Below are 72,089 nucleotides of genomic sequence, written 5' to 3' on the forward strand. Positions count from 1 at the left end.
TTTATGATGGAAGATAACAAACCCTTCACTCATCTACAGTCATTCCCTGTCCAAAATCTCACAATCCTATAGGGTTATAGGGGTAGATCAGGGGTTGACAAATTAGCTTGGAATCTAGGAGCCAGCTTAAAAAGTTAGGAGCCAGGTCCGTGACGGCGATCCGGACCTGTCCCTGGCCTGACATATGGAGACGAGTGAGGGGAAGATAGCAGCGCATATAAAATCGGTGTTCGAACCACACATAGGAGGTAGCGCCGTGATCGGTAGAGCGAGAGCAATAATTCTAGCCCCAGACCTCCTCTGTAACTCAAAACGTGCAACCTGTAGAATTTTTTTTAAACGTCGCCTATGGAGATTTTAAAGGGTAAAAGTTTGTCGCCATTCCATGAGCGGGTGCAATTTTGAAGCGTGACATGTTGGGTATCAATTTACTCGGCGTAACATTATCTTTCACGATATAAAAAATAATTGGGCTAACTTTACTGTTGTCTTATTTTTTTATTAACTAAATTATTTTTCCCAACAAAAGTGCGCTTGCAAGTCCGCTGCACAAATACGGTGTGACAGACAGTATTGCAACAACCACCATTTTATTCTCTAGTGTGTTAGAATAAAAAATATATATAATGTTTAGGGGGTTCTAAATAAAGGGAAGAAGAGGCAGGTAATATAAAACAGGCAGAGGAAACTTCATTAGCATTGCTGGTTTGTCATACCAACAGCGACCACAAGAGGGCGCCAGATTCCATAAGGAATCATAGGACCGCAGAAGGCCTCAAAGCCGCGGCCTAAATTTTCGGCCGCCGGCGGAACGGCCCGACGCGATCATGCTGGGGGGGTCCACAGAGACAGGATACCCCCAGCTGTGCTGCCCCAGGCGCGAGGTCGCCATTTCTAGTCGCCAATGCGACCTGGCGCCCGGGTTTTGTCGAGCCCTGGAGTAGATAGCACCTAATTGACCTTCTCCAGCTGTATCGAGGGGGGTAGTGAACTAGTTGCTGCCCAACTCTATATACAGCTTAAAAAGTGTTGCTGAGAATGGGCCAGGTGAGGAGGACCTTTAGATGAGGGACAGAAGAAACTAGCCATTTTAGGGGGGACTGTTAAGGAATCTAATGTACATAATGATAATCAGAAAATGTCTATTTGCTTATGTGTATACATGTTTCTATGTTCCTTACTTATTATGTAGTATACAGATTGGCTCTCTGTTCGGAGTTTAAAATGGCACCTGTACCCTACATCCCACGCGTTAGAAGAATGCATTTGAGATAACAAACAGCTTCAACCGAACTTCAAGCATCAAGTTTCTCCATTTCTCTTGTATTTTAACCAATAAGATGTACCAATTAGACTGACATAGCAATGACGTATCTTTCTGTATAACAGGGCTCGACAAATCCCAGGCGCCAGGTCGCCGTTGCGACTAGAAATTGTGCCCTGGCGCCTGGATTTTTGTCACCGACAGGTGCCTCTGTTGCTCTGTGTCTGGTGCCTCCAGACACAGAGCACGGTCTGGTAGTCGGGATGGAGCAGGAAGAGAGCAGCTCAGCAGCCTCTGACATCGTCCTCCCTTCTCCACACTGTTGGCAGAGCAGCGCCGCAGTGTGTGAAAATGTGTGTAGAGAGGAGCTGTCAAAATTGAGGCTGAATGTCGGGGTGGGCGGGACCCTGCTTTCCAACACCAGCCAATGGGATGGGATCTGGGCGGGCCGATATGTGTATGTGGGCCCCTCCCCTTTAAGGAGCCCAATCATTGGCTGGCTAGCTGCCAGGTCCCGGCCACCCCGGGTCCCGCCCACCTCTGACATCACGCTGAATGTGTCAGCTCCTCTCTCTCCATACACAGTTTCACACAGTGCAGCACTGCAGGGAGCATTCAGTTTCACAGTTACACTATCGGCTGTGAAACCTGCCAGTGCCACCTGCCAATACCAGTTAGTGCCACATGCCAGTGCCACCTGCCAATGACAGTGCCATCTGCCAATGGCAGTTAGTGCCACCTGCCAGTGCAATACAGTGCCACCTGCCAGTGCCAGTTAGTGCCAAGCAGTGCCACCTGCCAGTGCCAAGCAGTGCCACCTGCCAGTGCCAAGCAGTGCCATCCAGTGCCAAGCAGTGCCATCCAGTGCCACCTGCCATTGCCAGTTAGTGCCACCTGCCAATGCCATCTGTCAGTGCCATGTGCCATCCAGTGCCAGTTATTGCCACCTGCCAGAGCCATCCAGTGCCACCTGCCAGTGCCAGTTATTGCCACCTGCCAATGCCAGTTATTGCCACATGCCAATGCCATCTGTCAGTGCCACCTGCCAGTGCCAGTTAGTGCCACCTGCCAGTTAGTGCCACATGCCAATGCCATCTGCCAGTGCCACCTGCCAGTTAGTGCCACGTGCCATTTAGTGCCATCCAGTGCCACCTGTCAGTGCAATCCAGTGCCACCTGCCAGTTAGTGTCATCTGCCAATGTCATCTGCCAGTGCCACCTGCCAATCTGTGCCACCCATTGCCACCTGCCAGTGCAATCCAGTGCCATCTGCCAATGCCATCTGCTAGTGCCACCTGCCAGTTGGTGCCACCTGCCAGTGCCACCTGCCAGTGTAATCCAGTGCCACCTGCCAGTGCCAGTTATTGCCACCTGCCAGTGCCAGTTAGTGCCACCTGCCAGTGCCACCTGCCAGTGTAATCCAGTGCCACCTGCCAGTGCCAGTTATTGCCACCTGCCAATGCCAGTTAGTGCCACCTACCAATGCCATCTGCCAGTGCCACCTGCCAGTGCAATCCAGTGCCACCTGCCAGTGCAATCCAGTGCCACCTGCCAGTTAGTGCCACCTGCCAATGCCATCTGCCAGTTAGTGCCAATCAGTGCCACCTGCCAGTGCCACCTGCCAATGCCAGTTAGTGCCACCTGCCAATGCCAGTTAGTGCCACCTGCCAGTTCCCATTAGTGGCACCTCAGTGCTGCCTATTGGTGCCCATCAATGCCACCTGCCAGTGCCCATCAGTTCCAACCTCAATGCTGCCCCATCAATGCCCATTAGTGTAGCCTATCAAAGCACATCAGTGAAGGAGAAAAAAATGTATTTGCAAAATGTTATAACAAAACAAAAGTTGATTTTTTTTTTTTTAAATATGGTCTTTTTCTCTTGGCATCAGGCATGAGAAATTCTTATTGTCCGATGCCCCAGACATGCAGTTCTGGGCGCTGGGCAGAGGATAACTGGCTCCTCATTTTTTCAGCTGGCTCCTAGATTCTAAGCAAATTTGTCAAGCCCTGCTGTATAATATATTAACCCCCCTAGCGGTAATCCCGAGTCTGGCTCGGGGTAGGAATATACTGATAGGAGCGGTAACCCCGAGCCAGACTCGGGATCGCTTCGCTGGATGCAGGGGAGGACACAGGGAGAGTTACTTACCTTGTCCCCTGGATCCAGCGATGTCCCCCACGCTGTGTGATCGAGTCGTCCTGCGCTCGATTCACAGTGCCGAATGCCGCCGAGCTCCGTTCCCTGCGGCGTTACGGCGCACGGGAGCGGAGAACGGCGGCAAATTCAAAAAAGTTAAAACACACAAAACACACACAGCACTGTAATCTTACAGATTACAGTGCTGTATTAAAAAATACACACCCCCTTTGTCCCTAGTGGTCTGTGCAGTGCCCTGCATGCACTTTTATATTATAAATACTGTTTTTTTACTGCCTGGAATTTGGAGATTGCCCATAGCAACCAAAAAGTGTCAATTTTTCAGTGTTTTTGGATTTGATTACATTATTGAATAATTTTTATTATTCTTTATTATATTATAAACTTTATCATACCCGGGATGTCTGCTAGACTCTGGTTTGAACAGATTTAAGAGCGTTATTCCTAAGAATTACAGGACTACAAAATAAAAGCCAGATTTCCGTGCAAAATAATTGTACCGCTTTCAGCACCTAATTCCAGACTGAATCATACCGCCAGGGAGGTTAACACCACCCACGAATAAATCAAAAGTTAGAAGTAGCCGAGCTGAACGTGTCTCAGAGAGTGTTTACTTCTAATGTGCATGCACATTTATACTTTTTAATTAGAAATAGCAGCAGATAACCTTGAACTAGTTTGTAGTTCTTATCCATTTCACTACCACAAGTTGTGGATTGTCCCCTTGCCACGTCATTTGCCATGTCGCTTGCCACAAGTTGTGGATTGTCCACTTGCCACCTGCCATGTCACTTGCCACAAGTTGTGGATTGTCCACTTACAATTGTTTAAAATATTTTTTTAATGGTTTTTCATCATTTGCCATCATTTTTGAGATTTTTAATGTAAAAAAAATAGGTCACCTTTAAAAACGCTTATAAACAAAAGTTTTTGTACTACTCTTGTCCGACTGATGCGACTCCTGGCAGAGACCTCAAGATTACACAGACATTGCTTCAAGTCATGTCAAAAATCATGACAAAAGCACTTGACTTTCAAGTTGCACAAGTGCGAAAATAGCCTTAACGATTAGATCTTATTACCATGGGTACTTCGCCCATGGTAGTAAAATCTGATCATTATTCCTGCGCATGCTCCGTAAAGACTACGGACAAATCTGATGGCTAGCAATGTTAACTGAAGTTGGCCCATCAGAATGCAGTTCACATAAAAACACTTTTCATTTAGGCTCCGTTACCACTTGTGCAACTTGTCCTGCGACTTGGAACTGCAAAGTTGCATGACAAGTTGTACTCGATTTCCAATGAATACCGTTCAGATCTGTGCGAATCAAAGTTGTCCCTGCACTACTTTGGTCCCACTTTGATGCAACTTGAGGTCCATAGACCTCCAGAATGCACAGGCATTGCTTTAAAGTTGCATCAAAATTGTGGCAGAATCGTGCAACTTTCAGGCTGCGTTAGCCTGAAAAGCCTGAAAGTTGCACGATTCTGCCGCAACTTGAAGCAATGCCTGTGTATTCTGGAGGTTTATGGACCTCAAGTCACATTAAAGTGGGACCAAAGTAGTGCAGAGACTACTTTGAAGTCGCTCAGATATGAATGTTACTCATTGGAAATCATCAGGTACTTCTTGTCATGCAACTTTGTAGTCCCAAGTCGCAGGACAAGTTGCACAAGTGGAAACGGAGCCTAAATGAAAAGCAGGGTTTGTGTGCATGTGAACTGCATTCTGGGCCAACTTCAGTTAACATTGCTATCCATCAAATTTGTGGAAACCTAGCCTCAGGGCTGGTTCACACTGCTGCGTGGTGCAAAATTGCATGCGATTTGCACCGCAGTGCAAATCACATGCGATGTCCGTGCAATGCGATTTCAGCCATGCAGATAGTATGGCTGAAATCATATCGCATTCGGACTAAACTCGCACAGGGCCCTTTTTTTTGGGCCGCACCAGTATCGGATCGCATGGCACCCATGTGATCCGATTGATGTCCCAACTGGCACTTTGCAGTGCGACATGTGAGCTGAAATGGGGGTGTCGTTAACATTGTATGACACTTCCCAGCAGTTTGCATATGTCAGTGTGAACTATCACGCGAGTCTGGTGCGATGCGGGAACCCACAAGGGAAACGCAGGGTTCACGCGTCGCACAAGTGTGCACCCAGCCTAACACCTGTTTGTATATCACCAAAATTCATGACGCTGGCTAATCTGACAAATTGTGGTCTGACAACAATAGGCTTGTGCTCTGCACCAATGAACTAAATCAAAGTAAACATCCCCAGGACCTGCCAACCTTCTGTGTGAATCAGTCTTCTGAGTCTAATCACAGCTTCAGTTCACTTGTTTGTCAGCTCAGCAGACTCAACAAGTGAACCGAAGAACCGATTCATTGAATCGGTTAATTTCAGTGAGCAGTTCGAAATGAACCGATTTACTTTAAAGATCCGGTGTTGTGTAGAGAATGTTTTCCCCATCTAAATCGGTTCCCCCAGCTCAGATCGGGACTCCGCCTGTCCAGCCCTCTGCACTGCGGCTCCTCCTCCTCTACCCCGAATGCAAATCACACTTCTTCCAATCCCGCATCCATCCACACATACTTTTTTTTTGGGGGGCGGGGGCGCAAACAAACTGAAAAATACCGAAAAAAAAAAAAGATCAATTCCAGGCTCACTGTGCCCATCAAAACGCAGCCACAGTGCACATCTGTTTCCCCGACTGCTCTACTCTTTGTATAAATCATCCTCACTCTTCCTTCTTACCCCAGACCCTTTCTGTCCAGGGGAAGCAGAATTTGATAGCAAACTGACTATTGCTGTTGGATTTGGTTCCCCCTCCCAATATAGCTTCCACGGTATTTATAGGGTTAAAAAAAAAAAATAGGATTTTTGTACTTACCGTAAAATCCTTTTCTCTGTAATTCACCGACCGACACAGCTCCTCTCTGTAAGAGCCGGTTCACACAGCGGGCGATGCGAGGCGACACGACTCGCCTCGCTCTCGCAAGTCGCCCCCGTTCTGTACAATGGAACCGTTCTGAGAGGAGCGACTCGAGTCGCTCCGACTCAGAAAAAAGGTTCCTGTACTACTTTTGGGCGACCTCGGGGCGACTTGCATTGACTTCTATACAGAAGTCATCTGCAAGTTGCCGCTGAGGTCGCGGCGAGGCAAGTCGGAGTCGCCTCGCCTGCAGTGTGAACCGGCCCTAACTAAATCGGTTGTATAGCCTGCCATTAGGAGAAACTAGGCAAAATTGTTACACAATACACAGAACTTTTAATCCCAGCCCAGGGGGGGCGGGACCCTGTGCCATCAATACTCCTCACTGCTCCCAGCAGCTTCAGTACATCAACAAGCAGTATAAACGCAGAGAAAAGGAGGGGTGGGCGCTGGGTCGGTTGATGAATTACAGAGAAAAGGATTTTACGGTGAGTACAAAAATGCTATTTTCTCTTATATTCCCTGACCGGCACAGCTCCTCTCTGTAACTAAATGGGACATCCCCAAGCAGTGCCAAACGAGGGGTGGGAAAAAAACAGCATAAAAACTTCATCCACCATGGCAAGTGGGAACTAGTGAAACTGAACCCACAAAAAAACAGCGGTGTGTGGAAAAACTCCACCATATAACCGGGTATCCTCAACAGGAGTTATCCCCATGACCGCCACATTGCGAAAGTAATGCAACAGTGCATTAACAAAACAGTACTGCGTTTTTAATCGAAAAACCATTGAAAAAAACTAAATTGCAACTACACGGCCGCCTGCAAAACTTTGCGGCCAAAACAGGCATCAGCCGATGCACTGACATCTACCTTGTAGAACTTGGTAAACATATGGACAGACGACCAGGTCGCCGCCTTACAAACCTGAGCGACAGACGCTTGGTGTCGGAAGGCCCAAGACGTTCCGATTGCTCTTGTAGAGTGGGCTGTGACTGGAAAGGGGGGTACCTGCCCCTTCAAGGCGTAGGCTTGTACTACAATCTGTCTGATCCACCTGGAAACGGTGGCCGACGAGACCGCCATGCGTTTCTTAGGACCAGCCACCGAAACAAACAGCGAGTCTGACTTACAAAAGGGGGCTGTGGCAGACAAGTACACCTTCAGAGCCCTAACCATGTTGAGTGCGTGAAGGGCCACCTCCTTGAGGTGCTTCGGTTTAGGACACAACGATGGTAAGACAACGTCTTCATTGATATGAAAAGCCGAAACCACCTTTGGTAGAAAGGACAGTTGCGGACGCAACACCACTTTATCCCTGCGGATGACCACATAAGGCGACTTGCATGACAAGGCAGCCAATTCCGGAACCCTCCTGGCCGATGTGATGGCCACTAGAAAAAACACTTTCTGTGAAAGGGTCAACAAGGGAATCTCCCTGATATTCTCAAACAGCGGCTTCTGAAGCGCCAACACCAGGTTCAAATCCCACGGAGGTAACGGAGGACGCACCGGAGGGACTACATGTCGCACCCCCTGAACAAAGGTACTCACTAATGAGTGAGATGCCAAGGGGTCGCTGGAAAAAGATAGCCAGAGCTGAAATTTGCCCCTTGATGGTGCTCAACAGCAACTTCTGGTCTACACCTTGCTGAAGAAAACAGCAGGATCCCGGATATAGAGAAAGGGTGGCATCCATGCTCTTTCTCCTCACACATGGAGATCTAGGCCTTCCAAGTACGATGGTATATCTTCCTGGAAGAAGATTTCCGTGCCCTCAACATAGTTGGAATCACAGAGTCGGAGAGACCCCTGTTCCTCAACACCTGGCTTTCAACAGCCATGCCGTTAAAGCCAGCGATGGTAAAGCAGTGTGAAAGATTGGACCTTGAGATAGGAGGTCCTCTCGCAACAGTCGCCAGGGAGCGTCCGCCACCAGAAGCACCAGGTCTGCGTACCAGGGCCGCTGAGGCCAATCTGGGGCAACCAGGATTACTGGGATCCCTTGGCATCCACTCTGCGCAGCAGGCGTGGCAACAGTTTTAGTAGAGGAAAGGCGTAGATCAGCTGGTACTGAAACCATGGAGCCACCAGCGTGTCTGCCCACGGATCTCTGGCCCTGGACATGAATCCTGGTATGTTCCGATTGAGACAGGAGGCCAATAGATCCACATCTGGTGTGCTCCACCTCAGGCACAGCAGCCCGAATATCGCCGGATGCAATGCCCATTCTCCTGGGTCCAGCATCTGTCGACTCAGATAGTCCGCCTGCCAGTTCTCCACCCCCGGGATGTAAATGGCCGACAGGGTCGGCACATGTCGCTCTGCCCACCGAAGTATGTGAGCGACCTCCCGAGCTTCTTGTACTCCCTTGGTGATTTATGTACGCCACAGCCGCGGCATTGTCTGACTGTATCCTGATTGGACGCCCTTGAAGACTCATCAACCATGTCACAGCCTGATTGCTCTCAATTCGAACAGATTGATCGGCAACTTGGATTCCCCCGCGACCAGAGGCCCTGAGCCGACTGAATCCCCATCACTCCACCCCAGCGGGACAGACTGGCGTCCGTGGTGATCACCGTCCATGTCAGAGGAAGGAACGATTTTCCGGACTGAATCACCGGGGACCTCAACCACCAGATCAGGGAGTCCATGACTGGTTGACTCACCTGGATCTGCCTATCCAGGGACAACAGAGATTTGTCACACTTTGTCAAAATCTCCTTCTGCAGGACTGGTGTGGAACTGGGCATAAGGTACCGCCTTGAAGGAGGCTACCATGAGCCCCAGCACTCGCATGCAAAAGCGGAGCGACGACCACTAGCGGCTCATCAGTAGATTGACCGCCGATCTGAGAGTCATCAATTTGTCTGAGGGAAGAAAAATCCTTGCTTCCCTGGAGTCCAATAGTAACCCCAGGTACTCTAGACGCTGAGTCGGTACAACCACCGACTTCTTTAGGTTCAACAGCCACCCAAAGTCTTACAGGGTCTGCAAGGTGATCGCCACATGCTCCTCTAATTCTGAGGTGGAAGATGCTCTCAGGAGGAGATCGTCTAGGTAACCCACGATCGCGATCCCGTGTTGCTTCGGCAACGCCAATACTGGAGCCAGTACTTTGGTAAAGACTTGGGGGGCTGATGCCAGGCCAAAAGGAAGCATCAGAAACTGGTAGTGGGCTTCCCCGACTGCCAAACACAGAAATTTTTGATGCCGAAGGCAAATGGGTATGTGTAGGTAAGCATCCTAGATGTCCAAGGACGTCAGGAAGTCCCCTTGATGGAGTGCAGCAACTACTGAGCGAACTGATTCCATTCTGAACCTCTGCACTTTTACAAAGTGATTGAGGGCTTTCAAGTCCAAGATTGTGGTTCCCAAGAAGGAAGGGGTACATCCAAACAGATGAGTCGAACCCCTGGAAGAGCTCAGATTCCGGAACCGGTACAATCCCCCCCTGATTCAGCAAGTCCCTTACCGCCCCAAACAGGACCTCCAAGCAAACCGGGTATGCTGGAGGGGAAGAATCTGTTTGGTGGCCAAGAGAGAAAAACTCTATCTTGTAGCCTGTGGAAATCAGATCGCAGACCCACTGGTCGGATAACCGGGAGGTCCTCCGGGCTGCAAACTTCCGAAGACGACCCCCCACCCGAAAAGTTGGTGGGGGCAAACCTTCATGCGTTCCAGGGACGCTTCTGACCATCCGTGGGCGTTTTGCCGAAGCACCGAGCGGACGAAAAAGCCGCTTTTGAGCGTAAAAAGAGGATACTTGCCTGCGGCGAGGCTCCTTAGCCTTCCTGGCCTGTGGGAGTAGTGTACTCTTACCACCAGTGGCATTCTTAATAATGTCATCCAAAGAGCCGCTCGCCAAGGAACGGAAGATCCATCAGGGCTTTCTTGGATGCCTGGTCAGCAGACCAGCATTTCAGCCAAATGAGGCCCCTCAGCACCACAACTGACACTGAAGCCTCGGATAACAGAGGGAGAGTATGTAGGTTTGTGTTGTGACAGACCTAGCTGGGACCCGAGGCTCTGGGAGGGGACTGAATGTGAGCCTCTTGCCTTGTGATTATGGGCCCTCGCATTTGGGGGAACGGTGCTCTTTGTGAGCTCTGTATATGTAAATGCCATGTTAGCAATAGACTGAATCACACTATTGGGACACAAACTCTTAGATACTAATATCACCTCCAGCCACCTGTCTGTATCTTGTATAATGTAAATGAGTCTAGCCTGGCTTGACACAGATTCTAAAGAGTATTTCACCTATTGTTTTGTTGTTTGTGCTAATTAACCTGCAATTGAATTGTTAGCGAGCTAGGAGCCGAAAAGTCTTATCCCTCAGTCAACTAGTCTGAGTGTTGATTTAGATAATTAGCTCATGCTAATTAGGTTAGGTTTTAGTCTTCTACTGTATTATAAATACTTGGCATTTTGGTTCTAATAAAGGAGTCCATGTTGAGCAGCTAAGCGAGTGTCGTCTTGCTTTGTGCTTGTGAGCGGTTGGAATATCTGATCTCTATATTCAGACTTAGGAAGCGGTATACTGACTGAAGCACTCAATCGGAGTGTAGGGATCGGTTCCGTCACACGCATCACAAACATACTTAAGGCCTTGCACTAGCTGGTCTGCTAGCTCCATGCAGACAGGGGAGGACTGTTGCTCTCCCAATTCGCAGAAAACTGTCAGCAGCAGCAGCTATAAACAGCGATGAAAAGTTCTGCAGAGCTAGCTTTAGCGTTCAGCAAAGAGCCATCCAGCATCCTGTACACACAGTGGACACAGGAAACAGCAAGTGAGAGCACATGTAATGCTGCCACAAGAGAACAGCGGCAAAAAAAAGTGCTCGGGCTTCAAGAAAATGGCAGCCAATGCAACTAATGGGAGATTCAACAGAAGATGGCTGCTGAAGCTCACCAGGGGAATACCAGCTTTCCCCCATCCAAGATGGCCGCCGGACGGCACCATGCGGTGACAGAACAAAAAATAAAAACGTGCTGCCTGCCTACAGCCAGAACCTCCACAAACACCTTTTGGGACCCCCCAGACCGGGACCAGGACCAACGCCAGCCGCACAGAGCCCCCACAGGTGAGAAACCAGCGAGAGACACACACACAGTGCATGCAGCCACCCCCCTCAGAGAGGGGAAGAAGGGGTGATAGGGACTTGGAAGAGAAAATAGGGAGGTGAGGTGGACCCCGAATTGACCCCCCCCCCCCCAGGGAATGCCCAGCCGCTCACCCCACCGAAGCAGGGAGAGCCGTACTTACCAGTCCTGAAGAGCTGGGAGACATTCCATCACAGACCTACTCCTGCGCAGTTACAGGGTAGCTGTTGGCCTGGTATACTGTGATACAGACAGCAGTAGCCTGGTCATATGTATACCCTGGAGCATTGAAGCTCACGACCACCTCTGGAGCTAAGGCATGTCGTGGCCTGCCGAGCCTTAGCTGCGGCCTGCTCATGTTTGATGGCCGGACTGGGGAGACTACAACAATATCATTAAAGTGGTTGTAAACCCTTACAACACACTTTGACCTATAGGTAAGCCTAGATTAAAGCTTACCTGTAGGTCCAAGAAATATCTCCTAAACCTATACTTTCTACAGCGCATGCGCAGTATACAGCGGCGCCCAGGCGCACTGAGCACAGGATTTTCAACGACGGAGCTGCCGCGCGTGTCGGCTCCTGTGCGCATGCGCGGGAGTGACATCGCGGCTTCGCCGAACGACAGCGGCGGAGCTGCGAGACCCCACCGAGAAGATGGATGCGCCGGACTACAGGGGACAGCGGTGACTTCGCTGGCTCCTGTGTCAGGTAAGTGACACATAATGGACTATTATGCGATGCATTGTAGTCTATTATGCTTTGCCTTTGCAGGGAATGAAAGAGGAAGTAAACTCATGAGGGTTTACTTCCTCTTTAACCAGCCTGTCACCCAGCCGGCAGTTGATGAAAGATCCTGAGATCTTCTATCTTGCGCAAAAAGCAGCAAAAACATGGACCGAGAGGGCCCGCAGGGTTCCTAGGTCATTCTCCTTACTAGGCAAAATAAAAACTGAAGCTGCTGGGAGCAGTGAGGAGGATTGATAGCACAGGGTCCGCCCTCCTGGGGCGGGATTAAAAGTTCTGTGTATTGTGTAACAATTTTGCCTAGTTCTGCTAATGGCAGGCTATACAACCCATCTAGTTACAGCGAGGAGCTGTATCGGTCGGTGAATATAAGAGAAGACTTGTATATGGCTTCTCTGACTTCTCTCTTTGTATAAATCATCCTCGCTCTTCTTTCTTACCCAGACCCTTTTTGTCCAGGGGAAGTGGATTTTGATGGGAAACCATTCTCGGTACAAAACGGTGTTGTGCCGAGAACGGTTTCCCAATGAAATCTGTTCCCCTGGCTCTCGGCTGAGATCAGAACTCCACCTCTCCAGCCCTCTGCACTGCTGCTCCTCCTACTCTACCCCGAATGCCAATCATCCTCCTACCGCCCCTGCCCCCATGCACGTCCCCGGTTTTCTGGGGAAACCTATTTCGGTATGGACACTGGAAGTTCTGCACGCGATCTCTATTATTATTATGTTATCATTATCAGTCCAACAATATCACCTGGCAGAATGAAGACTCTCCTATTATTACTCCTCCCACATATTATATTATCTTACCCCCGTCTTATTTTAAATTATTTGTTAACCCTCCTATTATTTTACATTATATATTATTACCTTTCCTATTATTTTATTTGTTAACCTTCTTATTTTATATTTTTCTTGTTAACCTTGCAATTATATTATGTATACTTAGGCCGCGTACACACGCGGGGACTGTTCGCCCAACTTTGTCCGCTGAATAGTGTTTCGGCGGACAGTCCGCCCGTGTGTGGGCTTTCAGCGGACAGTTTCAGCGAACAGTCTGCTAAACAAAGTTTTTCGGAAATTCCGAAAAACTGTCCGCTGAAACTTGGTTTCAGCGAACAGTCCCCTCGTGTGTAGGCTTGTTCGTCAAACTAAGTTCCGCGCATGCTCAGAAAGGATTTACACGCCGAAAGTTGTAATGCAGTGTATAGGACGTTGTATTTTCCGTCCCGTCGTACGTGCCGTTCACGTCATCGCGCACGGTTTCAGCAAACTGTTCGTTCATCGTGTGTGGGCAAGTCGGTCCATGCTAATTTTGAGCGGACTGTTCGCTGAAACTGTTTGACGGACAAAGTTGAGCGAACAGTCCCCGCGTGTGTACGCGGCCTTACCCCCCCCTATTATTTTACATTATTAATTTCTTACCCCTCCGTTGCATCAGTGTAGCCAGCGGAGTTTCCTCCGTTGCATCAGTGTAGCCAGCGGAGTTTCCTCCGTTGCATCAGTGTAGCCAGCGGAGTTTCCTCCGTTGCATCAGTGTAGCCAGCGGAGTTTCCTCCGTTGCATCAGTGTAGCCAGCGGAGTTTCCTCCGTTGCATCAGTGTAGCCAGCGGAGTTTCCTCCGTTGCATCAGTGTAGCCAGCGGAGTTTCCTCCGTTGCATCAGTGTAGCCAGCGGAGTTTCCTCCGTTGCATCAGTGTAGCCAGCGGAGTTTCCTCCGTTGCATCAGTGTAGCCAGCGGAGTTTCCTCCGTTGCATCAGTGTAGCCAGCGGAGTTTTCTCCGTTGCATCAGTGTAGCCAGCGGAGTTCTCCCTCGGAAAAAGGAGTCAGACCACCGGCCCATCCATTGCAGCCCCACTGTGCCCATCCATTACTGCCCCACTGTGCCAAAAGGCAGCCACTGTGCCATATCAAATGATGCCAGTGTGTCCCTCCCCACCGGCACACCGGCCGTACTTACCTATCTCTGTGGGACAGCTCCTCAATGTCTACTCCTGTCCTCTGCTATGATTGGACGCCTGATAGGCATCCAATCACAGCACCTGTCATTTCAGCTAATAAGTAACAGATCAGAGCACCTGATTGTCGGAGAGAGGCGATTTAGTGTTAGAGAAGCAAATGAATATTTGCTTTCCTAACACAGCTGAGTGACCTGCGAGCGCCCAGCATGGCTCTCGCAGGTCATGTTTTTGACACCTATTAGAGCCTATGGCTCTACTCAGGTGCTTCAAAACCACCTCCCTCTGCTGTAATTCAGGCACCCTGCACCCGAAAAGAGGCTGGGAGTGTCAATAGGGGGTGGCAGTGGCGGCCATAGATAGATTCATCCATCGCATCAATCTGTCTATTTGTGCTAGAGGGTGTGGCAGGAGAGAGGGGGCTACAGTGGTGACTTCGTTGGCTCCTGTGTCAAATAAGTGACACATAATGGACTACTATGCGATGCATAGTAGTCCATTATCCTTTGCAGGGAATGAAAGAGGAAGTAAACTCATGAGGGTTTACTTCCTCTTTAATACCGTAGAATAATTTTGTTTTTACCTGTTCAGCTTCAGAAATAGCTGTAGATATTAGAATAGCTGGAGCATTGCATACTAGCACATTATGTGTCACTTAGCTGCAAAAAAAAAAAAAAAGCCAGCTTTGTCCAGGCTGGAGGCCACATATACAAGTGTTTTTAACCCTAGAAATACTGTGGAAGCTATACTGGGAGGGGGAACCAAATCCAACAGCAATAGTCAGTTTGCTATCAAATTCCGCTTCCCCTGGACAGAAAGGGTCTGGGGTAAAAAAGAAGAGTGAGGATGGTTTATACAAAGAGTAGAGCAGTCAGAGAAACAGATGTGCACTGTGGCTACGTTTGATGGCACAGTGGTGGCAATCGATGGCAAGGTGAGCCTGGAATTGATGATCTTTTTTTTCAGAATTTTTCAGTTTGTTTCCGCCCCCCCAAAAAAAAAAAATTCAGCACCACCTGCCACTGGGAGGGGGTAATAATAAATTAGATAAAAAATAATAGGTGTAATAATAATGTAAAATAAGAGAAGGGTTAACAATATTAATAGGGAGGTGTAATAATAAATAAATGATATAAAATAATAGGAAGAGATGATAATGATGATGTGTATACCGATAGATATTTTATAGGTGGTAGGAGTAATAACAATGCCGGGAGAATTTCCAGCGTCTAAAAATAATAGAATGGATATCAATAAATAATAATATGAGGAGGGGATAAACATGATGAAGACGTAGGAGGTGTAAGTATATATATATATATATATATATATATATATATATATAGATAGAAGGAGCAATAATATTGTACTATATATAATGTGTGGATGGACTAATAATATTGTACAGGGGACGGTAGAAGCGTGATTTGCACTCAGGGTAGAGGAGAGCTGCAGTGCAGAGGGCTGGACAGGCGGAGTTCCGATCTCAGCCCAGAGCCAGGGGAACAGATTTCGACGGAGAAAAGAAACCATTATACCGGACTTCCCATCACTACTCTATTCGGTGATGAAGGGGGGCCCCGCCCCTCCCCTCCCTGGGGCCGCACACCCGCCTACCCTCACCTCGCCGCTCGGTGTCTCCGGTAACCGCCAAGTTTTCAAAGCCCCAAACAGCTGAGACGGTCCGATTCAATAAAGCTACGTCACAAAAGCGTCCCCAGGCCACGTTCTTCCTCGTACGTACTCCCCTACAGCTAGGCGGCCATCTTGGTTAAGGGCACCGTGCCCAAAAAAAAAAAAAGCTTGTTTGTTATTTTTCTTGCTTTTTTTCCCCCTTATTTCCCCCCCCTCCTTATTTGGAATACAATGAAACTTTATAAAACATTTTAAGAAAACAATAGGACAGTGAAGCTCACAAAATTCCTGAATTAAAGTCCAGGGACAAGGTCCTCTAGAGCCCGGGGCAAACATACTAAACTGTTAAGCCCCTCCCCCCTTCAAGATACACGAGCATTATGTGTCAGTAAACCCCCCCCCCCCCCCCAAAAAAAAAGTAAAAATAAGTGAGCACTAATCTGCATGCTTGTCCTCTAAACATGAATCCCCTGCCTCCCCCAACACAAATCATCTCCCTCAAATTTCCCATACTAGAATAAATATCCCCAAATCATCCCTACTAGCACAAATACCCCCCCTAAAAAAAAAAAATACCCTCCTAGCACAAATACCTTACCTCTCTACCATCTCACCTCTTCTAGCAAAGACCCCCCCCCCCCCACCCCCCCAGCACAAATACCCCCAAATCACCATTCCTAGCACCCCTCATAATTCCCCTCCTAGCACAAATTACCTCCCCCTTCCCCATATGACCTCTTCTAGCATAAAACCCACAAATCCCCCCAAAATCAGACTGCACTGATGGACGCTGGTGAGGCTGCACTGATAGACGCTGGTGAGGCTGCACTAATGTGCACTTAAGAGGTTGCATTGATGGATGCTGGTGAGGCTGCATTGATATGCACTGATTGGCTCTGATGAGGTGACATTGATGGGCACTGGTGAGGCTTCACTAATGTGCACTTAAGAGATTGCACTCATGGGCACTGATGAGGCTGCACTAATGTGCACTTAAGAGGCTGCACTGATGGGTGCTGGTGAGGCTGCACTGATGAGGCTGGACTGATGGGCGCTGATGAGGCTGCACTGATGGGCACTGATGAGGTGGCATTGATGGGCACAGGTGAGGCTTCACTAATGTGCACTTAAGAGGCTGCACTGATGGGTGCTGGTGAGGCTGCACTAATGCAATTATGGGCACTGGTGAGGCTGGACTGATGGGTGCTGGTGAGGCTGCTTTTCTGGGCAGTGGTGAGGCTGCACTGATGAGGCTGGACTGATGGGTGCTGGTGAGGCTGCATTGATGGGCATTGGTGAGGCTGGACTGATGGGCACTGGTGAGGCTGGATTGATGGGTGGTGATGAGGCTGGACTGATGGGCACTGGTGAGGCTGGACTGATGGGCGCTGGTGAGGCTGTACTGATGGGCGCTGGTGAGGTTGCACTGATGGGCACTGCTGAGGCTGCACTGATGGGTGCTGGTGAGTCTGCACTGGTGAGGCTGCACTGATGGACGCTGGTGAGGCTGGATTGATGGGCGCTGGTGAGGCTGCACTGCTGGATGCTGGTGAGGCTGCACTGATAGGCGCTGGAGAGGCTGCACTGATGGGCGCTGGTGAGGCTGCACTGATGGGCGCTGGTGAGGCTGGACTGATGGGCGCTGGTGAGGCTGCATTGATGGGCGCTGGTGAGGCTTCACTGATGGACGCTGGTGAGGTTGCACTGATGGCCACTGATGGGGCTGCAATGTTTATCAGTGTAAATGTGCCCTGTCAGCCTTGCCGGTTATCGGCTCTCTGTTCCTCACACACAGACGTGTGAGAAAATAAAATGCAGATAACCAGCAAGTTTGTTTACATGCGATCCGCTGTGATTGGACATGGCTGATCATATGGTAGAGGGCCACTGTGATTGGACACGGCTGATCATATGGCAGAGGGCCACTGTGATTGGACACGACTGATCATATGGTAAAGGGCTTCTGTGATTGGACACGGCAGATCATATGGTAGAGGGCCGCTGTGATTGGACACGACTGATCATATGGTAAAGGGCTTCTGTGATTGGACACGGCAGATCATATGATAAAGGGTCGCTGTGATTGGACACGGCTGATCATATGGTAGAGGGCCGCTATGATTGGACCTTTACCTCAATCTGTGCTCAGCTTCACCCTAAGGACTCAGGGGGCGAGGGAGGCTTGTTATGGGAGGACATCCATATAGGCCCCCCTATAACAAGAGGGCCGCTCTGCAGCCGTCTTCCGGCCTGGCGCGGTATTGAGGTGCATTAACCAGCCCCAGTGTATTTAGTGAATTAGTTTGCGGTAGTTGCAGCACTTTATGGACGATGATGACATTTGCCGCTGTTGGTATAAAAGGATCCGGTTTATGGTATTTATAAAGCTTTTACCAACAATAAGTTTTGAAAAAAAAAAATATTCACTGTGCCACCTTTCCAGCCATTGTGAAAAATCCCCAGAATTTATTTCCTATGATGGTCAGCGCCATCTAGTGGCCACAATGCAGTATATTTTCCGAATTAGGTATTTCAGGTCAGTACCGCATTATGGCCACTAGATGGAGATGATGACATTGAAAGTAAACCTATCAGACACATATTGGGTGGCCGATGCCGAGACATACTGGGGGAGATTTACTAAAACTGGAGCGCTCAAAATCCGGTTCAGCCAATCAGCTTCTGACTTCAGTTTTTTTCAATGAACAATAAAAATCCTGGAAGCTGATTGGTTTCTATGCAGAGCTGCACCAGATTTTCCCCTCTCCAGTTTTTGTGAATCTCCCCACTGAGTATCTTTTAAGGCGATTTTCTTTGTTAACTGATATCCAAGCGATAGAAATCCAGCGGTCACGTGACTTCTTCCCGGATTTCCGTGTGCTTTGTGTATTTCCTCCGCATCTGTAATAAAGACCGCCCACTGCTGCTCTCTCTCCTTGTGCAGGGTGACTGGTCTTGTCTCCGCCCCTCCTATAGATTTCTGTAGTGGGGTCTTCTGGGCCCCTCCCACAGCTCTCTCTCCTTGTGCAGGGGGATTGGTCTTGTCTCCGCCCCCTCCTGTAGTGGATGGGGTCTTCTGGGCCCCTCCCACAGCTCTGCTTTCTCTTCTTGCGCGGGGGACTGGTCTGGTCTCCGCCCCCTCCTGTAGTGGTTGGAGCATGCTGGGCCCCTCCCACAGCTCTGCTCTCTCTCCTTGTGCAGGGGGACTGGTCTTGTTTCCACCCACTCCTGTAAATTTCTGTAGTGGGTGGGGTCTTCTGGGCCCCTCCCACAGCTCTGCTCTCTTCTTGTGCATGGGAATTGGTCTTGTCTCCACTCCCTTCCGTAGTGGGTGGAGTCGTCTGGGCCCCTCCCACAGCTCTGCTCTCTCTTCTTGCTTGATTTTTACACAGAGCGAGTCCCGTGCACCCGATGTCCACCGGCACCCGCTGATCGATCGGTACACAGGCAGATCGCCAGTAGGGAATGGATGGATCCCGCGTTCCTGCAAGGCAGAGATATGGATCCATTCCTTCCCCTATTACAAGCACCTCCCCCCACTACAGTAAAACACTGGCTATGCACACAGTTAACCCTTTGATCCCCCCTGATGTTAATCCCCTTCCCAGCCAGTGTCATCAGTACAGTGACAGTGAATATTTTTAGCACCGATCATTGTATTAGTGTCACTGATCCCGAGAAAGTGTCAGTGTCCGATATGTCTGCCGCAATATTTTTCCAGCTAGAAGTCACTGATCGCTACCATTACCAGTTAAAAAAAACAAAAAAACAATTCCAGTATATATCCCATAGTTTGTAGACATTCTATATAATTTTGGCGCAAACCAATCAATATACGCTCATTGGGATTTTTATTTTATTTTTTTACCAAAAATAAGTAGCAGAATACATATTGGCCTAAATTGATGGGGAAATTTAGATTTTTTATTTATTTATTTATTTATTTATTTTGGATGTTTTATAGCGGAAAGTAAAAAAAAAAAAAAAAAAGGGGGTTTTCTTCAAAAAATTGCTCGACCGTGCAATTGTCAGTTAAAGTAACGCAGGGCACAAAAATTGGTCTTGTCAGGGAGGGGGGGGGGGGGGGTAAATCTTCTGGGGCTTAAGAGCCGGTTCACACAGGGGCAACTCAGATCCGACTTCAGGTCGCCCCTAGTCGCGCTACATGTAAAAATCAATGTAAGTGAATGAGAGCCGTCTTAATACACACTACTGAAGTCGCTCCGACTTCAGAAAAGGTTCCTGTACTACTTGTATCCGACTTCTAGGCGACTGGTACCCATTGATTTCAATGGAAGTCGCCTCCAAGTCGGATCTATGTCTATATTGAGGCGACTCTCACAGAATTATCAGCTCTTGAGGGGGAACTCCACACCAAATTTATAAAAAAAAATCTGGCGTGGGTTCCCCCTCCGGGAACATACCAGGCCCTTAGGTCTGGTATGGATTTTAAGGGGAACCCCCACGCCGATAAAACGGCATGGGGTCCCCCCCAGATCCATACTTGACCCCTATCCGAGCACGAAGCCTGGCCGGTCAGGAAGGGGGTGGGGACGAGCGAGCGCCCCCCCCTCCTGGACCATACCAGGCCACGTGCCCTCAACATGGGGGGGTTGGTGCTTCGGGGAAGGGGGGCACCCTGCGGCCCCCCCACCCCAAAGCACCTTATCCTCATGTTGATGAGGACAAGGGCCTCTTCCCGACAACCCTGGCCGTTGGCTGTCGGGGGACTTATCAGAATCCGGGAGCCCCATTTAATAAGGGAGCCCCCAGATCCCACCCCTCCACCCTATGTGAATGAGTAAGGGGTACATCGTACCCCTACCCATTCACCTGGGGAAAAATGTCAATAAAAAACACAACACAAGTTTTAAAAGTAATTTATTAATCAGCTCCGGGGGTCTTCTTCCGATGTCGGGGGGTCTTCTGATGACTTCTCCGCTCTGCTCGGCCTCTTCTCGTGGTTTCAGGCCTCTTCTCCTGCTCTCCGGCGTCTTCTCCTGGGCTCCTCCGCTGTCTTCTTGCAGCTCTTTTACTAGCGGAGGAGCCCGGTCTCCTCCGTCCTTCTTCCCTCTTCTTTCTTCTCTCTTCTTCCGACGTCGGGGGTCTTCTGACGACTTCTCCGCTCTGTTCGGCCTCTTCTCCCGGTGTCCGGCCTCTTCTCCCGGGCTCCTCCGCTATCTTCCTGTAGCTCTTTTACTAGCGGAGGAGCCCAGTCTCCCCCGTCCTTCTTCCCTCTTCTTTCGATGTTGACCCGGCGCTGTCTTCCGCTGTACTGGCTTGTGCGACGTGCGCAGCGACTTATATAGGTTTAGGGCGGGGTCACTGTGTGATGTCATACGGAGACCCCGTCCCTTTATGACGTTACGTCCCGGGGCATGCTGGGACTGTGACGTCAAAAAGGGGCGGGGTCACAGTGTGACATCACCCGGTGACCATGCTCTATAAGTATATAAGTCGCCGCGCACGTCGCACAAGCCAGTACAGCGGAAGACAGCGCCGGGTCAACATCGGAAGAAGAGGGAAGAACGGAGGAGACCGGGCTCCTCCGCTAGTAAAAGAGCTGCAAGAAGACAGCGGAGGAGCCCGGGAGAAGACACAGGAGAGCGGGAGAAGAGGCCAGACACTGGGAGAAGAGGCCGAACAGAATGGAGAAGTCATCAGAAGACCCCCCCCCCCCAACATCGGAAGAAGACCCCCGGCGCTGATTAATAAATTACTTTTAAAACTTGTGTTGTGTTTTTATTGACATTTTTCCCCAGGTGAATGCGTAGGGGTACAATGTACCCCTTACTCATTCACATAGGGTGGGGGCCGGGATCTGGGGGGCCCCCTTATTAAAGGGGGCTCCCGGATTCCGATAAGCCCCCCGCAGACCCTGACAACCAACGGCCAGGGGGTAGGCGTAGGGGGTTCCCCTTAAAATCCATACCAGACCTAAGGGCCTGGTATGCTCCCAGAGGGGGAACCCACGCGTTTTTTTTTTAAATTTGACGTGGAGTTTCCTATTGAGAGCTCATTGTCTGATTGGCCACGGCCAAAGTTGCCTGGCTTGGGGCAACTTAAAGTTGTATTGTAAGTCATGTCCAAGTTGCCTACAAAAGTCAAGTTGAAAGTTGTGTTGCCCCTGTGTGAACCGGCTCTAAGCGGTTAAATATACGTTGCAAAAAAACAAAACAAACAAAAAATCCGGATACATTTTTTTTTTTTTTTTTTTTTAGGTGTTAAAGCGATATTAAAGAGGAAGTAAACCCTGATGTGTGTTACTTCTTTTTTGTCTCCCTGCAAAGGTAATGCATAATGGGCTACTATGCATCGCACAGTAGTCCATTATGTGTCACTTACCTGTCACAGGAGCCAGCGATGTCACCGCTGTCCCCTGTAGTCCGGAGCGTCCATCTTCTTCCAGGTATCGCTGCTCCGGCCACTCACAGCGCCGGAGCAGCAATGATGTCACTCACGCGCATGCATGCAGGAGCCGCCACTAACGGCATATGCCGCTGCTAGCGGCGATGGTGCGCCTGCGCACCGCCGTCTACAGCACATGCGCCATAGACAGCGGTGGCTGTCTTTTAGTAAATATCTCCTAAACCATGTGGGTTTAGGAGATATTTATTGGACCTACAGGTAAGCCTTAATCTAGGCTTACCTGTAGGTCAAAGTGGTTTGTAAGGGTTTACAACCACTTTAAAGCTTTTTTTTTTTCTTAATAACAAACATGTCATACTTACCTGCTCTGTAATGGTTTAGCCCAGAGAAGCCCGGATCCCCCTCTTCTCAGGTTCCCCACTGGCGCTCCTGGCTCCTCCCCCTCGAGCAGTGCCCCCAGAGAAAGCCCTAGGGGGGCACCACTGTGTGCTCAAATGCACCCGTAAAGGCACATAGAGCCACACTTGCTCCCCCCCCCTCTCCTCATTGGCTCAGTGGAAGTTATCGACAGCAGCGGGAGCCAATGGGCTCCCGCTGCTGTCTCAGCTAATAAGGGAGCCGAGGCCATCGTGCAACATCGTTGGGTCGGAGGGGGCTCAGGTGCGGATATGGGGGGGGGGGGGCTTCACGCAGCCGATAGAACCACCTTACCATGCAATACAGCCCATGAATAGCCTGACTCATCGCAGCACAATGACGGTTGCTCTGGCACAGCCGCAGTCACCTTCCTGTGAACGATCGGGATAATCGGGCGCTGGGTCTGGGTATAAAACGATGCTCACACCTCCGAGAAACAATTTCTTTTTCCGAAACTTTATTTATAAGTTATAGAAATACATTCGTACCTCCTGTATGGAAAAGGGTGAAGTCAGTGAAGGTGAACCCCCCCAGATTAGAATTAGTGAGGGGGTCTTGGTCTGAGGGGGTCAGTCACTATACAGACAGTATTAGATTTATAATCAACAGCTCCAACCAGCTCAGCATAAGAGATCCCAGAGAACACCTTACCCCCAATATGAAGGGCCATTAATCTCCGGGGGAGGGGAGGGGGGGTCACAGGGAGGCGGTTTGCTCTCAGAGCCGTCTTGGTTTTGGTTGAAGAGTCCATCACATCCACGGCAACCACTAATGTCTGCTTTCCACTGACAGACGCAGATCAGAGACTAGTGAACGGTTCTCTCCTTCTGCCCATGATAGTCTGCAAAACAAGACATGACTGACACCCCCGACTGACACACATCACCACCCCGACTGACAACCATCACCACCCCGACTGACAACCATCACCACCCCGACTGACAACCATCACCACCCCGACTGACACCCAGGGCCATCTTTAACGCGGGGCAAAAGGGGCAGCTGCCCAGGGCCCTGTGCTGCCCACCTTTTGAGCCCCGCACTGCCCACCGGAGTTTGGCCAACTCAGGTGCTGGTTGCATGTTGGCTACTTGCTAATGTCACTTGGAAAAAAAGAAGTGCGGCTTTTGTATTTCCAAGTGACAGTGCTCCTCTCCCAATGGCCGCTCTGGGGAGTGTCTGATACACACACACACTCTGTGAGAGCAGAGGAGGAAGGGGAAGGGGAATCTGCACAGGGGAAGCTGCCTCACACTGGCATGCTGCATGGACATCGAGGGACTGGACAACATGCTGTGAGTAGCATTTGTACTGGAAGGGCAGGGGGATCTTTGAGGGAGGAAAGTTTTACATTGTACTTGGGGGGAGAGTGGAGTGTGGAGCTCTGTAATGGAATCTGGAGGGGAGGAGAGCCATGCATCCCTGCACCCACCTCACCCCCTACACTCTGCACCTACCCCCTGCACCCATCTCACCCCCTACACTCTGCACCTACCCCCCTGCACCCACCTCACCCCCACCACCCTGCACTCTGCAGCCACCACTCACCCCCCCTCCCTGCACTCTGCACCCACCCCTCACCCCCCTCCCCGCACCCTGCAGCCACCCCTCACCACCTGCACTCTACACCCTCCCCCCCTGCACCTAGTGCACCTCTTAACCCTGCACTCTGTACATAGCTCACCCCTGTCCCTGCACTCTGTATGTAGCGCACCCATGAACCCTGCACTCTGCACATAGTGTTCCTTCAACCCTGCACTCTGAACGTAGCGTACCCCTCAATGCAGAATTCTGCACATAGTGCACCCCTCAACCTTGCATTCTGCACCTAGCACCCCCCCAACCCTGCACTCTGTACCTAGCATACCCCTGAATGCTACAATCTGTACATAGTGCACCCTTCAACCCTGTGTGTATGTAGCACATCTTTCAACTATGCACCCTGTACATAGTGCACCCCTCAATGCTAGTGCAGTTTAGCCACACCCGCAATTTGACACAGAGGTTATGATGTGCAGTAACCTCTAGCAACCAATCAGTGAGCAATAATGATTTGCAGTAACCTCTAGAAACCAATTAATGAGCAGTAATGTTTTGTAAACTCTAGCAACCAATCAGCAAGCGGAAATGATGTGCTGTAACCTCTATCAGCCAATCACAATCGCTACCTGATCTTCTGCAGTAAACTCATTTTGAGTCTAGCTGGGGGGGCGCCATTAAAATGTTTGCCCAGGGTCCAATCAATATTAAAGACGGCCCTGCTGACACCCCACCCCCGACTGACAACCCCCCAACTGACACCACCACCACCGACTGACACCACCACCCCCTGACACCCTGAGACCACTGACTGACACCACTCCCCCCCCCCCCCCGACTGACACCAACCCTCGACTGACACACCCCACCCAACCGACACCACCACTGACTGACCGCACCCTGTGACATGGAATAAGCTACAGGAATGTGGTGAAGATATGATCACCTTATGTATCAGTTATATATCTGTCGATCCCGCCAGAGATCTTGTGATCTGTGCTGGACTCTTTATCAGCCCCGTCCTCATTACTACTTACTGTAGGGGAGGTACCAAGCCCCCGTCTTCACTTCTACTTACTGTATGGGAAATACTGAGCCCCATCCTCACTACTATTTACTGTATGGGAAGTACCGAGGCCCGTCCTCACTACTACTTACTGTATGAGAAATACTGAGACCCATCCTCGCTACTACTTACTGTATGGGAAGTACAGAGCCCCCGTCCTCACTACTACTTACTGTATGGGAGGTACTGAGCCCCATCCTCACTACTACTTACTGTATGGGAAGTACCGAGCCCCATCCTCACTACTACTTACTGTATGGGAAGTACTGAGCCCCGTCCTCACTACTACTTACTGTAGGGGAGGTACCAAGCCCCATCCTCACTACTACTTACTGTAGGGGAAGTACCGAGCCCCATCCTCACTACTACTTACTGTAGGGGAAGTACTGAGCCCCATTCTCACTACTAATTACTGTATGGGAAGTACCGAACCCCATCCTCACTACTACTTACTGTAGGGGAGGTGCCGAGTCCAGTCCTCACTACTACTTACTGTATGGGAAGTAGCAGACTTGCATGTAGATTTCTCTGTCAGTTTTCAAAATCTCTACAGCCTACAGAAAAAGAAAACACATAAAATGATGTCATGTACCAGGAAGGTCTGTGAAAGTTATGCTTCTACATATATACTATTAACGTTTCAGTCATAATCAGGCTGCTAACAATGAAAGTCAAATTGATATTTCCTATCGCACATGTTCCTGGTATCAATGGCTGCAGGATCACATGCCTGACGAAGGGGTCCTGCGCGGCTCCGAAACGTTGCACTTTTCCTTTGTGATGTGATTCTCTTCATTAAACATTTTGACCGAAAATTTGTTGATCCATGGTGTGCTGGCGAATATATATGCTTGCTAACAATGAAAGGTGGTCACTCTGTACTCCATGGGAATACGTCATAATCTGACGGCGCATTCACTGGGGCCTATCTGAGGCCTGAGGGCGCAGGCACTGGGGCCGGTCTGAGGGAGAATGCACTGGGGCCGGTCTGAGGGAGCATGCACTGGGGCCGGTCTGAGGTCTGGGGGCTCATGTACTGGGGACGGTCTGGGGGCTCATGCACTGGGGCAGATCTGGGGTCTAAGGGGCGTATGCGCTGGGGCCAGTCTGAGGGCACATGCACTTGGGCTGATCTGAGGTTGCATGCACACTCAGAGCTGTACTGATAATAGAATCGTTTACTCGAGATTATTTTCCACCAACTGTGTCCCATACTAAAGATTGCTCTTCATTTCCTGCCCTGCAGACACAACAAGAATCCTTTTATACAGCTATAAATAGAACAAGCGACCCCAGTGGGCGATTTCCTCGCTATTTCTGTGGGGGGGGGGGGGGAGGAGGTGGAGGAAAAAAACAGCAGAGAATCCCTTGAATCTGCATGTATTGTGAAGCAGCGTTCATTCTATACAAAAGTGTAGCGCTAAACAAGAAAATGTGCAAAAATTACATAAACTTTATAACATAACCCCATGTACCACCACCCAGGGCTACCACAATGTTCCTTGTAATGAGAACATTGATCTGGATAAACACCAAGATTATGTTAAATGAAACAATCACTTAAAATTTTGCATATAAAAACAGTTCACACATAAAGTTATATTGCTTTGTGCACCAAAACCCAAATGTTCAATAGTCCAGACAAAAGAAAAAAGATCCGTAAAGTCTCTTTAAATAAAGTGATCAAATCCCACGTTTGTAGTCAGATTCACATTCCACCTTCATTATATATGGATGACATGCGAACAGCACGTGACAGTCCCACCACCACTAAGCCCGTCGTATTTTGTCCGTCGGATCTTGTCCGAAACTGTTGCATACACACAGTCGGACAAAGTTGGAGAAAAATCTGATCTTTCAGAACGTGATGATGTAATTTTGTTACGATGGGACTACATTCAGGCTAGTAGCCAATAGTTTTGATGTAGGAATTTGATCTGAGCATGCGTGGCACTTGGTCCGATCAAAATTCTCTACACATGATCGGAGTATGTCCGACCGGCCCAGTTGGTCGGGAAATATTTCCAACATGTTGGAAAATTGGGATATTCCGACGGAATCAATCCAATGCATACCACACACATTTGGATTATCCGACGACACGGTCCGATAGGACACATTCCGACGGATTCTCCGACCGTGTGTACAAGGGCTAAGGATGCGGGCTTACCGGACGTATCTGACCCAAACGAATATATATTTGAAGGATCACACAGGCTTATGTAGTATCAATAGGAATTCACATTCGCGAGGTTTGAATCGCCAGGAAAACTTCTAAACGATCACTCCACCTGTATAATGAATAATAATAGGTTTTCTCCAACTGTATGGTCCAGCTTGGACCCGATCAGATCGTTCCTACTACCGACAGATCGCAGACAGACATGTAGCTCTGACCATCGCTCCGCACACTGATCGCACCTGACTCTCTCCGCTGCTGTCACATTACAATCAGTCTGCCAGTCATAATAATAATAATTTTATCCTATAGAACCACTCTAATAAAAAAAAGATATATAATAATAATAATAAACAGGTGATAATAAATAGTAATATAACGTTGCTGGGTTGGCTACAGATATGGAAATAAATGATAGCAAAAAGGTTAGTGTTCGGAGCCTAGGAGAGCAGAGAGGTGGGGATCCCTCCCCATAGACAGATTGGACGGACTTACCTTAGAGATGAAGATCCCGAGCTGAGACGCCTTCCCTCCTCGGATATTGAATCCCAGCTACAAATACAGAATGACAAGGAATGGTCAGAGATATTGTACACTGCCCCTCCCCTACCGAGAAGGGCATTTCCTGTGTGACCCCAACCAATCCACAACACACAGATATATGGGGGCTTCAAGGTATAAAGAACACCCCCCGCCTTCCCCCACTATGAGTTCCTTTCATTGGGACTCACCTGAGCTCCTGGAGGTTTCTTCAGCAGGATGGAGCGGGGGAGGAAATGTGCCAACTCGTTGTTGTAATCTGAGCTGTACACCCTCTGCGGAGACAACAAACCATCAATCACTGAACCCCAAAATCTGACCCCCCGCCCCCAACATCAATCACTGAACCCCAACATCTAACTCCCCCCCACCCCCAACATCAATCACTGAACCCCAACATCTAACCCCCCGCCCACAACATCAATCACTGAACCCCGACATCTAACCCCCGCCCCGAAAATCAATCACTGAACCCTGACATCTGACAAGATCTAACCCCCCTGCCCCTGAACATCAATCACTGAACCCCGACATCTGACGAGATCTATCCACCCGCCCCAGAACATCAATCACCGAACCCCGACATCTGACAAGATCTAACCCCCCTGCCCCTGAACATCAATCACTGAACCCCGACATCTGACGAGATCTATCCACCCGCCCCAGAACATCAATCACCGAACCCCGACATCTGACGAGATCTATCCCCCTACCCCCGAACATCAATCACTGAACCTCAACATCTGATGAGATCTATCCCCTCACCCCTGAACATCAATCACTGAACCCCGACATCTGATGAGATCTATCCCCCCTGCCCCCAAACATCAATCACTGAACCTCAACATCTGATGAGATCTAACACCCCTGCCCCCCAACATCAATCACTGAACCCCGACATCTGATGAGATCTAACCCCCTCGTCCCCAAACATCTATCACTGAACCCCGACATCTGATGAGATCTAGCCCCCAAACATCAATCACTGAACCCCGACATCTGACGAGATCTATCCCCCCGCCCCCGAACATCAATCACTGAGCACCAACATCTGACAAGATCTATCCCCCCGCCCCCGAACATCAATCACTGAACCCCAACATCTGATGAGATCTAGCCCCCAAACATCAATCACTGAACCCCGACATCTGACGAGATCTATCCCCCCGCCCCCGAACATCAATCACTGAACCCCGACATCTGATGAGATCTAACCCCCCGAACATCAATCACTGAACCCCTGACATCTGAAGAGATCTAACCCCCCGCCCCCGAACATCAATCACTGAACCCCAACATCTGACGAGATCTATTCCCCCCGCCCCCGAACATCAATCACTGAACCCCGACATCTGACAAGATCTAACCCCCGAACATCAATCACTATAGAGCTCTGGAATGATAGGTGCTTGATTCTGCTTGAAAAGTGCATAATTTATTTGCACATGTTTAACGTGTTTTGGTAACTCTTGGAAGGGTATCGGAATGGTATTTTTTGCAGGTTGTAAAAGGTATGTGTTAGATGGAAGGTGGTTGAAGACAGGTGGGTATTTGGGATGCCCAGGAGTGATGAGATTAGTGATGGCCGAACGGTTCGCCCGGCGGTCGTTTCGCTGCGAATTTCGGCTGTTCGCGGTCCGCCCGTTCGGCGGACTATTGGCGCCGTTCGCCTGGCGGACTTCCGTGTTTACTGTGTAAAAGAACTTTGACCTATGATGACACATCCATCATGGGGTACAGGACAGCCAATTGAGACATTACAGCACATGGACACTTGGACATTCCCCCTAACTTATAAATACACCCGATCTGGCGGCCATTTTACATTCTTTCTTCTGTCACTATAGGGAGAGGTTGCTGTGTGGAGCAGGGAGAGATTACAGTGACCCAAATCGCTAGCTATTTGGTACACAAAAGTTCTTTTCAGGACTGGTATAGGTGTTAGGTGTAGTTCAGGATAGGCAGTGCTGTGCTAGTGATTGTTGCAGCAGCCTGAGTGTCTTTTGTCAGTTTAGAGAAAGGGACAGGACGGTGTGTGCTGCAGGGACAGCCAGTTTAGTCATTAGCTGTTACTATCAGGTCCACAAAAGTGCTATTTCAATTATTGTTCCAGTAGCCTCTGTTTTGTCAGTTTATATAGGGACAGGCAGGAAGCAGTGTGTGAGGCAGTGAGGGTCAGTTTAATCGGTAGCTGTGACTATTAGTTCCACAAAGGTTCTTTTCAGGACTGGTATCAGTGGTATGGTAATAGGCTTGTACATGTATAATATTCTTTCTTCCAAATATAGAAAGAATATTATACTTGACTGCTGCCCTTCTGCTGCAGTCTGCTAATCATTCACAACCCACTTGTTCCACAAAGCTCCTTATAAGGACTGGTGACTTGGTCTGTCTAGGGTGCTACAGTACATAGGGTTGAGTGAGGTACAGTCTGCCATTCTATAAGGACTGATATCAGTCCAAAATAAATAGGGTTGAGGTGCACTACTGCTGACTGCTGCCCTATACTCCAGCAGTCCTTCATCGGTATAGGGACTAACGTACAGTCTGCTAATCACTCACACACAACCTACTTGGTCCACAAAGGTCCTTATAAGGACTGGTAAGGTATAGGGTACTACAGTACATAGGGTTGAGTGAGGTACAGTCTGCCATTCTATAAGGACTGGTATCGGTCCACAATACATAGGGTTGAGGTGCACTACTGCTGACTGCTGCCCTATACTGCAGCAGTCCTTCATCGGTATAGGGACTGACGTACAGTCTGCTAATCACTCACACACAACCTACTTGGTCCACAAAAGTCCTTATAAGGACTGGTAAGGTATAGGGTGCTACAGTACATAGGGTTGAGTGAGGTACAGTCTGCTACTCTATAAGGACTGGTATAGGTCCACAATACATAGGGTTGAGGTGCACTACTGCTGACCGCTGCCCTATACTGCAGCAGTCCTTCATCGGTATAGGGACTGACGTACAGTCTGCTAATCACTCACACACAACCTACTTGGTCCACAAAAGTCCTTATAAGGACTGGTAAGGTATAGGGTGCTACAGTACATAGGGTTGAGTGAGGTACAGTCTGCTACTCTATAAGGACTGGAATAGGTCCACAATACATAGGGTTGAGGTGCACTACTGCTGACCGCTGCCCTATACTGCAGCAGTCCTTCATCGGTATAGGGACTGACGTACAGTCTGCTAATCACTCACACACAACCTACTTGGTCCACAAAAGTCCTTATAAGGACTGGTAAGGTATAGGGTGCTACAGTACATAGGGTTGAGTGAGGTACAGTCTGCTACTCTATAAGGACTGGTATAGGTCCACAATACATAGGGTTGAGGTGCACTACTGCTGACCGCTGCCCTATACTGCAGCAGTCCTTCATCGGTATAGGGACTGATGTACAGTCTACTAATCACTCACACACAACCTACTTGGTCCACAAAAGTCCTTATAAGGACTGGTAAGGTATAGGGTGCTACAGTACATAGGGTTGAGTGAGGTACAGTCTGCTACTCTATAAGGACTGGTATAGGTCCACAATACATAGGGTTGAGGTGCACTACTGCTGACCGCTGCCCTATACTGCAGCAGTCCTTCATCGGTATAGGGACTGACTTACAGTCTGCTAATCACTCACACACAACCTACTTGGTCCACAAAAGTCCTTATAAGGACTGGTAAGGTATAGGGTACTACAGTACATAGGGTTGAGTGAGGTACAGTCTGCCATTCTATAAGGACTGGGTTGAGTGAGGTACAGTCTGCTACTCTATAAGGACTGGTATAGGTCCACAATACATAGGGTTGAGGTGCACTACTGCTGACTGCTGCCCTATACTGCAGCAGTCCTTCATCGGTATAGGGACTGACGTACAGTCTGCTAATCACTCACACACAACCTACTTGGTCCACAAAAGTCCTTATAAGGACTGGTAAGGTATAGGGTACTACAGTACATAGGGTTGAGTGAGGTACAGTCTGCCATTCTATAAGGACTGGTATCGGTCCACAATAGAGTTGAGGTGCACTACTGCTGACCGCTGCCTTATACTGCAGCAGTCCTTCATCGGTATAGGGACTGACGTACAGTCTGCTAATCACTCACACACAACCTACTTGGTCCACAAAAGTCCTTATAAGGACTGGTAAGGTATAGGGTACTACAGTACATAGGGTTGAGTGAGGTACAGTCTGCCATTCTATAAGAACTGGTATCGGTTCAAAATAAATAGGGTTGAGGTGCACTACTGCTGACCGCTGCCCTATACTGCAGCAGTCCTTCATCGGTATAGGGACTGACATACAGTCTGCTAATCACTCACACACAACCTGCTTGGTCCACAAAAGTCCTTATAAGGACTGGTAAGGTATAGGGTTGAGTGAGGTACAGTCTGCTACTCTATAAGGACTGGGTTGAGTGAGGTACAGTCTGCTACTCTATAAGGACTGGTATAGGTCCACAATAAATAGGGTTGAGGTGCACTACTGCTGACCGCTGCCCTATACTGCAGCAGTCCTTCATCGGTATAGGGACTGACGTACAGTCTGCTAATCACTCACACACAACCTACTTGGTCCACAAAAGTCCTTATAAGGACTGGTAAAGTATAGGGTGCTACAGTACATAGGGTTGAGTGAGGTACAGTCTGCTACTCTATAAGGACTGGGATAGGTCCACAATACATAGGGTTGAGGTGCACTACTGCTGACCGCTGCCCTATACTGCAGCAGTCCTTCATCGGTATAGGGACTGACGTACAGTCTGCTAATCACTCACACACAACCTACTTGGTCCACAAAAGTCCTTATAAGGACTGGTAAAGTATAGGGTGCTACAGTACATAGGGTTGAGTGAGGTACAGTCTGCTACTCTATAAGGACTGGTATAGGTCCACAATACATAGGGTTGAGGTGCACTACTGCTGACCGCTGCCCTATACTGCAGCAGTCCTTCATCTGTATAGGGACTGAGAGTTTTGTCACAGGGTTATTTTAAAAATGACAGGCAGAGGAAGAGGCAGGCCCTTCCGCAGGGGTGGTAGGGGTAGGGCAGGAGCAACAGGCTTGAGCCAAAGTGGGAAGTTGCAGAAGGTGCGTTCAATTACTTTAAAGGACGCACCAGACTTGGTTGAGTGGCTCGCTCAGCCTTACTCTTCTGCACCCTCCTCATCCTCTCGATCTGCACCCTCTTCTTCACTCTCTGCTATGTGCACCCCCAAAGACACTACCACCAACAACACCACCACCACATACCTTCCGCTTGAGTCACAGGAATTATTTTCCGATCCATATCAAGACATTTCTGATGCGTAGCCACTCTTGGTATTGGATCAGGGAGAGGAGGCAGCAACAACCGCTACTCAGCAGTCTGACGACAGTACCCAGATCAGCCCAAGGAGGAGGTTGGTCCCCGGTGTTGCTGCCTACTCTGAGATCTCTACTTATAGCGGTGGGGAAGGTGACGTTGATGATGACGTGTCTAGTGATGTCACGTGGGTGCCCACAAGAGAGGAAGAGGAGGGGAGTTCAGAGGGAGATATGGACCAGCAGATAGGGAGGAGAAGCAGGAATAACTTACATTGCACAGGAGGGACAAAGCAGACTGCAAATGTATCAGGAGTGAGTCATCGACCATGTACGGTCACATCTGGCGCTCCCAGGACACCGGCACATGGCTCCGCAGTGTGGGCTTTTTTTAACGTGTCCGCTGCTGACAATAGCGTTGCCATCTGCAATCTTTGCAGTCAACGCATTAGTCGCGGTAAGCCCAACACTCACCTAGGGACGACCGCCTTAAGAAGGCACATGAGCAACCATCACCGAGCCGAGTGGGAGCAACGGAACACACAAAGCCACACTGCAGGCTCTCACCGTCCAGCCTCGTCTTCTACTTCTCCTTCTCCTCTCTCCTCACAATTGTCCTCCACTCCACCTTCCATCACGCCAAGCTCACATTTTTCTGCAAAAAGGCAGGCTTCCGTGGGCCTAATGTTCGAGCGTAAAAAAATGATGACGCTGGATAAGCCTCTTGCCCAACGGTTGACGGAGTGGCTTGTCAGAACTGATAGCCCGCCAACTACTGCCATATAAACTGGTGGACTCGGAGGCCTTTTGCAAATTTGTGGCCATTGGACTACCACAATGGAAGGTCCCAGGAAGGAAGTAATTCTCAGAGAAGGGCATCCCAGAGCTATATGGCCATGTTCAGCGGCAAGTGAATGTATCTCTGGCACACAGTGTCGGTGCCAAGATACATCTGACCACAGACACGTGGTCTAGCAAACACGGGCAGGGAAGGTATATCACTTTTACTGCCCACTGGGTGAACCTTCTGACGGCCGTCAAGCATGTAACCCGTGGCACCCGTGTAGATTTGGTTTTACCGCCACGGATTGCACGCAGGCCTGACTCTTCTTCTCCTCCTCCTCCTACTCCATCCTCCTCCCTCTCCTCCTCGGCTGACTCCTCCTTTTCCGCTGCTAGCGTCTCTTCCGCTGCGCCGCCCAAGCTCCCCAGAACCTATTCGACATGCCAGGTGAGACATTGCCATGCCGTGCTGTGTCTGTTGTGCCTGGAAGCCAAGAGCCACATTGGCCCGGCACTCCTTTCAGCTTTGCGTTCACAGGCAGATCAGTGGCTAACACCGCTCAATTTGACAGTTGGTAAAGTGGTGTGTGACAATGGTGCCAATCTGCTTAGCGCATTGAAACAGGGCAAAATCACGCACGTGCCATGCATGGCACACGTCTTAAACTTGGTCGTGCAGCAATTCCTTGTCAAATACCCTGGGGTCCAGGACATCTTGCGGCAGGCAAGGAAAATCTCGGCCCATTTCAGAAGATCTTACACGGCCATGGCTCGCCTTGCTGACATTCAGCGGCGACACAATCTGCCGGTCAGACTTTTTATTTGCGATTGCCCGACGCAATGGAACTCAACCTTCTATATGCTTGATAGGCTGCTCCAGCAGAAACATGCAGTTAACGTCTACCTGTATGAACTCTGCGGCAGAACCGGTTCTGGGGAGCTGGTTTTTTTTTCACCGCGCCAGTGGCTGCTCATGCGCGACGCATGCAGACTTCTGCGACCATTTGAGGAGATCACCAAACTGGTCAGTCACAGCCATGGCGCCATCAGTGACCTGGTACCTTATGCCTTCTTTATGGACCATGCATTGCGTCGTGTCATTGATCAAGCTGTGGAGGAGCAGGAGCGGGAAGATGAGGAAGTCGCAATGCTGGATGAATTCCCAGGGGGGGCTACTCTATCTGAGACAAGTCAACAACAGGAGTCTGAAGAGGAGTCAGAGGAGGATGGTGCCGGGGCGGATGAGGAGGAGCAAGAAGAGCATGCTTTAAACCTTTCTGGGATCCCTGTTGTGCGTGGATGGGGAGAGGAGAATGAAGAGGACGACATTATCCTGGATGATGAGCAGGAGCCAGGCCACCACACCGCTTCCACTTTAGTGCAAATGGGGGCCTTCATGCTCCAGTGTTTTAATAGGGACCCCCATATAAAAAGCATAAGGGTCAAGGACCAGTACTGGGTGGCAACATACTTAGACCCCCGGTACAAACAAAAAATGGCAGAAATGTTACCGCCGTCACAGAGGGTTGTCAGAATGCAGCACTTCCAGGCCTTGCTTCGAGAAATGCTGCATTCTGCTTTTGCGTGCGCTGGCAGAGGAGCAATTCCCACTCCCAGAGAAGGAATTGCGGGTACCAATCCAACAGCGCCTGCAAGAAGAGGCCGGTTTGAAGATGTGTTGGTGACTTCGGATACGAGGTCATTCTTTCAGCCGACCCATCGACAGGTGTCATCCGGATCCAGCATCAGGGAACGCCTAGACCGTCAGGTGTCCAACTACATCGGGTTAACGGCCGATGTGGATGCTCTGAGGAGTGATGAACCCCTGGACTACTGGGTGGGCAGGCTTGACCTCTGGCCAGAGCTTGCCCAATTTGCAATCGAACTGTTGGCTTGCCCCTCATCCAGTGTCCTGTCCGAAAGGACGTTCAGCGCAGCATAGGGGATCGTGACCGATAAGCGTACTCACCTAGCTCACGACATGCCTCACATTTCTAAAAATGAATGAGGCATGGATCTCGGAGGAATTCAACACATGTGACCAGTAGACCATGTATATGTCTATAAACAATTTTTTTAATCGAGCACAGAGACCTTCTTTCTTCATTTGGCTCACTTCCTTGTCCAAAAAAAGCACACCGTACTATATGCCCGTACCCTCCTCTTTGAAGAGGTTGAGCGGTGTCATATTTCTACTGGGGCTGCTTATTATGAGGGGCTCCCACCATCCCTGTGCTGTGCTGACATCCTCCTGGGGCTGTACCTCTGCTGTGCATATTATGAGGGGCTCCCACCATCCCTGTGCTGTGCTGATTTCCTCCTGGGGCTGTACCTCTGCTGTGCATATTATGAGGGGCTCCCACCATCCCTGTGCTGTGCTGACATCCTCCTGGGGCTGTACCTCTGCTGTGCATATTATGAGGGGCTCCCACCATCCCTGTGCTGTGCTGACTTCCTCCTGGGGCTGTATCTCTGCTGTGCATATTTTGAGGTGCTCCCACCATCCCTGTGCTATGCTCATTATGAGGGGCTCCCACCATCCCCGTGCTGTGCTGACTTACTCCTGGGGCTGCTTATTATGAGGGGCTCCCACCATCCCTGTGCTATGCTGACATCCTCCTGGGGCTGCTTATTATGAGGGGCTCCCACTATCCCTGTGCTATGCTCATTATGAGGGGCTCCCACCATCCCTGTGCTATGCTGACTTCCTCCTGGGGCTGCTTACGGTGCAGGTGTCAGTGCTGTATATCACGGTGCTGATGTCAGTGCTCTCTGTCACGGTGCTGCTCTCAGTGCTGTATATCACGGTGCTGGTGTGAGTGCTTTATGTCACGCTGCTGATGTCAGTGCTCTCTATCACGGTGCTGCTGTCAGATCACTCTGTCACGGTGCAGGTGTCATTGCTGTATGTCATGCTGCTGATGTCAGTGCTCTCTATCACGGTGCTGCTGTCAGTGCTGTATATCACGGTGCTGGTGTTAATGCTTTATGTCACGCTGCTGATGTCAGTGCTCTCTATCACGGTGCTGCTGTCAGTGCTGTATATCACGGTGCTGGTGTGAGTGCTTTATGTCACGCTGCTGATGTCAGTGCTCTCTATCACGGTGCTGCTGTCAGTGCTGTATATCACGGTGCTGGTGTTAGTGCTTTATTTCACGCTGCTGATGTCAGTGCTCTCTATCACGGTGCTGTTGTCAGATCACTCAATCACGGTGCAGACGTCATTGCTGTATGTCATGCTGCTGATGTCAGTGCTCTCTATCACGGTGCTGCTGTCAGTGCTGTATATCACGGTGCTGGTGTGAGTGCTTTATGTCACGCTGCTGATGTCAGTGCTCTCTATCACGGTGCTGCTGTCAGTGCTGTGTATCACGGTGCTGGTGTGAGTGCTTTATGTCACGCTGCTGATGTCAGTGCTCTCTATCACGGTGCTGTTGTCAGATCACTCTATCGCGGTGCAGGTGTCATTGCTGTATGTCACGCTGCTGATGTCAGTGCTCTCTATCATGGTGCTGGTGTCAGATGACTCTATCACGGTGCAGGCGTCATTGCTGTATGTCACGCTGCTGATGATCATCTCCTGCACCCTCTTCTTTGCCTACCCTGGTCCCTGACCTTCCCTCTCCTCCATTGCCTTCATGCACTCCACAGTCCTGAATTGTCACAACAATTTCCCATATAAAAAAAGAATGCTTGTAGTTGTCGATCCCAGATTCATCTCATACATGTGTTATGTCATTGGCCATGTGGTGGGACTATGTTTGCACAGCTATTAATTATTTTGTGGCTGCAAATTTGACCTGTAGGTTTGCGAAGTTCGCCTCCCATTGAAGTCAATGGGGCCTGCCGCGAACGTTCCGGTTCGCGAACTATCGGCCGCGTTCGCGAAACGTCCCGTCGGAAGTTCGTCCATCACTAGATGAGATTTAAGTGAGTAGGGTGTTAATTAAGAACATCCTACAATTGTTGAGGGTAAAGTAAGTGAAGTAAGAAGGTAAAGGAGAGATTTGAGTTATTTATTAAAGGGAGGTGTGCATTTTGCAAGGTTTTGCAAGGTTTTTCAATGCATTGTTCTTTTTAGAAAAGCCGATTTCAAAGCCGTTTTAAAACTGACACATAGAGAAAGAGAAAAAAAAAGTGAATAGAAAGTACATTTAAAAAGGGGAAGTTAGCAGAGTTTGTTTTGAGATTTAAAGGGGACATTTTACTGGCGTTGAGGAAACGATTTTAAAGGACAGCCAAGATAGGAGGTTTTGAGCAGGTAAGGAAATTAAAGCGGGAGTCCGCCGTTTTTTTTTTTTAAAAGCCAGCAGCTACAAATACTGCGGCTGCTGACTTTTAAAATAATGACACTTACCCGCCCAGCGCGCCCGCGATGTCGGCACCCAAAGCCGATCTCACGATCGTCTCTCGGGTGCTGCCGCCGCCATCTTGGGTATAGGAATCAGGAAGTGGAGCCTTTCGGCTTCATTTCCCGCTTCCCTACTGCGCATGCGCGAGTCGCGCTGCGCAATAAGGATGGTCCCCGCTGTCTCTGGGATCCGTATGTTTCCCAGCAGGCAGCGGGGACCTTCGGAAAGGGGCGTAGATTCTGAAGAAAGGGGCGTACCTTCTGCAGAATCTACGCCGGAAGTGGGTGCAGATACCTGGAGGGTTCCAATGAGCGGAAGGTCCACTTTAGGGTGGACCTCTGCTTTAACACAGAGAGAGTTTTGTTTAGAATAAGGATTTTTAAAGTGTCACAGCTAGTTTCATTCAGATTATCAGATGAAAGGTGTTGTTAAAATAAGGATTTTTTAGTGTAGACTTACCCTGTTTGTCTGTTTGTTTGTCTGTTTATTTGTTTGTTGATTATTTGTTTATTGTTGTTTGCTGAAGTTATAATGAGTCGGTACAGGTGGGTTGGTGGAATGTGTAGATCCCTGTTTGGCAACGGGCACGGGAAAAAGGTTCAACCAAAGGTAAAAAGAGAGAGAGCTAGTGGGGAGGCTAGAACCCTTGTTGAAAGCACCCCACCCCGTGCAATGGGCAGCCCTGGTGCTGGGGTCTCCTGAGACTTTTGCGGGATTACGGTACCGGAGATTCGTGGGGACACCAAAATGTTGGTTTATTGGGCAGTGATTAAATTGCTGCTGGATGCACTGACAGGGGGACATGGTTACTGTTTTGGGGGGTCTGAGTTAGGTAGAGGGAGATTATGAATCTTCCTCCTTCCCCATCGGATTCCCCCAGATTCCCTCATTGCTCCCCGATTCTCCACCTCTGAGCTGGTAGGGTTTGGGGGTGTGAATTCTGACACAGATCTCCGGTGAGGCGCTAGGGTCGCAGCTTCATGGACTGACTGTTTCTGTGTTGATCAGTGAGGATTCTCAGAGTGCAGAGATCATCGGAGGGAGAACATGTTTAAACACTTCTCCCATGTCTCTGTTTCATGGACTGTTTGTGGACTGTGGTCAGTGGCAATCCTTGGGGTCGCCCTGTTTGCAGTTTCATAAGACGGACATCTAGGTAGAGGAAACTGGTTAATAGAGAGAAATGCTTAATTTTATGTGTATGTGAATTTTTGTCTTGTCTTGGAATTCCAATTTAGAGTATAAGATTGTTTTTGTTTTCTGAATTCAGATAAATTGTTGGGTAGTTGATATATGTCCTATGATCCTGCCAAGACAGAGAGCGTTGCTAAAGTGGGCAGGTGAAAGGGACAGAGTAGGGTACTCATCTGTGTGTGGTGCTTTAAGAGGATTGAATCGCAGATTTGGACAAAGACAGATTACTATTTGAGTGATCCCTCCTTTCCAAAGTACTGTTTAGCACAGTGCAGAGATCTGCTATTTTGTTTCGGGTGGAAGAGGGGAACAAACCTTCACCTTCACTACCGCTTTTGTGGGGAGCATACTTCTATATTTGCATTCCATAGTCAGCAAGTCAGACTTGCTGAGGTGGAAAATGAATGTTAAAGAAGGATTTGATTCAGAAAAGTTATCTATAAAAGGTACATGTTTATTGTTAAAATGTTGCAACTAGTGTCAGTCTATTTATGAAATATGTTGGGCACATATTAAAGCGGTAGTAAACCCGCACATTTTTTTTTTTTTTTTTTTAAAACCTGCAAAGCAAAAGGCATAATGAGCTAGTATGCACCGCATACTAGCTCATTATGAAATACTTACCTTAGAACGAGGCCCCGACATCTGGCCCGATCCACGCCGAGGGAGCTGACATGCTCCCTCTGCGTTTCTTCCGGGTATCGCGGCTCCGGCGCTGTGAGTGGCCAGAGCCGCGATATCGTCACTCCTGTGCATGCGCACGGGAGATTTCATTCTGGCTGGCCGGCCACTGCCGGATTTTCAGGCCGAGAAGCCCCTTGTGCGCATGCGCTGCTGCAGTCAGCGGCGCATACCGAGGGGAATATCTCCTAAACCGTACAGGTTTAGGAGATATTTTTTTTACCTACAGGTAAGCCTTATTATAGGCTTTCCTGTAGGTAAAAGTTAAAAAACTGAGTATACAACCACTTTAAGCCCATGTCCACTCCATAGTAAATTGGGAACATTAAAAGGGGAATGTGACATGTCACTGATAAAATTATATGTATGTGCTGGTACCAAATGTTTTTTAAAGAAATCAGATACAAATTTTTAGAGTCTGACTTTAAGAGCCGGTTCACACTGCGGGCGATGCGAGGCGAGGCGACACGACTCGCCTCACTCTCGCAAGTCGCCCCCGTTCTGTACAATGGAACCGTTCTGAGAGGAGCGACTCGAGTCGCTCCGACTCAGAAAAAAGGTTCCTGTACTACTTCTGGGCGACCTCGGGGCGACTTGCATTGACTTCTATACAGAAGTCATCTGCAAGTTGCCGCTGAGGTCGCGGCAGGTCGCGGCGAGGCAAGTCGGTGTCGCCTCGCCTCGTCTGCAGTGTGAACCGGCCCTAAGACTGTTTTGGGTGTGGTTACCTATCCTTATATTATTAAAGTTAAAAGGTGTTTTTTTCTGATAACAGCAAATGTGCTATACTTGCAAATTGTTTTAATAGTGTTTAAGCTGTATTAACCACTTAAGGACCAGGCCTCTTTTTCAGACTTGGTGTTTACATGTTTAAAACTGTTTTTTTTGCTAGAAAATTACTTAGAACCCCAAACATTTTATATAGTTTTTTTTCTAACACCCTAGAGAATAAAATGGCGGTCATTGAAATACTTTTTTTACACCGTATTTGCGCAGCGGTCTTACAAGCGCACTTTTTTTGGAAAAAAATCACTTTTTTGAATAAAAAAATAAGACAACAGTAAAATTAGGCCAATTTTTTTATATTGTGAAAGATAATGGTATGCCGAGTAAATTGATACCCAACATGTCACGCTTCAAAATTGCACCCGCTCGTGGAATGGCATCAAACTTTTAGCCTCAAAAATCTCCATAAGTGACATTTAAAAAATTCTACAGGTTGCATTTTTTGCGTTACAGAGGAGGTCTAGGGCTAGAATTATTGCTCTCGCTCTACCGATCGCGGCGATACCTCACATGTGTGGTTTGACCACCGTTTTCATATGCGAGCGCTACTCACGTATGCGCTCGCTTCTGTGCGCAAGCTCGTCGTGACGGGGTGTTTTTAAAAAACTTTTTTTTTCTTATTTATTTTAATTGATTTTATTCATTTTTACACTGTTTTAAAAAAAAATGGATCACTTTTATTCCTATTACAAGGAATGTAAACATCCCTTGTAATAGAAAAAAGTAGTGATGCACCGAAATTTCGGCCGCCGAAACATATCGGCCGAAAATGCCCTTCCCCCTCCCCTAGTGACGCCCATCATGGGGGGTGTATAGCGCAGGAGAGCCGCCTCTGCCGCCTGTTTGATCAAAGCGCCGGGAACATCACAGCATTCATTTCAATAGCTGTGTGTTCCCGGCCGCGCGCCGCCACACGCAGCCCCTCCCCCTTGTCCGGACACTTAGATAGACAGATCATCCGCAGGATTGGACGGATGATCTGTCTATCAAAGTGCCCGGACAAGGGGGAGGGGCTGCGTGTGACGGCGCGCGGCCGGGAACACACAGCTATTGAAATGAATGCTGTGATGTTCCCGGCGCTGTGATCAAACAGGCGGCGGAGGCGGCTCTCTTCCCTGCACAGGCTGGCTGCAAAATGACACACAGGCTGCAATGGGACACACTGGCTGCAAAATGGCACACTGGCTGCAATGGGGCACACTGGCTGCAATGGAGGACACTGGCCTGCAATGGGGGATGCCTCCTGTACCACGTCCTCTGTCTCTGACCATCTCCTGTACCATGTCCCCAGTCTGACCATCTCCTGTACCATATCCCCAGTCTCTGACCATCTCCTGTACCGTGTCCCCAGTCTCTGACCACCTCCTGTACCATGCATGCAGTCTCTGACCACCTCCTGTACCATTTTGCCAGTCTCTGACCACCTCCTGTACCATGTCGCCAGTCTCTGACCACCTCCTGTACCATGTCGCCAGTCTCTGACCACCTCCTGTACCATGTCGCCAGTCTATGACCACCTCCTGTACCATGTCCCCAGTCTCTGACCACCTCCTGTACCATGTCCCCAGTCTCTGACCACCTCCTGTACCATGTCCCCAGTCTCTGACCACCTCCTGTACCATGTCCTCAGTCTCTGACCATCTCCTGTACCCTGTCCCCAGTCTCTGACCATCTCCTGTACCCTGTCCCCAGTCTCTGACCACCTCCTGTACCATGTCCCCAGTCTCTGACCACCTCCTGTACCATGTCCCCAGTCTCTGACCACCTCCTGTACCATGTCCCCAGTCTCTGACCACCTCCTGTACCATGTCCCCAGTCTCTGACCACCTCCTGTACCATGTCCCCAGTCTCTGACCACCTCCTGTACCATGTCCTCAGTCACTGACCATCTCCTGTACCATGTCCCCAGTCTCTGACCATCTCCTGTACCATGTCCCCAGTCTCTGACCACCTCCTGTACCATGTCCCCAGTCTCTGACCACCTCCTGTACCATGTCCCCAGTCTCTGACCATCTCCTGTACCATGTCCCCAGTCTCTGACCATCTCCTGTACCATGTCCCCAGTCTCTGACCACCTCCTGTACCATGTCCCCAGTCTCTGACCATCTCCTGTAACATGTCCCCAGTCTCTGACCACTTCCTGTATAAAAATATTTTTTAAAAACAGTCATTTTCGGTATCGGTGCTGTTTCGGTATCGGTTTCGGTTTTCGGCCTAGTGTATTTTTCATTTTCGGTATCGGTTTCGGTACCAAAAAAAACATTCGGTGCATCCCTAGAAAAAAGCATGACAGGTCTTATTAAATATGAGATCTGGGGTCAAAAAGTCCTCAGATCTCATATTTGGGCTAAAATGCAACAAAAAAAATAAAATAAAAGAAAAAATGACATTTAAAAAAAATATACCTTTAAGAGGTATGGGCGGAAGCGACGTTTTGACGTCGCTTCCGCCCTCCTATGGTATAGAGACGAGTGGGGGCCATCTTAGCCTCACTCGTCTCCATACCCAGCTAACGAAAGGACCCGATCGCCTCCGCCGCTACCGATGGCTCTGGTAAGCGGCGGAATGTGCGGGAGGGTGGCGGCAGCTGCTGCCGTTACCGAGATATCCCTATTCAAAAATAGGACGTACATCGTCGTGCGCTGGTTGGCAAGTGGTTAACAATGATTTTAAAATATTGATTTTGACAGGGTTGAGAATATTATAATTAAGAGTCCAGAATTCGAAAGTAAATAAAGGGAAGTTGTATATTCCAGGCGCTACGCCAGAGGAATTGTGGTTAGTAAGTAGGGATGAGCCGAACACCCCCCGGTTCGGTTCGCACCAGAACTTTCGAACGGACCGCAAATTCGTACGAACGTTATTGAAGTCTATGGGACTCAAACGTTCGAAATAAAAAGTGCTAATTTTAATGGCTAATATGCAAGATACTGTCCTAAAAAGGGTTTGGGGACCTGGCTCCTGCCCCAGGGGACATGGGTCAATGCCTAAATTTTTTTTAAAAATGGCAGTTTTGGCGGGAGCACTGATTTTAATGACGATTAAAGTGAAATATTCCTTTAAATATCGTGCCTGGGGGGTGTCTATAGTATGCCTGTGAAGTGCCACGTGTTTCCCGTGTTTAGAACAGTCCCTGCACAAAATGACATTTAACGGAAAAAAAGTCATTTCAAACTGCTTGCCTTTTTAATGTAATATCTGGTTCCGGCAATATGGATGAAAATCATTGAGAAAAATGGCATAGGTAGCCCCCCTGCCCATTACCAGCCCCTTTGGGTCTTGTACGGATATTAAGGGGAACCCCGTACCCATATTAAAAAAAGGAAAGACGTGGGGCCTCCAGGCCCTATATACTCAGAACAGCAGTATACATGCGGTGCAAACAAGACAGGGACTGTGTAGATTTGTTGTGTTAAGTAGAATCTGTGTGTAATTTTGAACTGGTAAATTTTTAAAGTGTAGCTCCAGTCAAAAAATCTATTTTTAAGCTTTTTGGAAAACATAGGGAAGGGTTATCACCCCTGTATAATTTGTTTTGCCGTCCGTCTTTTTTCATCTCACTTCCTGTTGTCTTCTGTTTGCAAGTAGGAGACGTTTGTAAGTTGGATGTTTGAAAGTAGGGGCCTGCCCTATATGCTCTGCAGAAATGGCAGAACAAGGTGTAGGTGTTGCCACAACATTGTAGCCCTTAAAGTGACTCTTGGTGGGCGCTGGAGCGCCCTGCTGTGAACGATTATATCAAGAATTGTAATTACATGCCATTGTTGAACAGTGGTAGAAAAATTGGGCCTTTGGTGGTTGTGGTGCTGGTGCTGGAGCCACAACACTATAAGTCCTCACAGTTACTTTCAGTGGGCACAGGAATGGGCCCTGCTGTGAAATATTAGATCAAGAATTGTAATTATATGCCCCTGTTAAACAGGGGCTGAAAAATTGGGCCTTAGGCACTGGTGCTGGTGCCACGACACTGCAACCTCTCCCATATACTTTAGTTGTAGTGCAGGAATGAGCCCTGCTGCAAAGCATTGCATCAAAAATTTTAATTAAACACCCCTGTTAAACAGGGGCAGAAAAATTGGGCTGGTGGCATAACCCAGAACCAAAAATGTTCTTCCAACATATCAGCTGAGGAGGAAGAGGATAGACAATCAACATAACAGGACAGTCACTCAGCATCAGCATAGGCAGTCTTGAAGGGATGTGATATTTAAAATAAAAATTATTCCGTTACATCAGCTTCAGGTGCTTGGTAGCTGTGGGTGATCCAAGACTGATTCATCTTGATGAAGGTCAGTCGATCAACTGAGTCGGTGGACAGGCGCACCCTATGATCAGTAACAAAGCCACCAGCAGCACTGAAGGTGCGTTCCGAAAGAACGCTGGATGCAGGACAGGCTAGTAGCTCAATTGCATACTGTGCAAGCTCTGGCCAGTGATCCATCCTCAAGACCAAGTAAGCCAGAGGATTTTCGTGGGAAAGGTGTCCAAGTCTGACCTTGCCCCTAGGTATTCCTGCACCATGTAAATCAGACGCTGGCGATGGTTGCTGGAACCGATCATACCTTGGAGCTACGGACTAAAAAATTGTCTGAACGCATCGGTCAGACGGCCATCTTCTCCACCGCTCCTTCTGACCAATGCCTCGGCAACACGTTGTCCAGGACCAGGAGTTTGTAACCTCCCAGTCTCTGGGAACACGTTGCACAGACCTTTCTGCAAGGCCTCCCAGAGATGTCTAATCCTCTGCTCGCTCTGTGATGGCAAGATAAGGTCGACAACCTTACCCTTGTACCATGGATCAAGGAGAGTGGCCAGCCAGTAATGGTCCCTCTCCTTCATCCGAAGAATACGAGGATCCTTCCGCAGGCTTTGCAGGATCAGGGAGGCCATGCAGCGTAGGTTAGCTGAGGCATTTGGTCTGGAGTTCTCTGGGTCACTAAGGACAACATGATCCGCAGCTACCTCCTCCCAGCCACGTACAAGTCCACGGGTTTCTTGGGACTGTAAATAATCCCTACAAGACTGCTGCTGCTGCTGATGAGTGCCAGCCTCCACCTCCATGCTGACACAATCATCCTCCTCCTCCTCCTCCTCCTCCTCTTCCTGTGTGATGGGTGGGACAGCAGGAACACTGTCTGGATAAAGGGGGCCTTGAGAGGCAAGGAAGTCCTCCTCTTCCTGCCTCTGTTCTGCCTCAAGTGCCCTGTCCATTATTCCATGCAGCGTATATTCCAACAGGTGGACAAGAGGTACAGTGTCACTGATGCATGCACTGTCACTGCTCACAATCCTTGTGGCCTCCTCAAACGGTGACAGGACAGTGCATGCATCCCTGATCATGCCCCACTGGCGTGGTGAGAAAAAACCGAGCTCCCCTGACCCTATCCTGGTACCGTAGTCTTACAGGTACTCATTGATGGCCCTCTGCTGCGTGTGCAGCTGCTGCAGCATGTCCAACGTTGAGTTCCACCTGGTGGGCATGTCACATATAAGGCGGTTCTTGGGCAGGTTCAACTCCTTTTGGAGCTCAGCCAGCCGAGCACAGGCATTAAATCATCGGCGGAAATGCACACAGACTTTCCTGGCCTGCTTCAGGACATCCTGTAAGCCCGGGTACCTGCCCAAGAATCGCTGCACCACCAGGTTAAGGATGTGAGCCACACAGGGCACATAGGTCAATTGTCCCTGTCGGAGGGCGGAGAGGAGGTTGGTGCCATTGTCGCAAACCACCATTCCTGGCTTAAGCTGGCATGGCGTCAACCACCTCTCGGCCTCTCTACCCCAGTGTGGCTCCTGTCCCCCAAACAAACCAGCGCAAGCATGGCATGGCATGGTTTTGCCTGCGTACTTGCGTAGCCCCTGGAACTCCTACGGAGCACCACTGGTTCTGAGGACAGAGCACTGGAAGAGGCCATGGAGGAAGAAGAAGAGGAGGGGGCCATGGAGGAGAGAGGTGTGTCACAACCAGTAGCAGGAAGCGTGGTGGCGGAACAACCTCCAACACTACTGCACCTTGTCCTGCATCCTTCCCAACTGCCACAAGCGTGACCCAATGGGCCGTGAAAGACAGGTAACGTCCCTGCCCATGCCTGCTGGACTATGAGTCAGCGGTAATATGCACCTTACTGCTGACCGCCCTGTCCAGCGAGGCAAGGACATTGCCTTCCACATGCCGGTAGAGAGCCGAAATTGCCTTCCTTGAGAAAAAGTGGCGTTTGGAACCGCACATTGTACAAACTCACGGAAGGGGGCAGAGTCTACCAACTGAAAAGGCAGCAGTTGAAGTGCTAGCAATTTAGCCAAGCTAGCATTCAACCGCTGGGCATGTGGCTGGCTGGGAGTGAACTTCTTTCGATGGTCCAGCAGCTGGGGCAGGGAAATTTGCCTGCTAAAATCATGGGAGTACTGCTAGCAGAGTGCCCGGAAGCACTTGGCTGTGACACACCTAATTCTACACCTTCATTCCTCTCAGAGCAGGTTTCAGAGAGGACTGAAGGTCTAGTGGGGTTGGAGATCCCAGCTGATGAGGAGCAAGGAGAGGTCCGCTTTGTTCTTTGGTGTGGGTCTTTGAGGTACCCTTGCCAACGAGCTACATGGCAGGTCAACATATGTCTGGCCAAGCATGTGGTGCCCAAGCGGCTAATGTTTTGGCCACGCGAGATACGCTTGAGACATATGTTGCAAATAGCAGCGGTGCGATCTGATGCACTCGTCTCAAAAAAGGGCCCACACCAAAGAACTTTTAGAATAACGCGCAGAGGCAGCGCCCTGCATAGGCGGAGCTCTGCGGTGTGATTCAGTCGGTGTGCTGCCCCTAAGCTGGCCCCCGGAGGGCATCCTGCCTCGTTGGACTTGTGCCTCCTCCTCCTCTCTCCTACCAAGCACCCACGTGGAGTCAGTGCCCTCATCATCCCCTCCCTGTTCATCGCTGGAGCAAACCTGGCAGTATGCTGCAGCTTGTGGAACATGACTGCCAGATTGCTGTCCTTCTTGAGCATCCCCCCTCTCTTTGCGCTCACGCTACTGCCTTCCTCTAGCTGAGTATCTGTCAGGAAATGTTCCATCCGCTGATAATATCTGTCTCTTGGCGTGCAGTACTGAGGTCCACCAGCAGGTGTCTCCTGTCAGTTTTGAGCTGTCAGGAGAGCTTTTCCCTGCTGATGCTATATCATCTTTGGGCCGCAGTACTGGCGTCCACCAGCGGATGGATCCTGGCAGTATGGAGCAGGCAGCACCTCCTGCAATCAGGTGTCACTTGAGGCCAATCACAGGCCTATAAATAGCTGGCAAGCAGTCATATGTTTGCCTCGGTATTGTTCCTTGTGCCCTGACCTGCTGCCTGCGATCCTGAACCTGTTCCTGTACCCTGAACCTGTGACCCGTGGCTCTGATCCTGTTTCCCTGTCCTGGTCCCAACCCTGTCCCACCTGTTACCATTATTCCTGTCCTGAAGTCTGATCCATCCATCCTCTCCCTGTCCTGTGTTCCTTACCCCATTTGCTGATCTCCCCGTGTATGACCTTGGCCTGGCTTGTGACTCTGATTCTGGACTGCCCTTGTTTATTTGCTGATCCTCTGTGTATGACCCTGGCCTGCCTATCGTTTACGGTACTTGCATTTCCCATTTATTGTACATATCTGTCTGTTGTTGTTTGGGGGTCTTTGTTGGTTTATTGCACTGTGTGGTTGTATTCATATTATTCACTTTCTTTAATAAATCATATTTCACTTATACACGTTTGGGTTTCCTCTGTTGCAGTCCACACAGTTCTGGTCTTATCTGATACGTGACAGAATACCGAGGCCATCCCTGACCAGAAGTGGCTACACAGAGGAACCATCTTGGTTCAGGTTGCTTACTGAAATGAATTTAGAGGTAATCCGTTATTATGCTTTGTTGGCGTCTGAGAGTGGAGATTATCTCCGCCAGACACTGAAAGGGTGGACCAGTGATCAGCTGTTGGAAACCATTCGTTTAGCTCACTCCTGGGTTGATCAGGGCTGTATGTTGTTTGGGGATGTTCAGCCGTTAATTAAAATCTGCACAGAGCTGGCCCTGCCCTGCATCCCAGAGGGCCAGGATGATTTTTCTCCCCCCTTCAGTATTAATCAAGTCGCATCACTGGTATGGCTTCTGGAAGATGATTCCTCTTACTTTTTTGAGCATTACACAGCCTGTTCCCAACAGATGATAATAGAATGTGTTGATTCCGTACAATCCCTTGTTAGACAGGCAGTCTGTAACCCGCAGTTTGTACAACCACTACTTTTAGCATGGTCTGGTATTTTGCAATCAGCCACAGCCAGCCCACAACTAACCCTCTCTGCTACCAAACACCCGCCTGCCCAAGAGTCTCTTCCTCCATCACCTATGGCAACCTCAGTTTCAGCCCAATATACTCTACTTCCCACCAAATATCAATACCCTGTTTCTTCCTGCTGCACATATCCTGCCTTTAATCCAACGGCCTATTTACTACGGCCCACTATCCCTCAAGAACTTCCCCCAGCCACTGTTACCTCTTCCCTGCCATATTCCAACCCTTCTCTCCAGTCTGCTTCATCCCCTACCTATAGATCTGCAGCTACCTACAGGCCTTCAGTAGCTAAATCTAAAAAGAGACGGAAGTTCTTTCCTACCCATTTGATCCTGCCAGTAACGCAACCTGCCTCCGCACCAACCAACCTGCTCCAGTCTGCCTGCATGCCAGCCGAACCTGATCACCCTCCTTATTCTGCCAATCATCTGCCTGCTATCCAGCCTGACGCCTTGCAGCCTGATGTCCCGGCCTTCCAGCCTGACGCCTTGCAGCCTGATGTCCCAGCCTGACGCCTTGCAGCCTGATGTCGCGGCCTTGCAGCCTGACGCCTTGCAGCCTGATGTCGCGGCCTTCCAGCCTGACGCCTTGCAGCCTGATGTCGCGGCCTTCCAGCCTGACGCCTTGCAGCCTGATGTCGCGGCCTTCCAGCCTGACGCCTTGCAGCCTGATGTCGCGGCCTTCCAGCCTGACGCCTTGCAGCCTGATGTCGCGGCCTTCCAGCCTGACGCCTTGCAGCCTGATGTCGCGGCCTTCCAGCCTGACGCCTTGCAGCCTGATGTCGCGGCCTTCCAGCCTGACGCCTTGCAGCCTGATGTCGCGGCCTTCCAGCCTGACGCCTTGCAGCCTGATGTCCCGGCCTTGCAGCCTGACGCCTTGCAGCCTGATGTCCCGGCCTTGCAGCCTGACGCCTTGCAGCCTGATGTCCCGGCCTTGCAGCCTGACGCCTTGCAGCCTGATGTCCCGGCCTTGCAGCCTGACGCCTTGCAGCCTGATGTCCCGGCCTTGCAGCCTGACGCCTTGCAGCCTGATGTCCCGGCCTTGCAGCCTGACGCCTTGCAGCCTGATGTCCCGGCCTTGCAGCCTGACGCCTTGCAGCCTGATGTCCCGGCCTTGCAGCCTGACGCCTTGCAGCCTGATGTCCCGGCCTTGCAGCCTGACGCCTTGCAGCCTGATGTCCCGGCCTTGCAGCCTGACGCCTTGCAGCCTGATGTCCCGGCCTTGCAGCCTGACGCCTTGCAGCCTGATGTCCCGGCCTTGCAGCCTGACGCCTTGCAGCCTGATGTCCCGGCCTTGCAGCCTGACGCCTTGCAGCCTGATGTCCCGGCCTTGCAGCCTGACGCCTTGCAGCCTGATGTCCCGGCCTTGCAGCCTGACGCCTTGCAGCCTGATGTCCCGGCCTTGCAGCCTGACGCCTTGCAGCCTGATGTCCCGGCCTTGCAGCCTGACGCCTTGCAGCCTGATGTCCCGGCCTTGCAGCCTGACGCCTTGCAGCCTGATGTCCCGGCCTTGCAGCCTGACGCCTTGCAGCCTGATGTCCCGGCCTTGCAGCCTGACGCCTTGCAGCCTGATGTCCCGGCCTTGCAGCCTGACGCCTTGCAGCCTGATGTCCCGGCCTTGCAGCCTGACGCCTTGCAGCCTGACGCCTTGCAGCCTGATGTCCCGGCCTTTCAGCCTGACGCCTTGCAGTCTGACGCCTTGCAGCCTGATGTCCCGGCCTTTCAGCCTGACGCCTTGCAGCCTGATGTCCCGGCCTTTCAGCCTGACGCCTTGCAGCCTGATGTCCCGGCCTTTCAGCCTGACGCCTTGCAGCCTGATGTCCCGGCCTTCCAGCCTGACGCCTTGCAGCCTGACGTCCCGGCCTTCCAGCCTGACGCCTTGCAGCCTGACGTCCCGGCCTTCCAGCCTGACGCCTTGCAGCCTGACGTCCCGGCCTTCCAGCCTGACGCCTTGCAGCCTGACGTCCCGGCCTTCCAGCCTGACGCCTTGCAGCCTGACGTCCCGGCCTTCCAGCCTGACGCCTTGCAGCCTGACGTCCCGGCCTTCCAGCCTGACGCCTTGCAGCCTGACGTCCCGGCCTTCCAGCCTGACGCCTTGCAGCCTGACGTCCCGGCCTTCCAGCCTGACGCCTTGCAGCCTGACGTCCCGGCCTTCCAGCCTGACGCCTTGCAGCCTGACGTCCCGGCCTTCCAGCCTGACGCCTTGCAGCCTGACGTCCCGGCCTTCCAGCCTGACGCCTTGCAGCCTGACGTCCCGGCCTTCCAGCCTGACGCCTTGCAGCCTGACGTCCCGGCCTTCCAGCCTGACGCCTTGCAGCCTGACGTCCCGGCCTTCCAGCCTGACGCCTTGCAGCCTGACGTCCCGGCCTTCCAGCCTGACGCCTTGCAGCCTGACGTCCCGGCCTTCCAGCCTGACGCCTTGCAGTCTGATGCCTTGCAGCCTGATGTCCCGGCCTGCCAGTCTGATGCCTTCCAGTCTGATGTCCCGGCCTGCCAGTCTGATGCCTTCCAGTCTGATGTCCCGGCCTGCCAGTCTGATGCCTTCCAGTCTGATGTCCCGGCCTGCCAGTCTGATGCCTTCCAGTCTGATGTCCCGGCCTGCCAGTCTGATGCCTTCCAGTCTGATGCCTGCCAGTCTGATGTCCCGGCCTGCCAGTCTGATGCCTGCCAGTCTGATGTCCCGGCCTGCCAGTCTGATGCCCCGGCCTGCCAGTCTGATGCCTTCCAGTCTGATGTCCCGGCCTGCCAGTCTGATGCCTTCCAGTCTGATGTCCCGGCCTGCCAGTCTGATGCCTTCCAGTCTGATGTCCCGGCCTGCCAGTCTGATGCCTTCCAGTCTGATGTCCCGGCCTGCCAGTCTGATGCCTTCCAGTCTGATGTCCCGGCCTGCCAGTCTGATGCCTTCCAGTCTGATGTCCCGGCCTGCCAGTCTGATGCCTTCCAGTCTGATGCCTGCCAGTCTGATGTCCCGGCCTGCCAGTCTGATGCCTGCCAGTCTGATGTCCCGGCCTGCCAGTCTGATGCCCCGGCCTGCCAGTCTGATGCCTTCCAGTCTGATGTCCCGGCCTGCCAGTCTGATGCCTTCCAGTCTGATGTCCCGGCCTGCCAGTCTGATGCCTTCCAGTCTGATGTCCCGGCCTGCCAGTCTGATGCCTTCCAGTCTGATGTCCCGGCCTGCCAGTCTGATGCCTTCCAGTCTGATGTCCCGGCCTGCCAGTCCGATGCCTTCCAGTCTGATGTCCCGGCCTGCCAGTCCGATGCCTTCCAGTCTGATGTCCCGGCCTGCCAGTCCGATGCCTTCCAGTCTGATGTCCCGGCCTGCCAGTCCGATGCCTTCCAGTCTGATGTCCTGGCCTGCCAGTCCGATGCCTTCCAGTCTGATGTCCCGGCCCGCCAGTCCGATGCCTGCCGTCCCGGTGCCTGCCCTGCAGCCTCACGGTCTGATGTGCCTGCCTCCCGGCCTGAGGTGTTCCTGCCCGCTGTCCAGCCTGAAGTGCCGGTGCCCGCTGTCCAGCCTGAAGTGCCGGTGCCCGCTGTCCAGCCTGCGGTGCCCATTGCACCAGCTTGAAGTGCCTGTGCCCTCTGCCCAGCTTGATGTACCCGCTGCCTCGCTTGATGTGCCTGCTGCTAAACCTGTTATGACTCTGCCTGTTGCCCAGCTTGATGCCATGGACTTGTCCCAGCAGCAGCTAGTTGGAGCGTCCGGAGGCCGCTCCTTTGAGGGGGGGTACTGTCAGGAAATGTTCCATCCGCTGATAATATCTGTCTCTTGGCGTGCAGTACTGAGGTCCACCAGCAGGTGTCTCCTGTCAGTTTTGAGCTGTCAGGAGAGCTTTTCCCTGCTGATGCTATATCATCTTTGGGCCGCAGTACTGGCGTCCACCAGCGGATGGATCCTGGCAGTATGGAGCAGGCAGCACCTCCTGCAATCAGGTGTCACTTGAGGCCAATCACAGGCCTATAAATAGCTGGCAAGCAGTCATATGTTTGCCTCGGTATTGTTCCTTGTGCCCTGACCTGCTGCTTGCGATCCTGAACCTGTTCCTGTACCCTGAACCTGTGACCCGTGGCTCTGATCCTGTTTCCCTGTCCTGGTCCCAACCCTGTCCCACCTGTTACCATTATTCCTGTCCTGAAGTCTGATCCATCCATCCTCTCCCTGTCCTGTGTTCCTTACCCCATTTGCTGATCTCCCCGTGTATGACCTTGGCCTGGCTTGTGACTCTGATTCTGGACTGCCCTTGTTTATTTGCTGATCCTCTGTGTATGACCCTGGCCTGCCTATCGTTTACGGTACTTGCATTTCCCATTTATTGTACATATCTGTCTGTTGTTGTTTGGGGGTCTTTGTTGGTTGGTTTATTGCACTGTGTGGTTGTATTCATATTATTCACTTTCTTTAATCATATTTCACTTATAGACGTTTGGGTTTCCTCTGTTGCAGTCCACACAGTTCTGGTCTTATCTGATACGTGACAGTATCATCATCAGAGCCTACAAAACACTGGGCATCCTCCTGGAGCATGTACCAAACACTGTGCTCAAAGAGTTCAGGGGACTCCTCAGGAGGACATGGTGGGTCTAGGGAAGGAGTCACTGATGATGACATTGAGACGAGGGAAGACGATGCGTTGGCAGCTGCTTTGCTAGTACCCTGAGCCTGGGTGAGAGAGGATGAGGAGGATGAAGAGGGCTTGGTCATCCACTCTACCAAGTCTTTGGCATGATGCGGCTCAACACGTCCAGCTGCCGAAAAGAAGGACAAGCGTGTCCCATGGCCACGTGCTGATGATGACGATGCACCGCGTCCACGACCAGCACTGTTGTCTATAGACACAGAGCCTGCTTGCCCTCTTTTATCGGCTCGTGCTTGTCTGCCTCTCCTTGTTGGCCTTCCAGACATGGTAATGGCCTGAAGGGAGATGGGAAAACCAGCAATTGGGTAGTGTATATTGTGCTGGAAGAACACAACACCCACTAACTCCTGCAGATGCCTTTATTATAGAACAGGAATTAAAGGGTAGATACTGGTGTATACTGTGCTGTGCTGGAGGCACACAACACCAACTAACTCCTGCAGATGGCAGATGGCTCAATTAGAGAAGAGCTATATAGGTGGATAATGGTGTATACTGTGGTCAGGGCACACGGACAACACCCACAATCTCCTACAGCTGACTGAAAGCTCTATTACAGAAGAGCAATATAGCTAGCTATATAGGTGGATATAATGATGTATAGTGCGGTCAGGGCACGCAGACAACACGCACAATCTCCTACAACTGATTGCAAGCTCTATTACAGAAGAGCAATATAGCTAGCTATATAGGTGGATATAATGGTGTATAGTGCGGTCAGGGCACGCAGACAACACCCACAAACTCCTGCAGATTGCTAAAAGCTCAATTACAGAAGAGCAAGAATGCTAAATTGGCCGATAACAAACGGTGTATACTGTGTTGAAGGTACACAGAGAACACCCACTAACTCCTACAGATGCCAACACACTACACAAGGCCACCGCGCTGGCGGCCTTATATAGTTTGGGGCGTGTACTACACAGCCTGAGCTATGATTGGCCACAGGCATCCTGCCTGTGGCCAATCATGGCTCTTCTCGCTGCCGGTGCTGTGATTGGCCAAGCATACAGGGTCACAGTGCATGCTTGGCCAATCATGAGCCAGCAATGCACTGCGATGGCGCAGTGCATTGTGGGCCGTGAGCGGCACACGAATTTGGTGCGAACGGCCCATAACGTTCAGTATTCGCCGAACGTGCGAACAGCCGATGTTCGAGTCGAATGTATGTTCGACTCGAACATCAAGCTCATCCCTAGCTAAGACCAGTGGAGTGAGACCCATTTGTCCTCATGTTAATGTACACGTCTGTCTTGTGATACAATGAGGGGGGTTTACTAAAACTGGAGAGTGCCGAATCTGGTGCCGCTCTGCATAGAAACCAATCGGCTTCCAGTTTTTATTTTCAATGCATAACTGAACAAGCTAAAGTTAGAAGCTGATTGGCTACCACGTAGAGCTACACCTGATTCTGAGTGCTCCAGTTTTAGTAAATCTCCCCAAAATGACTTTGAAGATGCTCATTGATCCCAATCATGGTATATCTTGTAGTATTTGGTCACAGGCAGTCAGAGGTTTTGGAGCTTCTCAAAGGCACTTCTTCAGTTTTAATGAATGGCAGGAAGATACCCACGTTGGGGGGTTTTCCTGACAGTAATTAGAAAATGAAGAAGTTGCTCAGAGGAGCTACAAAATGTCTTCGACATTACTGAACAAGTCCAGATGAATGTGACCAACTACTACTAGCTATGGTGTGACCACTCATGTTTGTGAGGGTTTATATTCATTCAGGTCATGGTGTAAATCAACCTTTTTTATCCTATAATTATTATATTCGGTCTCAGATATTAGCCTTGGTGCCTTGATATTAGTGGTCAGAGAAGAAGCCCCCCCCCCCACCCCCCACCTTGCCTCTAAAGCCGCGTACACACGGGGCGGACTGTCTGGCCAACTTAGTCCGTCAGACAATCCGACGGACAGTCTGTCATACTTTCGAATGAACGGACTTGACCACACACACCACTTTTTGAGTGGACTAATACGGCGTACTAAGTCCGCCATACTATCCGCCCTACTTTTGAAATGAACGGACTCGCCCACACACGCAGAGGAAAGTCCGCTCATTTCGAGCGCGTCTCCAGGTAGGCGGGGCCCGCGAAGGAGACGTCGCTGGCCCTGCCGCCTGGTATGGACTTAAAGGGGAACCCCAACGCCGAAAAAAATCGGCATGGGGGTCCCCCCCAAGTCCACAACAGACCCTTGTCCGAGCACGCTACCCGGCCGGCCAGGAAAGGGGGGCGAGCGAGCGCCACCCCTCCTGAGCCGTACCAGGCCGCGTGCCCTCAACATGGGGGGTGCCTTGGGGAAGGGGGGGCCACCTACATAGCTCTTCTCTATTTGAGCCCACTTGCCATCTGCAGGAGTTATTGGAAGTTGTGTGTGCCTCCAGCACAGCACAGTATACATCTGTATATACCCCTTTATCTCTGGTGTTCTATAATAAAGGCATCTGCAGGAGTTAGTGGGTGTTGTGTGCCTCCAGCACAATATACACTACCCAACTGCTGTTTTACCCAACTCCCTTCAGGCCATTACCATGTCTGGAAGGCCAGCAAGGAGAGGCAGACAGGCGCGAGCCGATAAGAGGGCAAGCAGGCTCTGTGTCTAGAGACAACAGTGCTGGTTGTGGACGCGGTGCATTGTCATCAGCACGTGGCCATGGGACATGCTTGTCCTTCTTTTCGGCAGCTGGACATGTTGAACCGCAACATGCCAACGACTTGGTAGAGTGGATGACCAAGCCCTCTTCATCCTCCTCATCCTCTCTCACCCAGTCTCAGGGTAGTAGCAAAGCAGCTGCCAACGCATCGTCTTCCCTCCTCTCAATGTCATCATCAGTGACTCCTTCCCTAGACCCACCACGTCCTCCTGAGGAGTCTCCTGTACTCTTTGAGCACAGTGTTGGGTACATGCTCCAGGAGGATGCCCAGTGTTTTGTGGGCTCTGATGATGACACTCAGCTAGAGGAAGGCAGTAGCGTGAGCGCAGACAGAGGGGATGCTCAAGAAGGACAGCAATCTGGCAGTCATGTTCCACAAGCTGCAGCATACTGCCAGGTTTGCTACAGCGATGAAGAGGGAGGGGATGATGAGGGCACTAACTCCACGTGGGTGCCTGGAAGGAGGGAGGAGGAGGAGGAGGAGAAGGCACATGTCCAACTAGGCAGGATGCCTTCCGGGGGCCAGCTTAGGGGCAGCACACCGACTGAATCACACCGCAGAGCTCCGCCTGTGCAGAGCGCTGCCTCTGCGCGTTATTCTAAAAGTTCTTTGGTGTGGGCCTTTTTTGAGACGAGTGCATCAGATCGCACCGCTGCTATTTGCAACATATGTCTCAAGCGTATCTCACGTGGCCAAAACATCAGCCACTTGGGCACCACATGCTTGACCAGACATATGTTGACCTGCCATGCAGCTCGTTGGCAAGCGTACCTCAAAGACCCACACCAAAGAACAAAGCGGACCTCTCCTTGCTCCTCATCAGCTGGCATCTCCAACCCCACTAGACCTTCAGTCCTCTCTGAAACCTGCTCTGAGAGGAATGAAGGTGTAGAATTAGGTGTGTCACAGCCAAGTGCTTCCGGGAACTCTGCTAGCGGTACACCCACGTCCGATTATAGCAGGCAAATGTCCCTGCCCCAGCTGCTGGACCGGCGGAAGAAGTTCACTCCCAGCCATCCACATGCCCAGCGGTTGAATGCTAGCTTGGCTAAATTGCTAGCACTTCAACTGCTGCCTTTTCAGTTGGTAGACTCGGCCCCCTTCCGTGAGTTTGTACAATGTGCGGTTCCTCAGTGGCAGGTCCCCAAACGCCACTTTTTCTCACGGAAGGCGATTCCGGCTCTCTACCGGCATGTGGAAGGCAATGTCCTTGCCTCGCTGGACAGGGCGGTCAGCGGTAAGGTGCATATTACCGCTGACTCATGGTCCAGCAGGCATGGACAGGGACGTTACCTGTCTTTCACGGCCCATTGGGTCACTCTTCTGGCAGCTGGGAAGGATGCAGGACAAGGTGCAGTAGTGTTGGAGGTTGTTCTGCCACCACGCCTTCAAAATGCTACTATTGGTTGTGACACACCTCTCTCCTCCACCCCCTCCTCTTCTTCTTCCTCCATGGCCTCTTCCAGTGCTCTGTCCTCAGAACCAGCGGTGCTCCGTAGGTGTTCCAGGGGCTACGCAAGTACGCAGGCAAAACGATGCCATGCCGTGCTTGCGCTGGTTTGTTTGGGGGACAGGAGCCACACTGGGGGGGATGTTTTGTCAGCTCTGCAGAGGCAGGCCGAGAGGTGGTTGACGCCACGCCAGCTTAAGCCAGGAATGGTGGTTTGTGACAATGGCACCAACCTCCTCTCCGCCCTCCGACAGGGACAACTGACCCATGTGCCCTGTGTAGCTCACGTCCTTAACCTGGTGGTGCAGCGGTTTTTGGGCAGGTACCCCGGCTTACAGGATGTCCTGAAGCAGGCCAGGAAAGTCTGTGTGCATTTCCGCCGATGATTTAATGCCTGTGCTCGGCTGGCTGAGCTCCAAAAGGAGTTGAACCTGCCCAAGAACCGCCTTATATGTGACATGCCCACCAGATGGAACTCAACATTGGCCATGCTGCAGCGGCTGCACACGCAGCAGAGGGCCATCAATGAGTACCTGTGCGACTACGGCACCAGGACAGGGTCAGGGGAGCTTGGTTTTTTCTCACCACGCCAGTGGGGCATGATCAGGGATGCATGCACTGTCCTGTCACCGTTTGAGGAGGCCACAAGGATGGTGAGCAGTGACAGTGCATGCATCAGTGACACTGTACCTCTTGTCCACCTCTTGGAGCATACGCTGCGTGGAATAATGGACAGGGCACTTGAGGCAGAACAGAGGCAGGAAGAGGAGGACTTCCTTGCCTCTCAAGGCCCCCTTTATCCAGACAGTGTTCCTGCTGTGCCACCCATCACACAGGAAGAGGATGAGGAGGAGGAAGAGGAGGAGGAGGATGATTGTGTCAGCATGGAGGTGGAGGCTGGCACTCAGCATCAGCATCAGCATCAGCAGCAGTCCTGTAGGGATGATTTACAGTCCCAAGAAACACGTGGACTTGTATGTGGCTGGGAGGAGGTAGCTGCGGATCATGTTGTCCTTAGTGACCCAGAGGACTCCGGACCGAATGCCTCAGCTAACCTACGCTGCATGGCCTCCCTGATCCTGCAAAGCCTGCGGAAGGATCCTCGTATTCTTCGGATCAAGGAGAGGGACCATTACTGGCTGGCCACTCTCCTTGATCCACGGTACAAGGGTAAGGTTGCCGACCTTATCTTGCCATCGCAGAGGGAGCAGAGGATGAGACATCTCCGGGAGGCCTTGCAGAAAGGTCTGTGCAACGCGTTCCCAGAGACTGGGAGGTTACAAACTCCTGGTCCTGGACAACGTGTTGCTGAGGCATCGGTCAGAAGAAGCGGTGGAGAAGGTGGCCGTCTGACTGATGCTTTCAGACAATTTTTTAGTCCGCAGCCCCAAGGTATGATCGGTTCCAGCACCCATCGCCAGCGTCTGATTTACATGGTGCAGGAATACCTAGGGGCAAGGTCAGACTTGGACACCTTTCCCACCGAAAATCCTCTGGCTTACTGGGTCTTGAGGATGGATCACTGGCCAGAGCTTGCACAGTATGCAATTGAGCTACTGGCCTGTCCTGCATCCAGCGTTCTTTCTGAACGCACCTTCAGTGCTGCTGGTGGCTTTGTTACCAATCACAGGGTGCGCCTGTCCACCGAATCAGTTGATCGACTGATCTTCATCAAGATGAATCAGTCTTGGATCACCCACAGCTACCAAGCACCTGAAGCTGATGTAACCGAATAATTTTTTTTGAAATACCACATCCCTTCAAGACTGCCTATGCTGATGCTGAGTGACTGTCCTGTTATGTTGATTGTCTATCCTCTTCCTCCTCCGCTGATATGTTGGAAGAACATTTCTGGTTCTGGTTGATGCCATCAGCCCAATTTTTCTGCCCCTGTTTAACAGGGGCGTTTAAGTACAATTTTTGATGCAATGCTTTGCAGCAGGGCTAATTCCTGCAATCAAACAAGAGTATATGGCAGAGGTTGCAGTGTGGTGGCACCAGCACCAGTGCCTAAGGCCCAATTTTTCTGCCCCTGTTTAACAGGGGCGTTTAAGTACAATTTTTGATGCAATGCTTTGCAGCAGGGCTAATTCCTGCAATAAAACTAGAGTATATGGCAGAGGTTGCAGTGTGGTGGCACCAGCACCATTGCCTAAGGCCCAATTTTTCTGCCCCTGTTTAACAGGGGCGTTTAAGTACAATTTTTGATGCAATGCTTTGCAGCAGGGCTAATTCCTGCAATAAAACTAGAGTATATGGCAGAGGTTGCAGTGTGGTGGCACCAGTGCCTAAGGCCCAATTTTTCTGCCCCTGTTTAACAGGGGCGTTTAAGTACAATTTTTGATGCAATGCTTTGCAGCAGGGCTAATTCCTGCAATCAAACAAGAGTATATGGGAGAGGTTGCAGTGTGGTGGCACCAGCACCAGTGCCTAAGGCCCAATTTTTCTGCCCCTGTTTAACAGGGGCGTTTAAGTACAATTTTTGATGCAATGCTTTGCAGCAGGGCTAATTCCTGCAATAAAACTAGAGTATATGGCAGAGGTTGCAGTGTGGTGGCACCAGCAGCAGTGCCTAAGGCCAAATTTTTCTGCCCCTGTTTAACAGGGACATGTAATTACAATTCTTGATATAATATTTCACAGGAGGGCCCCTTCCTGTGCCCACCCAGAGTAACGGTGAGGACTTATAGTGTTGTGGCACCAGCACCACAACCACCAAAGGTCAATTTTTCTACTACTGTTCAACAATGGCATGTAATTACAATTCTTGATATAATCGTTCACAGCAGGGCGCTCCAGCGCCCACCAAGAGTCACTTTGAGGGCTTACAATGTTGTGGCAAAACCAACACCTTGTTCCGCCATTTCTGCAGAGCATATAGGGCAGGCCCCTACTTTCAAACATCCAATTTACAAACATCTCCTACTTGCAAACGGAAGGAGACAACAGCAAGTGAGATGAAAAAAGATGGACGACAAAACAAATTATACAGGGGTGATAACCCTTCCCTATGTTTTCCAAAAAGCTTTAAAATCGTTTTTTTGACTGGAGCTACACTTTAAAAATGTACCAGTTGAAAATTACAAACAGATTCAACTTAACACAACAAACCTACACAGTCCCTGTCTTGTTTGCACCGCCTGTATACTGCTGTTCTGAGTATATAGGGCCTGGGGGCCACACGCATTTCCTTTTTTTAATATGGGTACGGGGTTTCCCTTAATATGCGTACAAGACCCAAATAGGCTGGTAATGGGCAGGGAGGGCTACCCATGCCATTTTTCTCAATGATTTTCAACCATATTGCAGGAACCAGATATAACATTAAAACCGCAAGCAGTTTTAAATGGTGTTATTTCCGTTAAATGTCATTTTGTGCAGGGACTGTTCTAAACACGGGAAACACGTGGCACTTCACAGGCATACTACAGACACCCCACAGGCACCATATTTAAAGGAATATTTCACTTTTTTTCCCCACTTTAATCGTCATTAAAATCAGTGCTCCCGCCAAAACGGCCGTTTTTAAAACTTTTTTTTGCATTGACCCATGTCCCCTGGGGCAGGAGCCAGGTCCCCAAACCCTTTTTAGGACAGTATCTTGCATATTAGCCGTTAAAATTAGCACTTTTCATTTCGAACGTTCGAGTCCCATAGACTTCAATGGGGTTCTAACGTTCATTCGAATTTGGGGTCCATTCGAAAGTTCTGGTGCGAACCGAACCGGGGGGTGTTCGGCTCATCCCTACTCCTGAGGAACCATGGTTGAGAATGGCTGGTATAAATAGTAGTGGTTGGTCACATTCACCTGGTCTAGTTCTGTAATGTCGAAGATGTTTCTTAGCTCCTCCAAGATACCCCTTCAGTTATAATCAGTGTTGGGAAGATACCCCAGCATTGATATCCACATGGATGGCACCAACACCTTCATTAAGCTACCCAGCCACCATGGGATATTTTAAGTTGTTGATTGTCCAGGAAAAGGATTGTGGGGTATCTTCCTGACACTCATTAGTGTAGAAGATATGATTAGATTACAGAATAAGTCCAGTTGAATGTGCCTAACTACTACTGGATATATGGCCTAAATGATGTACCGTATATACTCGAGTATAAGCCGAGATTTTCAGCCTCTTTTTTGAGGCTGAAAGTGCCCCCTCGGCTTATACTCGAGTCACCGCTGTCTGACTGCTCGATCAGCGTATCGAGCAGACAGACGGCGGACATTAAAATTTAAAAGCCGCGCCTCCTTCTCCGCCTCCGCCTGTGATAGGCGGAACACTGAATTTCCCAGCAGTCAGTGTTCCACCTATCACGGACATCCGCTCATTCTCATACTACGGACGAGTATGAGAGGATGTTCGTGATAGGCGGAACACAGGCTGCTGGGAAATTGAGTGTTCCGCCTATCACAGGCGGAGGCGGAATTTTGAATTGTAGAATGGCCGCCGAGAAGAGCGGCGATCCATCGGCACGGCACGGGACGGAGGAGGCACGGGAAGGAGGAGGCACGGCACGGGACGGAGGAGGCACGGGAAGGAGGAGGCACGGCACGGGACGGAGGAGGCACGGGACGGAGGAGGCACGGCACGGGTCGGAGGAGGCTCGGGACGACGGCGGCTCGGGACGGAGGCTTGGGACACAGGTAGGCTGGACACACACACAAGGCTGCACGGACACACACACACACACACACACACACACACACACACACACACACACACACACACACACACACACACACACACACAAGGCTGCACGGACACACACACACACACACACACACACACACACACACACAGGGATGGATGGATGGATGGATACACACACACACACACAGGGATGGATGGATGGATGGATACACACACACACACACACACACACACACAGGGATGGATGGATGGATGAATACACACACACACACAGGGATGGATGGATGGATGGATGGATACACACACAGGGATGGATGGACACACAGGGATGGACGGACACACACACAGGGATGGACAGCCATGTCTCTCCCTCGGCTTATACACGAGTCAATAAGTTTTCCAGTTTTTTGGGGGTAAATTGGGGGCCTCGGCTTATATTCGGGTCGGCCTATACTCGAGTATATACGGTACTCTCTCAAGTTGATGGAGTTCAGGTGACCCCAGTAAAAGGTCCTGGTAATCCTCCATCATACAAATACACTGTAGACAATTGTGCTCTTCCAACCTTGTGGTAACAGTTTGGTGAGGACCCTTTTCTGTTCCACCATGACAGCTCTAAAAAGACATGGTGTGACCAGTTTGGTGTGAATGACTGAATGAATGACTTGTATAGCACTACAAACGCAAACTGAATCGCCTCAAGGCGCTAGATCCATCCTGTGTTGTCCTGCTTCTTAGAAGAGGTGGGTCTTGAGTTTTTTTCTGAAGGCCCGAAGGTTTTCTTCCATGCGGTTGTGGAAGAACTTCAGTGTCCTGTACAGAGCCATGACCTCAACCCTACTGATCACCTTGGGGGTGAACTGGATGTTGAGCCAGACCTTATACATGGAACAAATTCCCACCGACACCCTGCAAAAAGCGGAAAGCTTCCCAGAAGATTGGAGAATGTAATGGTCACAAAGGGGGCAACTCCATATTAATGGGAGGGAGGCACAGAGCTCTGGCCTCACCCCTATTGATCACCTTTGGGATGAATTGTAACGCGGATGGTGATCCAAATCTTCTCATCCAACATCAGTACCTGACCTCACAAATGGGCACAAATTCCCACAGACACCCTCCAAAATCTTGAAGAAAGCCTTCCCAGAAGAGTGGAGGATGTTGTAGCCACAAAGGGAGCAACTCCATATTAATGTAAATAGGCAAGGGAGAAGGACAACACTATATTAATGGCCATGGTTTTGGAATTGGATATCCAGCTATATAGGTGTGATAAGTGAAGGAACTTGAGAGTCCTGACCTCAACCCTACTGAACCCCTTTGGGATGAATTGGAATGCCAACAGGTCTCTTTTTTTGGTGCCCAATGTAGGGTTTGTCGTATGAGCCTGGTCTCCTCATCTCACCCATCATCGGTACTTGACCTCACAATGGCCATAGGGCGGGGCAAATCCCTATAAAGGAGTATAGTTTTGGAATGGGATTTCCAACAAGCTCATATAGGTGTGATGGTCAGAGGTACACAAGACTTTTCGCCATATAGTGTATGCGTTATTTCCTCATCGCATAGCAACCTAGCACTGTGTTTTAATCAACTATATGTGATGCTGACCACTCTTTCCTTTAAAGAGTTGCAATATGTTGTATTTTCTTATAGACCCGTATAGCTGCCCCATCGTGGAGTGATCGAATCCTATCGACGTGTTACCCGGACGCCGAGGTTAAATGCACCTCATGTGGTGAGAACCAAAAAATGCCTGCCCCAAACATAAGCCCCACACAATGTGTCTAAAATGTGCATTTCCTATAAATAACAGCGCCATCCAGTGGCCGTAATGTAGTATTTTCGTAATTGAAGTATTTCTGGAAGATATCACATTATAGCCACTAGATGGTGTTGATGGTTGCAGGAAATGGGCAGATCAGACACATTATGGGGGATTAATCGTGCCAAATTATTTGCACAGCAGATTTCTTTTATAAACAGACCCCTGTTATTCAAGAAAGAATACACATGCCTCTTGTACGTAGCCTATATTTGATTACCCCCGGCGTTCAGCTTTACGTTTGACTGGCAGTTTGGATTTACCGCCGTTCGTTTCCTTCTCTTCGTAGGCTGTACCGATGACATTGTGAGCAGTGACCACGTTCTCGTTTTTGCCACTTTTGAAATCCCTCGTCCACATGAATTCTTCTCCCGTGGTTTACTATTAGAATTATTATTATTTTTTTATGTTCTGAATTTGTTCCCAGATTGCAGTTATATGCTTCGATTTCTGTACATCGAGTCCATCGTGAAAACCCAGAGCCGCTCCAAAGCGTGCATAGAGTTCAGATCGCTGTGCTTGAAGGGCAAGACGGATCTCTTCCTGCTCAGCGCTTCATCGAGGATTCAGACCCCCCTTTGTCCCAGGAGAAGAAGGGGGGAGGACGTGAGCTAAAGGATCCTTTAAATTTGCTGTAGATAGCCAAAAATAGGATTAAGACAAAGTTAGGGTGGAGACAACTCCTGTCAGGTCTTTATTGATTTTTATTGGCAGTTTGGTAAATACTTCTGGTCCAGGCCTCATAGCATCCACAAGAGTTCCCGTGGCTGTACAGCCCTGGCCAAAAGTTTGGAGAATGACGCAAATAACTTTTTACAAAGTCTGTTGCCTCAGTGTTTTTAGATCTTTTGTGTCGGATGTTAATATGGTATAAGTATAATTACAAACATTTCATAAGTGTCGAAGGCTTTTAGACAATTCTTTAAAGAGGAGGTCCGCCCACCCCTTCAAAAATGAAAAACATACTGTAGCTGCTGACTTTTAATAATAGGACACTTTCCTGTCCTGCAGTCCAGCGATGTCGGCACTGGCACAAACGTGGTGACGTCAGCGCGCCGCTCCTCCCAACGCATGCCCCAGGACGTCAAAGTAATCTATGACACGTAGGAAAGAGTGGCGTGCTGACATCACAGAGTTTGCGCCAGTCCTGGTCCATGGGCTGTGCTTTGAGCCAACCAGCTTGTTTTTAGGGGCTGGTGCAAGAATTTTTGACACCTTAAGCGAAACCTCATTTTGCTGCCCCCATTGGCTCCACCCCTCACTCCACCCCTTTTCCCCTGCCCATGTAAACCCCACCTTTTTAATAAGGTGTCCATCAATGCAGCCTACCAGCGCCCATCAAAGGACGCCTCGCCAGCGCCAATCAAATGCAGCCTGCCTCAACAGCGCTCATCAAAGCAGCCTCAACAGCGATCATCAATGCAGCCTCAACAGCGCTCATCAATGCAGCCTACTAGCATCCATCAATGCAGCCTCACCAGCGCCCATCAAATGCAGCCTCACCAGTCCCCATCAAATTCAGCCTCACCAGTCCCCATCAAATGCAGCCTCACCAGTCCCCATCAAATGCAGCCTCACCAGTCCCCATCAAATGCAGCCTCACCAGTGCCCATCAAATGCAGGCACACCAGTGCCCATCAAATTCGGACTCCCCAGCGCCCATCAATGCAGCCTCACTAGCGCCAATCAATACAGCCTACCAGCGCCCATCAATGCAGCCTCACCAGCGCCCATCAATGCAGCCTCACCAGCGCCAGTCAAATTCAGCCTCACCAGCGCCAGTCAAATGCAGCCTCACCAGCTCCCATCAATGCAGCCTCACCAGTGCCCATTAACGAATGTTTGCTTGTTTTCATTCATTTGGGAGTTGGGATAAAGCCACCGCTGTGCCTCTGACACTATGTGCGAACGGAGCTGCCTGCTGATGCTGAGACTTAGTTGCTTGCTGCAGAATGAAGAGAGTAGGAACACCAGTGGCCGGGCTCACTAGGCAGCAGGGCGCCCTAGGCTGCTGCCTATTTTGCCTAGTGGTAGCACCGGCCCTGCCTGTGAGTTTTACCTTATATTGATGTAAGTGCAACATCTTTTTTTTTTACTTAAATAAACCTCAACGATTATACCCTATGGAGGCGTTATCTTTTTTTGGAACCCCTCCATGATCCAGTCCATTGGGCGGTGGAGGCTCAAGAGCAACATCTCCCTGGATGATCAAAGGCCCTGGCTGGGTATATAGCCATAAGTGTCTTAGACCTCCCATGATAGGAGGTCTCAGGGGCTGGTAAGCGGCCATTTTTTAAGGTGGGGGTGTCTCTCTGAACTGTCACGATCTTTTGGTAAAATTATCCATGATTAAGGGACCCTGCGGATACCACGTCACTATATGGACTTTCTTCATCATTTACTTATAATTTAATTTAGCTCACTTGATCTTTGGTTTGATGTTTCCATCAGATGTTGGGTGCTGCCGCCGCCATTGTGGGTAAGGGGGCCCCAGCAGTGTAGCATTACGGCTTTGCACTGGGTCCCTACTGCACATGCGCGAGCCATTGCTGCACTCTTATACTGGTCCGGAGGAGGAGGGAGGCGAGCTGCTCGCCTAATGCGCCGTGGCCTGGACTCCCAGAAGTGGGGACGGGATAACTGTCAAAGACAGGTATCTGCCCCCCCTCCCCGAAAGGTGCCAAATGTGGCACTGGAGGGGGCTGAGGAGACAAATGAGCAGAAGTTCCACTTTTGGGTGGAACTCCACCTTAAGTTTATGCAAAGAGTCAATATTTGCAGTGTTGACCCTTCTTTTTCAAGACCTCAAAAATTGTCCCTAGTATATGAATGGGGACCTTGGATTGTGGGCTCCTTGAGGGTAGAGACTGACATCAGTGTGCAATGTACAGGGATACAGGGATAGGGACAGTTGTAGACACTCACTCAGGTTGAACTGGATGGACTGGTGTCTTTATGCAACCTATGAAACGATGAAACCTCTGTGTCATGGTTATGGAGTGATCTTCCTGTCTTTGCTTACCTTCCCCCATGTCTTCAGACTAAGAAGCCAGCCCTTCCACCTGGTGGTTTTTATAACCTCTCCTCTAAGCATGGCTCCACCCCAGGCCCTATCAGGGAGCCCTAGATTAACCTGTGCACTGCAGGCCTCTGTGCTGATCAACCATTGTGTATTCTTTGTGTGTTAGTGTCCTGTTTCCTGCTGTGTGCTCTGCTACTGTTTTCTGTTACCGACTTTGGCGTGTCTTGACTATCCTTGTTTGCCTGTGATCCTGACCTTTTGGCGTGTACCTGACTATTCTTGTCTGCTTGTGGCCCCGACCTTGGCTTTGTCCCTCATCCCTATCCTCCTGTTGCCTACTGTGGGTGTGAGCTGAGGGACCCTGGGGGTCGCGACCTGGAGCCAGTTGCAGCCAAGTCCATCCTCACCACTGGAGGCTCTGGTGAACACCTGCTGGCTCTTAGACTCCGCGCCCCAGGGAATCTCACGCTCTATCCCCAGTGGGATCTATCCCCCGTCTGCAGCAGTCAGCCGTAGGGTCCACAACCTTGCGGTGCACTCCGGATCCCTACGGTGTGCACCTGTCACCTTGCCTCAAGGTGACCTGACAGTTTGATCAGCCATGGACCCGGCTGACGTGCCGCTTCCTGCAGATGATCCATTGCAGAGCTTAGTTCGGCGACTTGAGACCCAAGAATCGCATCAGACCCAGGTGATGCAATTCCTTCAGGATTTGGCATCCCGTTTTGAACAGGTTCAGGCCTCATTAGGACCCCCGGTTCAACAACCTCAACCGCTATCTGCCACTGCACCTATCGCATCAGTCGCAGCCACACATTCATTACAACTACCAGCTCCGGTCCGTTTCTCTGGGGACTCCAAGGCTTGCAGGGGGTTCCTTAGCCAGTGCACAATTCATTTTGAACTTCAGCCCCAAAACTTCCTGTTCGATCGGGCAAAAGTCGCATATATCATATCCCTCCTGTCCGGCGAGGCGTTAGTTTGGGCCGCCCCTCTGTGGGAACTGAATGATCCAGTGGTTTCTAGCCTGTCTGATTTCTTGAAACTTTTTCGGAATATCTTCGAGGAACCGGGTCGTGTCTCCTTAGCGGCTAGCGCTCTTTTACGTCTCCGTCAAGAGTCCGCGTCTGTGGGACAGTATGCTCTTCAGTTCCGTATCCTCTCAGCTGAACTGAGCTGGAATAATGAGGCCCTAGTTGCAACCTTTTTACATGGCCTCTCTGATAGAGTGAAGGATGAATTAGCAGGAAGATCCCTTCCTGCTGATCTGGACAGTGTCATCACCTTGTGTAACCAGATCGATATTCGCTTTCAGGAGAGGGCCCTGGAAAAAAGACGCCAGCACTCCCCGTTCTTTAGGCAGCCTGAGCCCCCAGTCCCTTCTCCTCGATCCGAGGAGCACCCCCTGCCTACCGAGGAACCTATGCAGTTGGGCTGGACTAAGTTATCTCCCGAAGAACGCGCTAGGTGCAGAACTCTGGGCCTATGCCTCTATTGTGGGGCCAAAGGTCATTTCCGTGACACTTGTTCTCTTCGTCCGGAAAAACGCTCAGGGCTAATACATCTGGAAGGTGGAGTATTAGACCCTGAAATATCACCTTCACCTTCTCGTCTTCTCCTTTCTGTGTTGCTTCATGTCGGTGCTTCCTCTCGTTCGGTCTCAGCACATCTGGATTCCGGAGCCGCTGCCAATTTCATGGATTGGGAAACTGCATCCTCCATGAGACTTACCCTTTTGCCCCTTACAACACCATTGGTGGTCTTGGCGATTGATGGCACGGTTCTCCCAGGGGGTCCTATCCGCTTCCAGACTATTCCTGTTAAGATGTCAGTAGGGACACTCCACCAGGAGTGGATATCCTTCCTTGTCTTACCTAAGGCTTCATCTCCTATCATATTAGGTCTTCCTTGGTTTCGGCTCCATTCTCCACACGTTGACTGGTCTGCTGGACAGATCCTGGCTTGGGGTTCCTCCTGTTCCTCTTCCTGCCTACTCAAGGGTACCCCAAAGGAGAGACTTCCCGTTACCACCATCCCAGTATCTTCTGCTTTTACTGCTGTATATGGCGATCTCTGGGACGCGTCCTGCAATAGTCGGACGGGTGCACTCTCGGGGTCATGTGGTACTCTGGATGAGGAGCCCACCTATGAACCTGAGTCGTTCAATTGCTCCAGTTCGCATAACCATTTACCTCTGCCTGTCCCTAATCTCCCTTGGACGCACAGCCAGGCTAACTTGTCTGCAAGTTCCAGAGTCGCTATGCCTTGTGATGCGATTGAGATGGTCGCTACATCTGACAATACTATTCAGTCGGCCTCCACACCACTTATGCCAGTCCAGTCCATGCCCAATGAGCTTCCTGCTTCTTGTTCAGGACCTTCTGTGACCCAGCCTCACCCTACTACTACTATGTCCGTTCAAACCCATTTAAGAGGCTCAATCCATCCTTTGGATAGGATACCTCATTCGGCCAGGAGGGGTTTTCGATCTTTTTCTCAGGGTTCTGTTTGTGTTTCAGCTATCCAGCTTGACTCTTGCGACATGTCACCCTCTAACCAACCTGACCTCAGGGATCCACTGACCTCTGCCCAGTCTGGTGGTCCTGTTATGGATGCCCAACTCAACTTTAAGGGTGTGGGGGTCCCTGCTCAGACTCCTGATCTTCTCATGCCCTTACCCATTCCTTTAGTCCTCAAGTCCTCTCGTCCTCTCCCTACCTCTGCTTTGGTTTCTGAGGATAATCTAAAATACGAGGTTAGTTAAGTTTTGGATTCCCGGCTCCGTAAAGGCATTCTTCAATACCTCGTACTTTGGAAAGGGTTGGGTCCTGAGGAGAGGTCTTGGATCACTGCATCTGAGGTCTTTGCTCCCTGTCTGTTTAGGAGGTTCCATCTGGAGTTTCCCTTTAAGCCTGGACCCAGGCGGGAGAGGGGGAGGCCTCGTAAGAGGGAGGGTACTGTCATGGTTATGCAGTGATCTTCCTGTCTTTGCTTACCGTCCCCCATGTCTTCAGACTAAGAAGCCAGCCCTTCCACCTGGTGGTTTTTATAACCTCTCCTCTAAGCATGGCTCCACCCCAGGCCCTATCAGGGAGCCCTAGATTAACCTGTGCACTGCAGGCCTCTGTGCTGATCAACCATTGTGTATTCTTTGTGTGTTAGCTTCCTGTTTCCTGCCGTGTGCTCTGCTACTGTTTTCCGTTACCGACTTTGGCGTGTTTTGACTATCCTTGTTTGCCTGTGATCCTGACCTTTTGGCGTGTACCTGACTATTCTTGTCTGCTTGTGGCCCCGACCTTGGCTTTGTCCCTCATCCCAATCCTCCTGTTGCCTACTGTGGGTGTGAGCTGGGGGACCCCTGGGGTCGCGACCTGGAGCCAGTTGCAGCCAAGTCCATCCTCACCACTGGAGGCTCTGGTGAACACCTGCTGGCTCTTAGACTCCGCGCCCCAGGGAATCTCACGCTCTATCCCCAGTGGGATCTGTCCCCCATCTGCAACAGTCAGCCGTAGGGTCCACAACCTTGCGGTGCACTCCGGATCCCTACGGTGTGCACCTGTCACCTTGCCTCAAGGTGACCTGACACTCTGCAATCCCCCCCCCCGGCATACTGTCACTCATCTTCTGGGCCACACCCTGACTGATGGCCAACACTATTCTTGCATAATCAATGTTTGGAGTTTGTCAGAATTTGTGGAGGAGTTTTTTGTTCACCCGCCTCTTGAGGATTGACCACAGGTTCTCAATGGGATTAAGGTCTGGGGAGTTTCCTGGCCATGGACCCAAAATTTCTATGTTTTGTTCCCCAAGCCACTTATTTATGACTTTGGCCTTATGGCAAAGTGCTCCATCATGCCGCAAAAGGCATTGTTCCTCACCAAACTCTTCTTGGATGGTTGGGAGAAGTTGCTCTCGGAGGATGTTTTTGTACTATTCTTTATTCATGGTGGTGTTCTTAGGCAAAATTGTGAGTTAGCCCCCCCCCTCCCCCTTGGCTGAGAAGCATCCCTACTCACGAATGGTCTCAGGATGCATGACACAGGACTGATGGTAGCCCTCACCTTTTCTTCTCCAGACAAGGTTTTTTTCCGGTGTGGTAAAATTTCATGCGACTCATAAAAATTCCTCACCCCGTCACTTCCGGTGAGGCTCCGTCACTCTAACAGCTGACGGCGGGCCTTTACTGCGCATGCGCCAAGTCCGTGATCTGAACGGCGCATGCGCAAGATCGTAAGTTCAGCGGTGGTTAAAAATTATAGACAGAGAAATGCTGGTGGGCGGGCGGAGCTGAACAGATGCTCAGGACGTCATCAGCAGTCCCGCCCACCCCACTAACATGGATGTTGTTTATGGTCGAGAAAATCTATGGCTTCAGCTGCTATTAACAGCAATCGCGCATGCGCAGGATTTTTGATTACTGACCAGAAAAATTATGCACTCACTAATGATGGCTTTATTATATCATCGGCAGCACCAATATGCATAGTATTTAT

At 50.3% G+C, this 72,089-nt stretch overlaps 1 long non-coding RNA gene across 1 annotated transcript; it reads right to left on the reverse strand.

Moving 5' to 3' along the window:
- Positions 1–25,663: 25,663 nt before the first annotated feature.
- LOC143988287 (uncharacterized) lies at positions 25,664–28,205 on the reverse strand. Its single transcript, XR_013276814.1, has 3 exons — positions 28,115–28,205; positions 27,879–27,935; positions 25,664–25,758 (listed from the first exon to the last, which is right to left on the reverse strand). It is a non-coding gene; the product is annotated as an uncharacterized LOC143988287 (long non-coding RNA).
- Positions 28,206–72,089: the final 43,884 nt, after the last annotated feature.

This window comes from Lithobates pipiens, unplaced genomic scaffold (assembly GCF_037356315.1).
Source record: "Lithobates pipiens isolate NorthernLeopardFrog02 unplaced genomic scaffold, aLitPip1_a1.2 Scaffold_1, whole genome shotgun sequence".
Classification (NCBI taxonomy): domain Eukaryota; kingdom Metazoa; phylum Chordata; class Amphibia; order Anura; family Ranidae; genus Lithobates; species Lithobates pipiens.